The following is a 72,089-nucleotide window of genomic DNA, read 5'->3' as shown; positions in this document are numbered from 1 at the left end:
GCATCTGACATTACAGTCAAACTGACCCATTTGCTTTTCTATTTACACAACTCTGCTCCCATCTCTATGCCTCTGCAGTTTCTCCCCTTCTCCTGGAATGCACTCCCTTCTCATCTCTGCCTTCAGAATCTCTTAGCTTAATTCATAAAACAACTCAGGTGCTCTCTACATTGAAATTATCTTTATAATTTGTATTTTCTTGTTTCTGTACATATTGTATTCTTCCCACCCCTTTCCTCAACTTGCCCCAAATTTAAGAAAGGACCGTTCTGGGGGCAGCTGGGTAAGCTCAGTGGATTGAGAGCTAGCCCTAGAGACGGGAGGTCCTAGGTTCAAATCTGGCCTCAGACACTTCCCAGCTGTGTGACCCTGGGCAAGTCACTTGACCCCCATTGCCTAGCCCTTACCACTCTTCTGCCTTGGAGCCAATACACAGTATTGACTCTAAGACAGAAGGTAAGGGTTTAAAAAAAAAAAAAAAAAGGACCGTTCATTTGTTCTTTCTATCCCAGCAAGTAGCCCAATACCATAAGAAGGAAGGCTAACATTTATATGGCATTTTATGGCTTGCAAAGAGCTCTACACAAATTATTTCATTTTATCCTCACAACAATCCTGAGAGACAGATACTATTATGATATCCATGTTACACATAAGAAAAAACTGAGGCTTATTGAACTGAAGTTAAATGTATTGTCTAGGATAGATAGCACAGTTAGTAAGTGTCTTGGGCAAGATTGAAACTCAGGTCTTCCTGATTCCAGGCCTAGCTAAAGTTCCACCTTGCTCAGGGAGCATTCCCAATTACTCTTAATTATAGTTGACTCCCCGCTCCTGATTATTTCCTATTTATCCTGAATATTGGCTTGTTTGTACATAGCTGTCTTCATATTGTCTCCCCTATTAGATCATAATCTCTTTGAAAGAAAACTATCTTTTGCCCTTCTTTGCATCCCTAATGTTTATTTAGCACAATGCCTGATACAGAGAAGAGGTTTAATAAATGCTTATTGGTTGGTTAATTGACTACAAGTCCAGCAGTCTTCAATGAGTATTTGTTTAATGAAATTAGATTGAATCTCTTAATGTATAATTATCATTTACAAAACTGTCCAGTGCTTTTTATGACCCCAAGCTTCTCCCCAAGACAAAGGTCCATCTTTTTAAAATCAACATACTTGATAGTGGGACAGTTTATACTGAGTTCTACTTTAAAGGCAATAGGATAAACGGAATGAATTCTAGAGATCCTATATATCACAAGGCTCCTCCAATCTTTAATTGGATAATTCTCCAAATCACCACCAAGCCCATAATTGAAGCATTTTTCTGTTTGGTTAAATTTGCCAAAACTTGTACCTTCTGGTAAAGCCTTTGAGAACTCAATGACACCTCTAACCAACAATGAGGTATCAGAGTAGAACTATACTGCTGAAACCCATTTACCTTTGGTCCTAGAACCAGCCCGGCTAAATTTGCAGAGATGTACTCGACACCAGATTGGACATAGTGTGATGACATTTTTAGCATTACTCTCCAAAACTATATGTTGTCATTTGTAGTGGTCATAGTCCTTGGAGGGAATGTTCCACATCAATGAAATCATAATTCTCTAATGTGTTAAAATAAATATTCCTTTTTATTAGCCCTTTGCCATTTCATTGACATAGATATAATTTTTCTCTTTCCATGTCAAGGGTCATAGATCAAAGACTCACAGATTTAGAGATGGAAAGGAACTTAGAGGACATTCACAGATGAAGAAACTGAGGATAAGGGATTTGCCCAGAGTAATATAAGTATGAAGTGTCTGAAAGATTTTAATTTATGTCCCTTGGGAGTAGAGCAATGGACTGGAGGCAGGAATACTCAAACTCAAAACCAGTCTCTGATGATTACTAGTGGTCTAACCCTGGGGCAGTAACTTAACCTCCCTTAGCCTAAGTTTGCTCAACTGTAAAATGGCGGTGATAATGGCAACTATATTCCCAGCATTGTTGTAAAGATCAAGTAAGATTATATTTATAAATTTCCTGGCACATAGTAGACCCTTAAAAAGTGCTTAATAATTTCCCACCATTCCCAATACTCTCCTAGTATTTTCACAATGAACACAGTTTTAAGCGTGGTGGAATATTGAAAAATACAAGTTGGAGTAAAAGAGATGGAGATTGCACCTTCCACTTAATAAGAAGCAAAGTGAAAAGGATCCTAGATCTGGAGTCAGAAAGACCTGAATTCCATTCCAAACTCAAACAGTTACTTACTGTGGAACCCTGGATAAACCACCTATCGTCTGCCTCAGTTTCTTCATCTGTAAATTAAGGGGACCAAATATTACCTCTTGGACCCCTTCCAGCTCAAAATAAATATACAGCATTCAGAGAGAGTATCTTCTGATAGTTTGTGCCAGGGATGCATAGAGGATCCTACTTCCATTCTATGTCTCATCACAATAGGCAATTACTTCTACTTCTCATTGCTCTGCCAACTTTTATTTTCCTCTTGGTAGGGGAGGGATATGATTCCTTAACTGAAACACTGTAGGAATACCCTGTATCCCTAGATGATATTTGATCATTTGTCCATTTCCATTCATCAAACAAATCTTTATTGAGAATCTACTGTGTGCCAGGACCTGCTCCTGCTTAAATTCATTAGGAGAGATGACAGTACAAAAACAACCAGACATCAAGGCAGGCTGTGCTGGGTACCTCAAAAAGACATTGATTTGGAGCTGTCTGTTACTTTAGGGTATCATTAAGATCATTAAAAGTGGTACATCCAGGACCTAATCCAAGTCCAGTGACTTAAATAGCTGTGTAACATGGCCAAGACAAGTCAAACCTCTGGACCTCAGTTTCCTCCTCTCAAATGAATAGATTAGATTATAGTATCTCTAAAGTCTATCTACAAATTTCAAGGACATTTACTGTCAATTATATATAGCCCATGGCAGAAAACCTTCCAAGGCACAAATTCCTGATCTGACCTTGTGGCTAATACCCGCCCCCAAAAAATCATTTTCTCCCTTTGGTTCTTTTTGCCCCAACTCAGAATTTACTACAGGACAATCTCCAAACTGTTTTGCTTAGAAATTGCTTGGGTCGTGGTGGCCAAAAACTGGAAAATGAGGGGATGCCCATCAATTGGGGAATGGCTGAACAAATTGTGGTATATGTTGGTGATGGAATACTATTGTGCTAAAAGGAATAATAAAGTGGAGGAATTCCATAGAGACTGGAACGACCTCCAGGAAGTGATGCAGAGCGAGAGGAGCAGAACCAGGAGAACATTGTACACAGAGACTGATACACTGTGGTATAATCGAACGTAATGAACTTCTCCATTAGTGGCGGTATAATGTCCCTGAACAATCTCTGCAGGGATCCAGTAGAAAAAAACACTATCCATAAGCAGAGGACAAACTGAGGGAGTAGAAACACCGAGGAAAAGCAACTGCCTGACTACAATGGCTGAGGGGACATGACAGAGGAGAGACTCTAAACGAACACTCTAATACAAATACTAACAACATGGCAATGGGTTCGAATCAAGAACACATGTGATACCCAGTGGAATCACGCATGGTCGGCTGGGGGGGGGGGAGGAAAAGAAAATAATCTTTGTCTTTAATGAATAATGCATGGAAGTGATCAAATAAAATACTATTTTTAAAAAAAGAAATTGCTTGGGTCAAGTTTTCCCTAAGGGCATCTAGGTGGCTTAGTTGATAGAGCACTAGGCCTGAAATCAGGAAGACCTGAGTTCAAAACTAACCTCAGAAACTAGCTGTGTGACTCTGGGCAAGTCACTTAACTGTGTTTGCCTCAATTTCTTCCTCTGCAAAATGAACTGGAGAAATTAATGGCAAACCACTCCAGTATCTTTCCCAAGAAAGCCCCCATTAGGTGTATACTTGAAAATCTGTTACCCTAAAAAAAAGAACTACATTTCCCAGGAGCCCATTGACTTCTGGTCATTATGTACTTCCTACAGACAAGGGATAAATTCAGTGGGTGGTCATGCCCGGCCTTTTTGGCTTCCTGGCAAGGATGGTGGTGGTAAGCAGGTGGGGGTGGGGAGGTGAACAGGCTGATTAGCTATGGGCACATGGTTTTTATTTTGTATCCCTTTTATTCCTTTGTTTCTAATGATCATTAATAAATCCCTTAAATATAATATTTTATTATTGAGATTAATTTTAATTCTTACAAGAGTCACCAAAAGTTAGACAATATGGAAAAAGTTTTTTCCTAAATACTGTCCACTCCCCAGCTCCCATATATGTACTCAAGGTAACTATAGTATTAGAACCAGGGAGGCTTTATTGCACTCCACTGAAAATTCAAGAGAAAGAAAATCTTCATAGCAGCCTATCTCCAGATGCAGAAAACACAGAAGGCATTCAAAGGACTCACAGAAGCACATAAACCCATATCACAAAAAGCACACAGAACAAGTAAAGAGCCCATAAACTCCCCACCAATAGGCAATCAGAGTTTAGGGTTATTCTGTAAGAAACAGCCTTTCTTATCAGACCTGCACTGTCCAAACCACTCGTTTCCCTTGTTGAGGCAGTTGAGAGAGAGGTCGAGCTAGCAAGAAATAAGTCCTTTACTTCCTCTAGTCATGAACATGCTTCAATGCTTCACCAGCCCAGGGCTATAATGACAATTGCTTTTTTTTCTCCAAGAAGCATGTTATTTGGGAAATCCCACTTGTTGACTTTTTATGGATTAGAAAGTCAGGTGTCTGATGTTTCAAACTTAAGAGTTACCCATGAGACAACTCTCAATGTTGACATGATCCAGGAAAACTCCTTTCTCCAGATGGAAGGCTATATTCTGGTTAATGTTTCCTAGAAGCTCTGTGAAATGTAAAATGGATAATTTTGATTACATTAAATTTAAAAGGTTTTATACAAATAAAACCAACGTAGACAGGATTAGATGTAAAGCAGAAAATTGGCAGGAAATTTTTATAGACAGTTTCTCAGATAAAGAACTTAAGTATATAGAGAACTTTGTGAAATTTATAAGAATATGAATCATTCCCCAACTGATAAATGGTCAAAGGATATAAGCAGGCAGTTTTTAGATTAATGAATCAAAGCTATATATATAGACACATGAAAAAAATGCTTTCAATCATTATTGATTAGAGCAATGCACATTAAAACAATTTTGAGATACCCATGCCTATCAGACTGGCTAAAATGTAAAAAGGGGGAAATGACAAATATTGGAGGGGATATGGAAAAAGTGGGACACTAATAAACTCTTGGTGGAAATGCGAACTGCTCCAACCATTTTGGAGAACAATCTGGAATTATGTCCATAGAGTTATAAAATTGTGTATATGCTTTCGTCCAGCCACTATTGGGTCTATTTCTCAAGGTGATCAAGGAAAAAGGAAAAGAACCGATATGTTCTAAAAAATTTATAGTAGCTCTCTTTGTATTGGCAAATGCCTATCCATTGAGGAATGGCTAACAAGTCATGATATGTGCTGTAATAAATGATAAACAGATTTGTTTTAGAAAAACTTTGAAAGATTTACATGAAATGATGAATGAAATTAGCAAAACCAAGAAAACATAAGGGATGATTCATATTCTTATAAATTTCACAAAGTTCTCTATATACTTGAGATCTTTATCTGAGAAACTGCCTATATATAACTAGAATAATTGTGAGTGACTAAACTATTTTGAGTAATATGAATATTCAAATCGGCTACAAAGGATCTATAAAGGAAGATGCTATCCATCACCTTAAGAGAACAAACTGATAAATAGAAGTATGAATTATATGATTTTGTGTGTATGTGTGTGAAATGGTGGCTTTCCCTGGGGTAGAGTGAAGAGGGAGAAAGGGAGACTGCTCAGAACTTAAAATGTAATAAAAATTTAAAAATTTAAAATTTAAAAACCTAAGACTACTAAAAAAATGTTTGGGGAACTATAGGGAAACCTAATGCTACTCTCAATGATACCCTTCCCTTCAATGAGGTAATATCCTACAAAGAAAGATCCCAGAACAAATTTTACTGCTGGGAAGTCAGACCCAGCTAGCTTGAGAGTCTGTTATTAAATATTCAGTGTGAACATTCCCACTTCTGAAATCAGCAAACTCCAGATCAGGCTTTGATTTATTATTTCATGATTGAAACAGTGATCAGATGATAGAGAAAATGTTCATGGTGCAGATTAAACTTAAAAGTGTCAGAGAGCCCATTATTAAACATTTACCAACACATTCTTGACTCCAGAAAAGAAATCCCCTTCCCCACATTGAAATGGTTTCCTATAGAAGTGAGTGCACAGGCCAGCTAGCACTTTAGAAAGAAGCCCCAGAAAGGGGAAAAGAAAGCCAAAAAGCCCTAGAAAGTGGCAAAATTGGGGATAGGGACAGATTGGGCAGGGACTCTACAAAGGATCTGAAAAGTGCCCCTACCATGCTGCTGTAGGGTACAGCTCCCCTCATCCCATGCTAATTCTGGCTCTGAGTCAAAGGTAGGGCCATGGCTAGAATCGAGGGCTTCTGAGCCTCAGTCCAGCGCATTTTCCACAGAACATACTTCCTCTCTCTAAAGATAACCCATATGTCCTGGTATAAGGGTGGAATCCCCACTTAAAGTAAAAGGCTTGCCACAAAGAAATTTTCCTTTACTGCCATATTGACTAATCTGATAAGTTTGAGATGGTACCTCAGAGTTGTTTTAATCTCTATTTCTCTAATCAAGAGGGATTTAGAACATTTTTCATGTAATTATTAATATTTTGATTTCTTTATCTGAAAACTGCTTGTTCATATCCTTTGACCATTTGTTAATTGGGGAATGGCTTGTGTTCTTATAAATTTTACTCAGTTCTGTAGGTATTTGAGAAATGAAGCCTTTATCAGAGAAATTTGTTGTAAAACTTTTTCTCCCCACTTTGTTGTTTCCTTTCTAATTTTAGTTTCATATTTTGTTTTTATATCACCCAGATTTCCCTCTTTATCCCTCCCTTTATCCTCTTTGAGAGCTATAATGAAATTTAAAAAAATAAAAGGAAGAGAAAATTATTTAGCTAAATCAACACTTTGGGGGAAAAAACTGACATTACATAGAGTTTTCAACATCTGTGGACTCACCTTCTACAAAGTAGCAGTGTGATCGCTTCTCAGCCTTTTGGTTAAGATCAAGCATAGTCCAAAGTAGCAGCAGTGTGAAAATAAAAAGGGGCCCAGGACAATGTTGGGGAACATCTATGATTAAAGGATTTGATTTAGATAAAAGTCCAGCAAAGGAGAATGAGAAGGATTGATGATATAGCTAGAAAGAGCAAAAGGATAAAGTGTTGCAAAAATCCAGAGTCCTGATGACATTTGTTCACATCATCTCTGCCCACCAGCCCAATGAGATTGCTTCCTCCCTCCCCTGTCTGCTGTGTGAGGGGGTTGGGGTCGGATGGGGGAAGGGGAGGCAACACTACATCTCTAAAAGGTTCACCATCATTGGTCTAGGGTGTCCCTAAAAGGAAAGCTGATTTCTAACCTTATCATTCAACTGACACTGCCCATTCTGAAATTACCAATTATCTTTTTTTTTTTTAAACCCTTACCTTCTGTCTTAGAATCTAAGGCAGAAGAGGAGAAAGGGCAAGGCAGTGGGGATTAAGTGACTTGCCTAGGGTCACCCAGCTAAGTATCTGAGGTTGCATTTGAACCCAGAACCTCCTCTCTCTAGATCTGGCTCTCAATCCATGGAGCTACCTGGCTGCCCCATCTAATTATCTTTTTTTTTTAAACCCTTACCTTCCATCTTGGAATCAATATTATATATTAGTTCCAAGGCAGAAGAGTGGTAAGGGCTAGGCAATGAGAGTTAAGTGACTTGCCCAGGTTCATCCAGCTAAGAAGTATCTGAGATTGCATTTGAATCCAGAACCTCCTGTCTCTAGGCCAGGCTCTCAATTCACTGAGCTACCCAGCTGCCCCCTAATTATCCTTTAATGGTCAAATCAAATGGCTTTTTCCCAATCCAAATCCTACTTGAACTCTACTGCCTTTGACACTTGTCAATCACTTTCTCCTGGATTCTCTCCTCTCTGGGTTTTTGCAACACTTTTTTATCCTTTTGCTCTTTCTAGCTATATCATCAATCCTTCTCAGTCTCCTTTGCTGAACTTTTATCTAAATCAAATCCTTTAATCACAGATGTTCCCCAACATTGTCCTGGGCCCCTTTTTATTTTCATACTGCTGCTACTTTGGACTACGCTTGATCTTAACCAAAATGCCTTAACCAAAAGGCTGAGAAACGATCACACTGCTACTTTGTAGAAGGTGAGTCCACAGATGTTGAAAACTCTATGTAATGTCAGTTTTTTCCCCCAAAGTGTTGATTTAGCTAAATAATTTTCTCTTCCTTTTATTTTTTTAAATTTCATTATAGCTCTCAAAGAGGATAAAGGGAGGGATAAAGAGGGAAATCTGGGTGATATAAAAACAAAATATGAAACTAAAATTAGAAAGGAAACAACAAAGTGGGGAGAAAAAGTTTTACAACAAATTTCTCTGATAAAGGCTTCATTTCTCAAATACCTACAGAACTGAGTAAAATTTATAAGAACACAAGCCATTCCCCAATTAACAAATGGTCAAAGGATATGAACAAGCAGTTTTCAGATAAAGAAATCAAAATATTAATAATTATATGAAAAAATGTTTTAAATCCCTCTTGATTAGAGAAATAGAGATTAAAACAACTCTGAGGTACCATCTCAAACTTATCAAATTAGTCAATATGGCAGTAAAGGAAAATGATAAATATTGGAGGGGATGTGGCAAAATCGGGACACTAATGCATTGTTGGTGGAGTTGTGAACTGATCTAACCATTCTGGAAGTCAATTTGGAACTATGCTCAAAGGGATATAAAACTGTGCATCAAAGGGATATAAAACTGTGCATACCCTTTGATCTAGTAATACTACTACTAGAGCTGTATCCCATTTGAACCCCAGACCACCCCTATCTCTAGGCCTGGCTCTTAATCCACTAGACCTTAGCTGCCCTTCCTCCTCCCATTCAATCTTTTTTTTTTTTAATGAATTTTTTTAAACCCTTACCTTTCATCTTAGAATCAATACTGGGTATTGGTTCCAAGGCAGAAGAGTGGTAAGGGTTAGGCAATGGGGGTCAAGTGAATTGCCCAGAGTCATACAGCTAGGAAATGTCTGAGGATAGATTTGAACCTGGGACCTCTCATCTCTGAACCTGGCTCTCCATCCACTGAGCCACCCAGCTGTGTCCCCCCCCCCCCATTCAATCTTAATGTAATGAACAGGATATTCTGGCCCTGAGTTAATCAATACATCAATCAAAAATGTAAAGCAGTTGTGAACAATGCCTAGCTCTATGTATCACATCATTTAATTAATACAAAATACAAACTAAGTACAGTTTGAACCAAAGAAATGACACTACTTGATAAATGTTTCATAAAGGGTTAAAGAGAATCAGGGCTACTGCCTACTATTTTATTGGCATATCAAGACAACAAAGGAATGTTGGAGAGCATGTAATTCAATTCCTTTATTTTATAGCTGGGAAAACTGAAACCCAAAGAGTTAGTAGGAAATCTAGGAGAGACCAAGTTTGCTGGCTTCTGGTCTTTTCTCTCTCTGAACTCCCTTTTCCAATACCAGCAATCCCAGGCTTCTTCACCAGAACCAGCAGGCTCTCTTAGCATAAGCCTCAGACATCAAGGGGCCCTACTACCTGGGACCAAGGTCCTTTGAGGCACTACAGCCAAACCCAAGAACCTCCCAGACCTCAGAGTCTGTCCTGTACTCAGTCAGTTTTTTAGGCTACCCCTATGGCTAGTTCAATTCAAGAAATATTTGTCCAGGAGTTACTTTGTACAAGGCACTGTGTCAACTGATCCTGTGACCTTGGGCAAGTGACTCTCCCTTTGTAGGCAACTGGAAAATGGAAATAGTAAGCTCACCCTGAGTCTCAAACTATTAGAAAGAACAAAGAACAATCGTTCAATTAAATTCAACAAATATTTATTAAGAACTTTGTGCAAAGCGCTTTCCAGAAGGGGGTGGGGTGTGCCAGTATTTTTGTCTGCATTTTACAGATAGGTCCCACCCTAGCCTATCACTCTCCCCAACAAATGCCAAAGCCAACTAAATGGAGAAAAGTGGTTTCAGAAGACAAGAGTGCTTGGAAATGGGGCAGAACTGACTCTGTAAGGCTTCTTAAAGAAGAAAGGAGGCCTGATGGGAAGAAAGGAAGGGGAAAAAGGAGGGAGAAAGTGAAAGAAAGTAGAGAATAGCAAAGAAGGGAATGGAAGTCAGAAAGAAGGAAGGACTCTGATTTCCAAAGGACTGCATAGGAAAATGTGGAACTGGTTGCACCAGGAATTTTGTATTCTTAGTTAACTGCCCCAGGGAAGAGTTGGGAGAAAAAAAAGAGTCAGAATTTCTTGAACATCCTCCCCTCTGAAAAGCTCTGCTTTACTTAAACTTCACTCCTGATGGGCCTTAGCCCTGTGACAGCCACATCTCTCCCAGAAAACCCTCTCAAGGGTATCATGCCCAAGAAATAGAGGCAGGAGAGAGGACTAAGAGAGACAAGCTCGGAAACAGATGTGATTACCTAAAGAAAATATTTTATTTACTCATTAAGGGGCTGGAAGCATGATTTGGAAAAAAATTTATTAGGTACACATTGTAAGCAAGGAATGTTGTTCAGTCATTTCTGACTCTTCATGACCCCATTTGGGGTTTTCTTCGCAAAAAAATGGTTAATTTTTGGTTAGCCATTTTCTGCACCAGCTCATTTTATAGATGAAGAAACTGATACCAAAAGGGTTAAAAGACTTGCTCAGGATCAGAAAACTAGGAAGTGCCTAAGGTCAGATTTAACTCAGGAAGATGAGTCTTTTTGATTCCAAATGTACTACCCTATTCATTTAACTTCTTACTAAGTGAAAGGTACTGGAGATACAAAGAGAAAAATCATTCTCTGACTTCAGATAACTTATATTCTGTTGTTGTTGTTGAAGGCAGCAAGGTGGCTCAGTGAATAGAGTGCTAGACTTGCAGCCAGGAAGATGAGTTCATATCCTGATTCAGATACTTATTAGCTATGTGACCCTGGACGAGCCACTTAACCTCTTGTTTGCCTTAATCCACTCAAGAAGGAAATGGCAAACCACTCTAGTATCTTTGCCAAGAAACTCCATGGACAGTATAGTCTACAGGGTCATGAAGATTCCTACAAGATCCAACAAAGAACCAACTTCCTTCAGGGAGCTTACATTCTAGGGAAAGTAGAAGTAGCATATGCCCATTATACAATACAATATACAATAAAGGGTATGGTGTAGCAAGCTTTCCCACTAAATTAGAAATCTAGCTCTCCTCTCTAAGCCTCAGTTTCCTCCACTATTCAATAAGGTTAGAACAAATGATTTGCCAAATTTATAGAAGGCCTTTTAGTTCCTGAATTGAATTCAACTGAATTAATTTGAAAAACCACATGGTGGAAGTAGAAAGGACACACTAGATCTGGAGTCAGAGCAATGGGCTTTACATCCTTCCTCTGCTACTTACTTCCTGTGTGACCCCAAGCAGTGACATCCATTTGGGGGCTTCAGTTTCCTCATTTGTAAATTGAAAATGTTGGAGTAGAAGGTCTCTAAGGTACTTTCCAAGTTGAAATCTATGAACTTATTGTCTCTAAAGTTTTTCTTAGTTCTAATATTCTATGTTATGTGACTAATTTTTTTAGTTAGTTTTTAGCTCTTCCTATTGTGAGAATTTATTTTTTATAGTCTATATCAAATCCTGTATATTAGGGAGAATTACTGTGTATTCCTGTGTTGGAGGTCTGGATCAAAGATACTTATCATCCAGTGGGCTGCTTTTTGCATTTTCTTTGTCCTTAGGAATTCCAAGGAACATCTTCCTTTTTAAAAGAATTTGGTTCACAAATGAGGGGGAGAAGGGTTCTTTTCCTGCTTAGGTGGCCAGTCCGCCTATAGGGATGAGGAGGGGTAGAGAGGTTGATGCACCACTTCTTAAATAGCCATCACCAGTTAAAGATGACTTGGGATATTGAAGAGAGGAGCTGAATAATGAACTCCTAAAAATCTATTTATTAAGCTTGCCTGACCTTGCTCAGATCATCCCTAGTCACAAGACAGCCATGGAGACCATTACTGGTTATGATGCTGGCCTAACCAATAAAACTGATAAAATCAATAAACTATATTCTTACCCAAAATCAGTCTCTTGAGATTATTTTAGTCTTAACAATATGCTTAGTGGATATTTTATCTCCAGCTGTGGGTGGGAGAAAGATTAGAAGGAAGGAGAAAATTTAGAACTGAAAATAACATTTTAAAAAATATGCTTTGTATTCCTTCAGGTGGGGGAGAGGCTAGAGGGAAGTTTAAAACTTTTTAGAACTGAAAATAACATTTTAAAAAATATTTGTTCTGTATTACCCAGACTACAAACTAATAAATATGAGATAATTTTCCTAAGAATAACATTTTTTACTCTGAAGTACCACCTCACAACTATCAGATTGGCTAATATGACAGAAAAAGAAAATGATGAATGTTGGAGGGTATGTGGGAAAATTGGGACACTAATACACTCAGAGGAGCTGTAATCTCATACAACCATTCTGAAGAGCAATTTGGGAACTATGTTCAAAGGACTCGAAAACTGTGCATAACCTTTGATCCATCACTACTATTACTGTCTGTATACCAAAGAGATCCAAAAAATGGAAAAAGGACCTACTTATACAAAAGTATTTATTGTAGCTCTTTTTTTGTGATAGTAAAGAATTGGAAATCAAATTGTTGTCCATAGATAGAGGAATGGCTAAACAAATTGTGGCATATTATAGGTATGGAATACTAATGTTCTATAACAAATGACAAGCAGGATGATTTCAGAAAAATCTGGAAAGACCTACATGAACTTACGCAAAATGAAGTGACCAGAACTAGAACACTATGTACAGTGACAACAATATTTCTTAATGAACAATCACGAATGACCTACTTATTCTCAACAAGGTAGTGATACAAGACAATTTCAGAGGCTCATGATGAAAAATACCATCTGCCCTCCTGGAAAAAACTGATAGAGTCAGTCTGAAACATACTATATTTCATTCTCTTCTTTTTTATTTGAGGTCTCTTCCATAAGATGACTAATATGGGGAAATGTTTTACATGATTACACATGTAAAATTTCTATCAGATTGCTTACTGTCTCAGGAAGTGGGAAGGGCAGAGAGGGAAGGAGAGAGGATCAGAAGGGAGAGAATTTGGAACTCAAAACTTTAAAAAAAGAATATTTTAAAAATTGTTTTTATGTGTAATGGGGAAAAAATTAAATGTTATAAAAAATAAAAAAGAATGGCATTGTTTACTAATAGGGGCATGTGATATATTAAAAGAAAGGTCTTTTCATGTCTGCCTCTTACTGGAAAAAGATACTCAATAATCCCTGACACATTCTTTTATGGGGAAGTGTGTTTTCTTTCTGAATGGTCTGACACTTCATCCTTTGGACCTCCCCTACCAGCCCCAATTGGTGGATATTTCAAAAGAGAAGATGAAGTGATTGTTTTTCTTTCCTCCAACCCTTATCTTCTATCTTAGAGTAATACTAAACATCAGTTTCAAGGGAGAAGAGTCATAAAGGCTAGGCAGTTAGGGTTAAGTGACTTGCCCAAGGTCCAGGCCTTTGCAAAAGCTCCTGTCTCTTTCTATCCTATAGTCCTCCAGCTAAGACATATCTGAAGCCATATTTGAACCCAAGACCGCCTATCTCTAGACCTGGTTGAGCCATAACCACTGAGCCCGTCTAACTGTCCCTATAACCCACTCTTCAAGGTGGTAAAAGTTCACTTATTTACAGAGAACTTGCAAGATATCCACCCCACCTCTAACAAAATACAAAAGTTCGAACCCAATAAGATGCAGTAAGACCAGGGAATAGATTACTTTGGCATAGAAGCAGGGTAACCTTCAAAATCTGAATTTCAAGAAAGATTTCTTATGGAAATATTACTAATAGGAGCCGCTAGATGCCTCAGTGGATAGATAACCAGATCTGGAGACAGGAGGTCCTAAGTTCAAAATTGACTTCAGACACTTCCTAACATTTCAGACATTGGGCAAGACACTTAACCCTAATTGCCTAGCCCTTAACACTCTTCTGCCTAGAATTGTTACTTAGTAATTGATTCTAAGACAGAAGGTAAGAATTTTTTTAAAAAAGAAATACTACTAATAAATAATGCAACTCAACATTAATTTTCCTCAGTTCTAGGAGTCCTAGCTCTAACATTCTTTGTTCTAAGATTCTTCTCAATTCTGGCTTCCTATATTCTAGGGGCCCGCCCTCCCCATCCCAGCATTTAGCAGAGTGCCCAGCACATAGCAGATGCTTAATGATTACTGACTGACATTCTGTGTTCTGAGAGCCCTTCTAGTTAAGTTCTAAGGGCATGACCAACTCTGATATTCTATGTTCAAAGACTGAGATGTCAAAGAAGCAACTCCCAATTCAGGCTACAACTCTCTTGGGTGCTGTCCAAAGCAGATTAAAATGTAAAACTGGGAATTTTTTGGCAAATAAAAATATGACAAAACATAGATATTACATTTTAAAACTAAATCAATATGTGGTCCACAAGGATATTCATGTACAGATTATTGGTCCCCATTTCTATTTGAGTTTGACACCACTCTTCTAAAAGCCCTTCCAGCTCTGACATTCCAAGATCAACAAACATCATTTGAATGTACCTGTTGATCCTTATCACCATTCTCTCATCTGCCCAACCTGGGGTAGAAATTTTAACTCTGAGAGGAAGTACCTTTCCCCTAGACCACACAGCCTTAGTGGCCAAGCCAAGTCAAAACTTCCTGCTCCTTGGTTTAGGGCTCTCTCACTCTCTTTTACTGCCATTAACTGATTGACTGAGTTAAATAAACAACATTCAGGTCAGAATTAGATTATTAAGCCAGTGGCAATGCCCTGTCTGGTTTCTAGGGACAACAACTCTGGTCAAGGCAGACATGCCCTCTCCAATATCTGGCCTCTGGCCTTCATACATAAATGGGACAGTCTAAAGTACCAGTCACTTATCTTTGTCCTGACAACATATGCAGGGATGGGACAGAAGGAGAGAATAAAGACAGGATGGGAATCATTCCCCTCACAAAAACACTGACCTTCTCCCACTATCCTACCCACTAACTCTAGAGATTATTAGGATTTCAAGCTGGAAGGACTTTAGGGATCATCTCATTCAATCCTTTGATTTTAATCACAGTAACAACTTGAGGACCACAGAAGAGAGATGACTTGGCCATGGTCAATAGGCTATTAAATTCAAATTTTTCAGACTGGGAATCCCCTCCTCGTTCTATTACATTATGTTGGCAAATCCCTAGAAACGCAGATTTGGGATTTGCCTGGTTCCGGAAGTAACAGAGTTGAGCTTCAAGCCCACATCTTCTTACTTTAATTCGGACCTTCTTTTCACTATTGATAGCCCAACCTCCTCTTCAGAATTGACCCTAGGGCCAAAAGACCCAAACTCCTCATTCATCCAGGAGAATAAAACCGGTCTGGCTCCAATCTCTATCTAATCTTCTCCCCCAGCTCCCAGAACAGACCTCGACTCTCTCCTGGAGGTCACGTGGATTCTTGCCTCTAGCGAATTCTCTGGGTCCAGGCCCCACCTCTCAGTTTACCCAAGTCCCATCTCTTCTCCGGAGCTCCAGGCCTTGAGCACTCCTCCCTCCTCTGCAATCTGTTATTCAGTCTGTAATTCAGCACCTACCTCTGAACCCTGCCAAACTCGGATTTACTGCAAGTCAGGTGGCATAACTGGAAGAGATCTCAGAGTCCATCCTCTGCCCAGACTGAGGAACGTAGTTATTAGGATCCTTTTATCTCTACCTGTGGGCTCTTTTGTTTTTTTTTTTCCAATAAGGGCCTAGAGTCAGGGAGTCTCCTTCCCAGTGCTGAAGCTAGCTTACAGTAACTGCTGGCAGCGATGGCCCAGCCGCACACACCAGTGGCCGGCTCTTTTCCAATCAACATGATATTTGACATCTGCTACCATGTATACGGTCTAGTACGGTCTAGTACGTTGTCAGAAGGACTCGAAGTCCGCAGAGACCTGGAGTGCGAGCGAGCGGAAGCCAAGTTTCAGCATCGGGCCCCTGCCCGAAATGGGGGTGGGGGTGGGAGCTGGGATTGATACCCAGACAGACAGCGTTTCTGAGACTGTTTTGTAAACACCGGAGGCAGGCGGCAGCGGTGGCTGGCATCAGACACTCACTCCAAAGTTCACGGAACGATAAGAAAGGAAAAGATAGGAGATCGGGCCTGGGCCAAACAGGCTGCCAATATGAGGCTGTGCGCGTGTGTGCAGCCAACTATGGGCAGAAGTGGGGAGCTTCTGGGTGAGAGCCGTAAACGTCTGTCTGGAAAGGCTCCGCACAGGTGGGAGGGCGATGTGGCAATAGCACTTTGTCTGTGGACTAGGGCACAGAGCTCGCCACTGGTGTCTCCTGTCTCTAAGAAGAGCCTAAGTCCAGGAGAAGGTGGCAACGTGCCCCCATGTTTCTGTCGATGTATGTGGGGATGGAGGAGAGGGGATCCAGTGCTGGGGGAGGGGGGCGGGGTGAAGCACAAGCAGCTTCGGGGGAGCCAGGTTAGTGGAGGAGGGGTGAAGCAGACTCCAGTCTCCCGGAAGCTGCAGGAGGAGCCCTGGAAGCCAGAGAGGGCGGGCTAGGAATGGGGGGCCTCGGAGTAGGGCTCTCAGCCAGCGTCCCGCCCAGTGCTGTGAGTGGAGGCGGCCCTGGGGCCGGGCCGGACGGGGAGGGACGGGGCGGGGCCGAGGCCAGTCAGCGGAGAAGCTCCAGCCCAGAGATCCCGGAGGCTTGGGCGCCACCTTTTACAGACCCCCGTCCGGCTTCCCCTCCCCCACCCTCCCTCCTTCAGCACCTGCTCCGGGCGCTTCTTGCTCGCGTGCCTCCCCCGCTCCCAGCCACCGCCCGAGCCCAGTCTGGGCTCTCTAAGGGCCATCCCCTATAACCCTAACCCCCCACCCCCAATTCCCGAGTCCTTCGTACCCTGAATCTCATCTAGGTTTTTCCTTACTTTCCTTCATCTGCACCTCAAGACCCTCCTCTCCCAGTCCACTCCCTAGCATCCCACCCAGTCCGTAAGCCTCCGCTCGCTTCCTGCGCCCCCGCCTTCCGAGATTGTACCCCTCAACTCCTCCAAGCCTCTTCCTCTGTCATCCAGGGCCCTGCGGCCCAGACCCCTCTGGGTCTTCCTCATCTCTCCCTGGGTCCAGGACTGAGTTGCCTGAATTCTCTACCCCACCGCGGATCCCCAGCCCTAGCCCCTGCCCTCCAATATCTCCCATTCTCTTCCCCTCCTCGCTCCTTCCTCCGAGCACCCCCCCACCTAGGCCCCGCCCTATCTCCTCCCTCCCTCCCCTTCTTGGAACAGAGTCCGGGCTGCCGGGGTGGGAGGGGAGGGGAGGCGCGTGTCCGATGACCCGTCCCGTCGCTGCCTCTACTAGGGAGCATCCAGGGCAGCCACGTCTGCCTCGGCGGCAGGGACTCCGAAACCACCACTGAAGCTCGGTTGCTAGCGAGGAGCGTCCGTCCTAACATCTGTCCGTTTGTCTGTGCCGCAGCTGCAGGTAAGCACTGCCTCCCCACCCCCTCTAACCTCTGCCCGTCGGGATAACCAACCCCCATCCTTAAAGGGCTGCTCTAATTCAGGTCCACCGAGTCGGCGCGTGCCCTCTCCAGCCCCAGCGCTCAGTGCCTACGCTGCCCCTGCTGCCCAGCCAGAGGGTCTCAGGGGCCCGTAGAGGCCTACCTTCACAATATCACACTCACTCCTTTTTTCTCGGTTCTCTTCTTGTGGCTTCCATTTGACCCTCATTCCCATCATTTCCCCCCTCATCTGTGCCTCATGCACACCCTTTTGGCTCCCCCAACACCCACACACAAGCTCTCTTATCAGGACCCATATCATATTCATCCCTTTACAAATTGTACACCCACTCTTTGTGTATACATATGTCAGGTATCCCACAGAGCTCTAGTCCCCTCAGGTTACTTACACTGCAGGCACACTCACTCCCTCTTTCACTCACCACTCAGTGCTTCTGAATTACATACACTCCCAGGAGACAATGACTGGCCCACGGTTGCTCCCAGTTTACAAACTTAACCTGAACCTGGCAAAATTCCTGGAGAATTTCCCACTTGTAGACCAAATAAGGTAGGGCCATGGGACTCAGCTCCCCACCCCGACTGGGCTCTGAAGCAGGAGAATGTTCATTTGGGGGCAAAATTGAGCACATGGGTGCCTATGTTTGCCAGGCAGGTCTGAGCTGTTGCTGCTTTGGGGATGGGGAGCCTGGAGGAGGCCTGGGAGAAGAGTCCAGCATGGGCCAGACTCTTGCAAGCTCTGTGAACATTAAAGGGGAGCCCTGTGCTTGGGGTTCCTAAAGCCCTGTTGACGCTGGGCTCTCCCTGTACCAGGCCTGGGCTTCAGTTCCTGGCAGGAGAAATCTATGACAGCCCTGGCCAGTGACTCATCTTACATCTCACTCAGGCCCATAGCAGAGAGTCCAGGCAGTTGATGCCTGCTGGTCTATGCAGGCTTCCTCCTCCCACCTCAACCTCTCTACCCCCAGTGATTCAGAGCAGAACTTCCCCGGTTCCTCTTATCCTTTTACATATAATTATTACCAAACTGATTTCTGTAAAGATTACAGAGCACTTTCCTTCCAACAACCCTGAGATATAGGTTGTACAAGTACTCTCCATTTTATGGAGTAGGTTATCAAAATTCAGAAAAGTAAAGTGACTTTTTCTGGGTCATAACAGCTATTAAATTCATCAGAGCTAGAATTTGAACACAGGTTTCCTACTATAGTTTCAGTGGATTGCCTTACTACCATACTAACTGTTGTTCAGTCAGGTCCAACTCTTCATGATCCTAGTTGGGGTTTTCTTGGCAAAGATACTGCCATGGTTTGCCATTTCCTTCTCTAGCTCATTTTACACACAAGGAAACGGAGGCAAACTGAGATAAATGACTTACCAAGGGACATAAAGCTAGTAAGTCTCTGAGGTCAGATTTGAACTCAGGAAGATGAGTCTTCTTCCCTCTCCAGGCACAGTACCCTATTCACTGCTACCTAGTGACACCATAGTACAGCAAAGATGAAACCAAGTACAGTTGCAGGAATCTCTCATCTTGAATAGCTTGAATAGCTTCCTTATCTGTGAACTAATAAGCCCCCTCCCTCCTCAAATGTTCTTAAAAACACTTTGTTAGCACCTCTTCTTTGTTCCCATCTTTATGGAATCATAGATTCTACTGGAAGGAGCTTTAAGTGTCATCTTCATTTTATGGTAAGGAAACCAAGGCCCAGATATAATGTTTAACTTACCCAGAATCAGACTGGTAGTAAAGCTGTAGGATCAGGATTTGAACCCAGGGCCTCTCTGACTGTAAAGTCAATACTTTTCCCACTGTACTAGTCACAGGTTTCCAAACAATGTGTCTGAGAATGTTGTGTGTGGACTCTGATGACTATCAAAGTCCAGCCAACCTAGAAAAGGACCCCGAAGATTATTCAAAAGCTCTGAAGAAAAGCTATCACTTTGAAAAGAGCCAAAAATAGTAGTATTCTTTTCAAATAGCAAGAACAGTTATCCTGCAAAAAGAGTCTGGGAGCCCATGGCCCACCAAGATGCAAAACCCAAAATGGTCCAACCTTTCTAAAGAGAGTTCAGTTGTCAGGAATCCTGTCTTCAGACAGCCCATAATCAGTCCAGTTTTTCTGGGGGGGGGGGGGAAGATTCACCCATCAGCAGAGTCCTCAACTTGAAAGAAAGTCATTTTACCATTGTAAGAACAAATTGCTGCCTTGGGGAAAGGGGGTTGGGGAATGGCCCATGTGTTTAGTATCTAGGATTAGAAAAACTGGCTAGACCAGTGACCTGGAAGCTGTCAGTTTCAATCCTTGCTCCAAATACAGCCCAAACCAGTGGAGGTTCATGATTAAATCAGTGACAATTCAGTCAATTTAGCCAATTTGGAAGGGCTCCATGGTCAGACAAAAACCACAGTGAAATGATACAGTTCCTACTTTCAAGGAGTTTATATTCGCCTGGAATGAATTTGAAAGCGACCTCATTTGGTTTCTGAGTGACTTGTTGCTCCTGGGCTATTTCTTTGGGCTACCTTCTTAGATTAGCTGGAAGAATTTGGGGGGGTCAACCCTCTGATTTCACAGTTGATTTTAACTAAGCCTCACGAAGGTGAAGTGACTAGTCAATGCCAGAGCCAGGATTGGGCAATGAGGTCTTTTGGACTCAAATTCAGAGCTTTTTCCATTGCAGAATCTGTGAGTTGGAAGGGAACCCAAGTGCCATCTTGGCAAATGACTACTCAAATAATAGGAATAAAAACAAAAGTTAATTGGTCTTTGCTTGAAGAGCATTGATGTGACTAGGTAAATATAGAATTGGACTTGGAGTCAGGGAGATCTGAGTACCAGTCCTGCCTTAGGCATGTAACTAACTAGCCTTGTGGCCCAGGCCAAGTCACTGATCAAATCATCAGCCTCATTTTCTTCCTTTGTGAAATGAGGATAATCATAGAAACTTATTTCACAGGGTCGTTGGAAAGATCATTTGAGATAAAGTGCTTTGCAAACTTAATGCCTTATCATATAAATGTGAACTATTATTATTAAGTGACCCTCCCTCTCTCCCAGCCCATTCCACTTTTGGATAGCTCTTCTGTTAAGCTAGGGCCAGGCAGAACAAAATTGATCCATATTCCATATGACAGCCTTTCAAACACTGGTCATTGGTGGCTATCCTGCTCTTTCTGGATTAGTGCCCAATGTCAAAAGACTTTGATTCTATTCCAAATTCCATCATCATCCTCTCCTTTCTACACAATTCCCTGAATTCTTTTAATTCTATTCATCTCTGTATGAGTCATGGCCTCGGCATTTATTCTTCCTACCCCCAACCCCCTATGGAATGTAAGCTCTTTGAAAGTAGGAACTATGTGGGGTTTTTTTTTTTAGCTTTTTATTCCTAGTTATCATTTAATCAATAATTTAGTTATTAATGTTGAATGAATGAAGTCTGGGTAAAACAGCTAGGGAATAATAATGATAACTCCCATTTCTATTTTGTTTTTACATTTCAAAAAGCTGTCCTCTGAGGTAGGGAACAAAAGTGTGATTATGCCCAGTTTACAGCTTGAGGGAACTGAGACCCAGAGAAGGTAAGCAAGAATGGTCATCCAGTTTAGCAGACCCAGAGCCAGAGTTGGAACCCAGGACTTTTTGCACTATATGGTTTGTTCTCTTGGGGAAGGAATTGATTCCTAGGAGTCATATCCAGGCCTCTAGATCAGAACCCTACCTCTCTGGCCATCTCTCTCACCCCTTGAGCCAAGAAAGATCCCCAAGGTTCACTGGTAAGGAGTTATGTTGGGTCAGCTCTCTTGACTCCTTATGGCTTCCCCAGGGAGGATAGAGTGAAAGATAAATCACTCTCCCTGGAAAAAGATAGAGTATAAAAGCAGGAAACTTCTGAGTTCTTGGGGGTACAAAAAGAAGTAGATGGTGTGGTTGCCAAGCCACAGCCAACTAGTATTTGAAAGAGAAGAATGGGAACAATGCCATCCACCAAGCTGGAAAAAGGCAAATGACCCAATTTGAGAGGGGGAGGGGGAGGGGAAGAGAGGGAGGGAGGGGATGGGGGAAAGGAGAGAAATAAGAGGAGTTTTCAAATTATATGTCACTGAACTGGACTTCCATTCCTGGGAAAATTCTAAAAGGATCATTTAAGAGCTGGTTAGTAAATCTAGGAAAGGAAGCTGTGATTACAAAAGGCTAGTGCACCTTCATGAAGAACAAGTCATACATGAGAGACAATGACTTCATTTAGAGCCTGAAAGACCTGCTTTCAAACTCCACCTTTAATATGTACTAGTTGTATCATCTTGGGAAAGTCATTTTCTTTCTCAGGGCCTGAGTAAATGATGGCATTGGATTTAAGGATCTCTAAAGTTCCTTCCAGCTTTAGAGAGGTAATCGTATGAGCTTGTGTCATTTAACCTCTTGGTGCCCAAATAACTTTCTAAGATTATAAATTACACACTGTGTCAGATCTGAATTAGCAAGAGAGGATGGGAGATGGAGATGGGTCTACACCAGGACTTCTGCAGAGAGATCTGTACTGTTGACCATTTTTATTAATAACTTAGATAAAAACAAAGATGGTATGCTCATCAGATCTTTCATGGCACAAAATTGAGAAAGAGTAGCTAACACCTTGTTTTATAATTCAAAAAGATTGTAAGAAGTGAGATTATTGAGCTGAATCTAATAAGATGACATTCAGGATGGATAACTGCAAAATCTTAGCTGTGATATCAAAAAAGGAACTTCACAAGTACAAGATGAGGAAGGCATGGCTGGTTAGACAGCAGTTTTTGTGGGAAATATCTGGGAGAGTTAGGGAACCACAAGCTCAACATGTGGGAACTGTGTGATTGGCAACTAAAAATGCTAATGTGGCAAATAACTAGTCCTAGAGTCAGGAAGACCAGAGATTAAATCTGGCCTCAGATAATTACTAGTAGTGTCACCATGGATAAGTCATTTAACCTGTCTGCCTCAATTTCTTTCTTTTTAATTTAATATTTTATTTTTTCCCAACTACATGTAAAAATGTCTAATATTTCTTTTTAAGATTTTGAGTTCTAAATTCTCCCCCTCCCTCTTTCACTTCCCTCCTCTTTGAGAAGCCAGGCAATCTAATATAGCTTATAAATGTGCAGTCATGTAAAATATATTTTCACATTAGGCATGTTGTGAAAGAATGTACAAACCAAAAATCAAGAAAAATTTAAAACGTTTTTTAAAACGTATGCACTGATCTGCATTCAGATTCTACTAGGTCTCTCTTTGGAGGCAGATAGCATTTTTTTCATCATAAGTCCTTCCAGAATGCCTTGGATCATTAATATGGCTGAGAACAGTTAAGTCATTCACAGTTGCATTGATCAGAGTAGCTAAGTCTTTCACAGTTGAACATTGTATAACATTGCTGTTACTGTGTACAATGTTCTCTTCATTCTGCTCATTTCACTTTGCATCAGTACACATAAGTCTTTCCAGGTTTTTCTGAGAACATTCTTGTCATTTCATGAAGTACAATAGTATTCCATTACAATCATATATTGCAACTTAGCCATTCTCCAATTGATGGGCATCCCTTCAGTTTCTAATTCTTTGCCACCACAAAGAAGAGCTGCTATAAATATTTTTGTACATATGGATACTTTTTTTTTTTTAATCTCTGGGATACAGTCCTAGTAATGGTATTGTTGCATCAAAAGGTATATACTCTTAGGGCATGGTTCCAAGTTGCTCTCCAGAGTGATTGAACAGTTCACAACTCTATCAACAATGCATTAATATCTCAATTTTCCCACATCCTCTCCAACATTTGTCATTTTCCTTTTTTTGTCATATTAGCCAATCTAATAGGTGTCTTGTTTTAGAGTTGTTTTAATTTGCAAAAGTGATTTAGAGCATTTTTCAGGCAATTATAGCTTTGATTACTTCCTCTGAAAAATACCTATTCATATCCTTTGACCATTTCTCAATTGGGGAATGACTTGTAGTCTTATAGATTTGACTAGGTTCACTATATATTTGAGAAATGAGATCTTTTTCAAAGAAACTGGTTGTTAACTATTTTTCAGTTTTGATTAATGTGTATTTTCCCTTCATCCTATTTTTCACCCTGTTTATCCCACTCTTTCCTTTTACCTTGTCCATCCTTAAAAGCATTTTGCTTCTGACTACTGCCTACCCCGATCCCCCCTCTCTTACCTCAGTTTCTTCAACTATAAAATGGAGATATAATAGTAGCACTTTCCTCCCAGGCCTGTGAGGATCAAATGAGATAATATTTGTAAAAGCACTTAGCACAGTACCTGGAAGAGTAAACACTTTATAAATGTTAGCTATTAGCTCTTATCATTATATGAGGCATAATTTCCAAGAATCAGGAGGTTCTGATCTTTCTTCTACTCAGAACAAAGCTCATCTGGACTACTGTATTTGGTTTTGGAGGCCACAGTTTAGGAAGGTTTTTGATGGGCTAGAAAATGTTCAAAGCAGGGCAACCAGAATTGGTAAAAAGGCCTTGAGTCCATGACATATGATAAGCAACTGGGGATATTTAGCCCAAAGAAGAGAAGGCCCAAGGAGAGACATTATAGGTGTAAAAATATTTAAAAGACCATCTTGTAGAAGAGGGATTCACTTTGTTTTCTTTGGTCCCGGGGGGGCAGAACAAGAATAACAATGGAAGTAGCAAAGAGATATATTTAGGTTTGATATCAGGAAAACTTGACTAACCACCAGAGTGTCTATAAATGGAATGGGCTCAGGCAGTGGTTGGTTTATCCTACATTGGCACATTCTGAATGGTCGCTTGTCATAGTGACCATTGGACTACCTGACCACTTAGGTCCCTTCCAGCTCTAAAATTCTATGATTACATTGAGGCTAGTTGTAGGCCTCCTGCTATAGCAGAAAAGTTGGAACCTCAAAGAAAGTAGAGAAACAGCCCAGGGCAGGTAACTAGAATTGGATTCTACACAGGACCCTAAACCAACTGTGAATGCTGCTCTCTTGAATTGGTGCCACTGTCCCCACACTGCCTGAATAGGAAATGACTTGATAATAAGGAGCCTAGTATAAACTGGGGCCATAAGTAATGGTAATTATAACTGATTTTTATATGGGGCTTTTCTATAATGTTTGCAAATTCTCTCTCCACGTGGTCTCCTCTGATGGGACATAATTACTACAGTTATTCTTCCCTATTTGATAGTTGAAGAAATTTTGGGTGATGGAGGTTAACAGTCAATAAGTATTTGTAAAACATCTATTTATTGAGGGGGGGATGGAGGGGGGCAGTTAGAGGGCACCGTAGTGTACAGAGTGCCAGACCTGGAGTCAGGAAGACTCATCTTCTTGAGTTCATATGTGGCCTCCGACATTTACCAGCTATGTGACCCAAATCACTTAACTCTGATTGCCTCCATTTTCTCATCTGTAAAATGAGCTGGAGAAATGGCAAACCACTCTAGCATCTTTGCCAAGAAAATTCCCAATAAGATCACAAAGAGTCAGATACAACTAGAATGACTGAACAAATTTATACAGCATTATACTTGTCTGGGGGTTACAAAGGCATAAATGAAACAATTCCTACTCTCAGGGAGCTTATGTTCTATTGAAGGAGAGAATGTTCACATATAGAGCTTTTTTTCTTCTTCCTTCTGTTTTAGAATCAGTAAGATTTATGGTGATGTATTTCTTCCAGTCCTCAGTGGAAGGGTACGGTAGACTATAGTTGTATGGATAGGTTCCAAGGCAGAAGAGAGGTAAGGGCTGGGCAATGTGGATTAAGTAACTTGCCCAGAGTCATACAACTAGGCTATGTCTGAGGTCAAATTTGAACCCAGAACCTCCCTTCTCTAGGCCTGGCTCTCAATCCACTGACCCACCTAACTGTTCCCCATATATATATATATATGTCTTTATACAAAATAGATAAATTTTCCCAAAGGGAGAATCGGGAAAGGCTTCATGAAGGAGACATTTGAGCCTTTAAGGCAGCTGGCAAGAAAAGTACATTACAGGGATGGGAAAAAGCCATTCCACAGTGATTATGAGAAACGGTGCCTTTGGCAAAATATGAGCCCAATTCTTCCTGACACAAAGTCCAATGTTATATTCAAGCATAGATACAGGCATCAGAGATGACTTCTGGGAGGAAGAAGTAGAATAATGCATTTGTCAAGAAGGGAATAGGTCACAGGTCTTGGGATGTAAAGGTAAGAAGAATTCTGAGGTACCTTTAATCCAACCCTCCTCATTTTTACAGAGAAGGAAACTGAATCCCAGAGAGGAGTCCAATTTATATCACTAAGAAGTAACAGAACCTGGACTCCTTGCCCTTCTAAACCCAAATCTGTTTCTCTTTCCACACTAGCAAGGAGAAAACTGAAGGGAGTGTAGGAAGTTGGAGGACTCACAGTTTAAATGAAAGCTGAAATTAGGCACTGAGAAGAATGTGTTTTCTACTTGCTTCTGAGAAACAGTATGGTATGGGAAAAAGGGATCTGGAAGTGAAGCCTGGAGACTGGAGTCTAATTCCATTCAGACCATTAGCTAACTTTTTAGGGGTAAAATTGCACTTAGGAGAAGTTAAAGCAGTTGACTTTTTTTTTTTTAAACCCTTACCTTCCGTCTTGGAGTCAATACTGTGTATTGGCTCCAAGGCAGAAGAGTGGTAAGGGTAGGCAATGGGGGTCAAGTGACTTGCCCAGGGTCACACAGCTGGGAAGTGTCTGAGGCCAGATTTGAACCTAGGACCTCCCGTCTCTAGGGCTAGCTCTCAATTCACTGAGCTACCCAGCTGCCCCCAAAGCAGTTGACTTTTTGAGGCAGCTAAGTGGTAGAGCAGATAGAGTGTCAGTTCTGGAATCAGGAAGACTTGAGTTCAAATGAGACCTCAGACACTTCCTACCTATGTGATCTTGGGCAAATCACTTAACTTGTCTGCCTCAGTTTCCTCAACTGAAAAATGGGAATATTAAATAACACCTTCCTCCCAGGTTGTGAGGTTCAAGGGAGATATTTGTAAACCTTAAAGTGCTAGTTATATAAAGTCATGTCCTTCCCCTAAACCTTATTTTCTCCACCTGAAAAAATGAAGAAATCAAGGCAGCCAGGATTTAGGAGAAGAAACACTAAATTTTGAAGCCTGTGATGCTAGATCCTCAACTTCTCCCACTTATAAATGGAGAGGGGTTGAACCAGATGAACCCTAAAGTGCTTTCCAAATTTTAATTCCATAATACTGTTTTAATTCTTGCACTAGTTCCTATGTCAAAAATCACCTCAATGTCAATGTGGGCTGTTGTTTTTGTTGTTGTACAATGTGTCTAATGAGAAAGGCCCAGAGGCCGTTTGAAATATACCCTGAGGTTTGTGTAGGAGGGAATAAAGGGTGGCCCTGAAGAATGACAGGCTAAGCAGCCAGCCTTCCCTCCTTTTCTTAAGTGGGCAGTTAGTTCCATGGGCCTGATTCCAGGCTGGCCTCATCTCCTGAGCACCAGATAAGGATACTCTAGTTTCTAAACCCCAAAGCCAGGCCCAGGCCCAGGCCTAAGCTGGAGTAGGGAAGAGGCAAGGCCTGCTGAGACTGATGGTTTCCTGAATCCCAAATTTTCCTTAGTTCCCTGGGAGAATCTGTTCCTCTCACATGCACCCACCCACACATGCAGGCACACCATTCCACCTCCCTTTCATTGTTCTCTTCCCTCAGCAAACACCTGCTGGGTGCTAGCTTCTGGGGGGGCAGGGGGAGATGGAAGTTCACAATCTGCTTGGGGAGATGTGACATGAGACATCCACTCAGTCCATTTCAGCAACTAAAAGAGAGGCTAGGAAACAAAAAACAAAATTGGAAAGACCTCTCTGGTTCTGCTAACATGTTATTGGGGAATACAGTACACAAGCAGATAAATAATCCTAAAATAATTTGAGGAAGGCAGAACCACAAATAATCAGGGGCCTCTATATTCCCATAGCTGAGGGTACCTGACTTAAGCTTGGAAGATGGTCTTGGAGGCCAAACTGTAAGAAACAGGATCTTGGTATGGTAGATAATGAGGAGACCTGGCTGAAGGACCCCAGAACAAGGTGGTGCTTGAGTTAAAGAATGAGGAGAATTTTGGACAGGGAAAGAAGGGAAGGGAAAGCTCAAGGCATTGGGACTCCATTGAGACTTCCAAAAAAGACCAAAGGAGCACAGGAAGCAGCCTTGAATTCCTCTGTCCTAGAATAATCCATCAGTAGCTTCTCAGACTGCTATTCTTTATGCTAAACACCCCAGGTTCTTTGAGCTGATTTTTGGCTCAGTCTCCAGTCCCCCTCATCAAAAGAGTTAACTTTTGGAGCAGCTATGTGGCTCAGTGGATTGAAAGCCGGATCTAGACACAGGAGGTTCTGGATTCAAATCTGGTTTCAGACATAGCCTAGTTGTATGACTCTGGGCAAGTTACTAATCCACATTGTCCAGCCCTTACCTCTCTTCTGCCTTGAAACCTATGCATACAGTTATAGTCCACCTGCCTTCCACTGAGGACTGGAAGAAATATATCAACATAAATCTTAAGTCATAAGTCACAAGGGTCAGGGCAACTACGTGGCTCAGTGTATAGAATGCCAGGCCTGGAGACAGGAGTACCTGGGTTCAAATCTGGTCTCAGATACTTAGCTAGCCTTCATCACTCTTCTGCCTTAGAACAGTTAGCAAGGGTTTCAAAAAAGATTTACAAGGGTCACCTCGATGATTTGAATCTTGAAACTTTCAATGTTTTCCTTTACATTATTGTCATTATCCCCAAAATGATGCTATTTTTTTCTGGTTGCTTTAGTCTGTATCATTTCATTCAAAACTTCCCACTAGTAGAGAAATGGATAGAGAAGATGGATGGATAGATAGATAGATAGATAGATAGATAGATAGATAGATAGATAGATAGATGATGGATGGATAGATAGATAGATGATGGATGGATAGATGGATAGATAGATAGATAGATGATGGATAGATAGATAGATGATGGATAGATAGATAGATAGATGATGGATGGATAGATAGATAGATAGATAGATAGATAGATAGATAGATAGATGATGGTTAGATAGATAGATGATGGATAGATAGATAGATGATGGTTAGATAGATAGATGATGGATAGATAGATAGATAGATGATGGATGGATAGATAGATAGATGATGGATGGATAGATAGATAGATGGATAGATAGATGATGGTTAGATAGATAGATGATGGATGGATGGATAGATAGATAGATAGATAGATAGATAGATAGATGATGGATGGATAGATAGATAGACAGATAGATAGATAGATGATGGATGGATGGATAGATAGATAATGAATGCTGTTATCAAAATTATTGATAAGGATATTGACTCACTCAGAGATAAGGATAGATCTTTCTGGAGCACTCATTCAAGCAATTCCAAATCCACCCAATAGTATGATTATCTAGCCTACCTTTCTCTATATTGCCTACAAGGTATGAGATTTGTCAAATCCCTTTAAGAAATCCAGGTAGCTTTGATTTATGATTTAAACTTTTCAAAACTCATTGTCAACAACAATATTGTAGGGCAAATAGTGTGGGTGTTATTATGAAGCTGATTCCATGAGAGATCCATAATATTGTACTGATCTCTACCAGAGTAGTAGTAAACTTGTTTTTAAAAAATGGAAACTGATAGGAGTTGAACATTTCCACTTACACAGAATTCTAGAATTTGGACTTGAAAGACCATCTAGGCCAACTCATACATGAATAACAATCCTCTCCATGACTTACCTCTCAAAAATTCATAGAGCCTTTGCTTGAATTGAGGGAACCCTCTCCTTCCTGGGACAACCTGTTCTCCCTTTCCGTAGCTCTTATTAAAGAATATTTCCTGACAGTGAGCCCAATGTACTTCTTGGTCTTTTTTTTTAAACCCTTAAGAGTGGTAAGGGCTAGGCAATGGGGGTCAAGTGACTGAGGCCAGATTTGAACCTAGGACCTCCCGTCTCTAGACCTGGTTCACAATCCACTGAACCACCCAACTGCCCCCTACTTCTTGGTCTTTTCCCCCCATTACTCCTAGATCTTCCCTTAGGAGACAAGCAGTACACATCTAATCTCCTTTGATATACCCAAAGGAAAACCTTTAGTATCCCCACTCTCCCACCTCCAGACTAAGCATCTCTTATTTTTTTCAGGCCCACGTCATATGATTTGGCCTCCAGGCCCTTTACCATCCTGGTTACCCTCCTTTTGTCACTTTCCAGTTTTATAAATGTTTCCTAAAATATGGTGCCCAGAACTAAACACAATACTCCACTTGTTTCTCCCCAAGTCAGAAAATTGCATTTCTATTTTCATTCTAGCCTCCTGAACAATGGGCTAGGCCTGTCTTTGCTCTTCTGCCTCCTAACACAGCTTTAAAAAGAGATTTTTTTGTCCTCCTAAGCATTTATTACAAGCCTAAACTCATTCCTAACACAATTCAATCAAGTAGGCAAACTTTTATTAAGTTACTACTGTGGGCCCGACACTGTGTTAAGCCCTGGGGATATAAAGACAGAGAAGGGAGTAAATGATCCCAGGCCTCCATTATAATGGGAGAAATGCCATACTGTTTTATATATGTGCTGCTTGCGCGTGACCACAACCTCCTACACTCCCTAGGCTTTCTCTTCCCCTGGCTGGGGCTGGTTTACTCACTCCACCTGCAAGCATTAATGTATTTTTTTTTAAGCCCTTACCTTCCGTCTTGGAGTCAATTCTGTGTATTGGCTCCAAGGCAGAAGAGTGGTAAGGGCTAGGCAATGGGGGTCAAGGGACTTGCCCAGGGTCACACAACTGAGAAGTACCTGAGGCCAGATTTGAACCCAGGACCTTCTGTCTCTAGGCCTGGCTCTCAATCCACTGAGCCACCCAGCTGCCCCCCATTAATGTATTTTAAAATGTAAAAGTCATTCTTAGTGTGCTGGGCAATAAAAAGAGCCTGCTGGCCCTAGTTTGCCAACCCCTGCCTAAGAAGAGGGTCAGCATTCCCCTGTTTAGCTTTAATCACGAATCCCAGCAAGACATGGCCACCTCCTTCTAATGTCCTATCACTTCTACTTTACTCAGCAGCCCCCCTTGTTGGAGGAGCTACTTCAGTGTCCTTCCCATGGGTGCAGCTGCTAGAAATGGTGGCTCCCTGGTGGAGCTACCTCCTCAGAGCCCTTAGGCGTATGAGGATTGCTTGCCAGCTGGTTCCCAAGACCTTTTCCCTAAAAAGGTTACTTCTGTCTTTTCCCCTAAGCTCTCTCGAGATCCACAAATGCAGTGCCACCAAAGATGCATTATTGATTATCCTTAATCCCACAACCCCTACCCAGGCTAGGTTAGAGTCATCTCCTTTCCCTCCCTTGGATTCTTTCTAGTCTCCAGTTTGGCTTCTATACCTCCTCTCCCGCCTCCTGGCTATTATGCACAATCTGCCACATTCATCTTTCTAAAGTCCAATTTTTAATCTTTAGTGGTTCCCACTGTCCTTTCAGCAAGGCCAAATTTAACCTGGTATTCAAGGCTGACTACCTGCCCATTGCTCTTATTTCATCTCCTGCAAGCCTCCTGCACGTACCTCACCAGATTCTCAAGAGTTGGAAAAGGCCAGGAAGCCCAGGCCATCCATGTGTGGGCATCCCCTCTGCAAAATCTGCAAGGAGAGATCTTCTAACTTCTGTTTTTGTTTGTGAAAAAAAAAAATCCCTTCTGTCTTAGTATCATTTCTAAGACAAAATTGTAGCAAGGGCTAGGCAGTCAGGGTTAAGTGACTTTGCCTAGGGTCACATAGTAGGAAGTATCTGAGGCTGGATTCAAACCCAGATACTCTAGTAAGCTCAAGGCCTGGCACTTTATCCACTGTACTCCCTAGCTGCCTTCTCACCTTCCTTTTTTTTTTTTAAACCCTTATCTTGTCTTGGAGTCAATACTGTGTATTGGCTCCAAGGCAGAAAAGTGGTCAGGGCTAGGCAATGGGGGTCAAGGGACTTGCCCAGGGTCACACAGCTGGGAAGTGTCTGAGGCTAGATTTGAACTTAGGACCTGAGCTACCATCCACTGAGCTACCCAGCCTCCCCCTCCCCCCTTCCTTTTTGAAGACCTCCAAGGAAGGGGAAGCCCATTCTACTTCAGGAAGCCTTTCCTTAATTTGAGCCTTAATCTATCTCTCTGCAACCTATTGACTTTTAGGGCCAAGCCTGGAATGCTTCACCAAAGCTGGCAAAGCACTTTATCTATCCTGTCTCACTTGAGCCACACAACCCTAGAGGAAGGTCCTATATGGCTGAATACCCTCATTCTACAGTTGAGGGGACAAAGGCCCAGAGAAATTGTGACTTGCCTATGAACACATAGACAGTGTCAGAATCAGGATTCAAACTCAGGTCTCCTGGATTCATGATCTAACATACTTTCACTCATTATGTTCCCTTAAGGCATTTGGCAAGCTCATTCCAGCCTCTCTACCTTTTCTCCCATTTTTCCTCTGCCTATCCAAATTCTCCCTGGCCTTCAGAGAATATCTCTGGGCTCACCTTCTCCGTGAAGTTTTCCATGATTGCCTAGTTATTAAATCGTATCAATTGTATTCAAATTTTGTTGACCTCATCTGGGGTGTTCTTGGCAGAGACTTAATTAAGTTGCTTACCATTTCTTTCTCCAGCTCATTTTACAGATAAGAAAACTAAGGCAAACAGGATTCAACAACTTGCCCTGGGTCATAGCTATTAAGTCCCAGGCCAGATCTGAACTCAGGTCTATCCATTTTGCCACCTAGCTGCCAAAAATACTCTAAGGATTTCTAGTTTCTATCCTATCAGAGCCTGGAATGCTTCCATTTAGGGCAGACATTTAACCTCAGATTTGATCTCTCTATTCATAAAATGGGAGTGGTAATCTCAATCTTTCCAACTAATTTAATCTAATCCAAATTTGGTATCCACCTACTATGTACCAACGAATAAAAAGACAGCTGCTGCCCTGAAGGAGCTTACACTGCAGTGAGGAGAGACAAACACACAAAAGGAGGCAGGAGATCAAGAAGGAAGGTGACTCCAAGGAGTACCCAGCATTGGGGAGCGTCCTGCTCCATCGGAGTGAAACCTGGCCAAGGAACAAGTGAGAGTGTGAAATCTAGTTCCTGCCCTCTATAAAAGAAGGCTTGGGAAGAAGTTTGGTACTCCACCCTCCAATCTTATAGGCAGAAGAGAAGAGGCTGAAGTAGGTGGCATCAAACAAGGTTTGACTTGGCAGCATGGTGATGGAGGCAGCTAGGGGCACTGTTTGACAGTGTGTCAGATCTACAGTCAGGAAGTCTCATCTTCCTAGTCTTCTCATCTAGTCTCACTATGTGGCTTTGGGCAAGTCACATAACCCTATTTTTCCCTGTTTCTTCAATGGGACCACAAAGAGTAAAACAATGACTAATCAAATTACCAACAACAATAATGATGAGCTCAACTTGGGGCTGTGGGTGGGGTATCTGGTTCCTTAGAGTTGAAAACCAGGCTGAGCAGCAGATACAGGGTGGGGTGAGCCAACCTTTCAAATCCACTGGGAGGATTATGTCCTGTCAGAGATAGAGAAATTCCTTGTAGAGTGAGATCATACTAATGGAAGAGCTGAACTTGAAGACACCTAGTCCGACCTGTGAGTTGCGTTGTTCATCTGTTCAGTTATACTTGATTCATGACTCTGTGGACCATGCTGTCTGTGGTGTGTAGGGGGTTTTCTTGGCAAAGACACTTGAGTGGTTTGCTATTTCTTTCTCCAGTGGAATAAGGGTAAGTGACTTGGCCAAGGTCACACAGTAAGGGTCACAAAGCAGAATTTGAACTCACGTTTCAGTCCTGTATTCACTATGCTATGGAGATGCCTCCAAGGAGGAATTTCTCTTGACAACATATTTGACAAGTGATCATCTAGTCTCCATTTGAAGAATTCTGGTGTCAGGGAGTCCCCTGTCTACCGAGGAAGTCCATTCCAGTGTGGGACAGTTTCATTTGTTGCAGTGTGTTCTCTTATTTTGAGCTCAAGTGAGTTCTCCCTATGTCATCTCAGGTGTCAGGGGAAATGTGGCTGTTTGGGAATAGACATACCTAACCAGAATGCCCAATGGGGAGAAAAGTTCTAGATTCAAATCCTTACTTTGATAGCACAGGGAAAATCACTCTTCCTGACCAAACCTCAGTTTCCTTATTGGTAAGGTTAGGATTTGGAATAGACCCAATTCATCGTTACAAGGATGTATTTAGTACTTACTGTGAATGAAAAAGGTCCTACACTAGGTACCGAGGACACCAAGACAAACTGAAAAACAATTCTTCCTTCAGGGAGTTAACCCTGTTCTAGATGGGGCAGGAGGGGGATTAACAATAGGTCTATAAAAGTAAAATCAAGATAATTTGAGGAAGGAGAGATCATTAACAACTGGAGAAATCGGGGAAGGCTTTACCAGAGTATAGAACACCTGAGCCTTACAGGAAGAAAAGGATCCAGAGAGGGAGAGATAATGAAGGAGTACATTCTGGGTGTGAAGGGTCAAATGTACGGAGGTGGGCGATGGAATGCTGACTCCAGGGAAATAGTAATAGTTCATAGTCCAGTTTGACTGGAATTTAGAGTACAGGAAGAAGTATGTTGTGATATTCGGGTGGAAATGCAAGCTGGAATCAGATTATAAATAGACTTCAACATCAAGTTGATTATGTTTTTTGTAGGAACATAGAAAGTCATGGAGTGTTTCAGAGCAAGAACATGAAATAATGAAACTAGTTTCTAAGAACGAGATCTAAAGCTCCATCTGGTAAAGGTCCTTCAGTAGTTTGCCATTTCCTTCCTCCAGCTCATTTTATAGATGAAGAAACTGAGGCAGGGTCACACAGATAGTAAGAATCTGAGGCCACATTTGAACTCAAGAGTCTTCCTGACTCAAGCCAGGCACTCTATCCACTGGGCCACCTAGCTGCCCTCCTGAGATAGTTAGCTGAGTCAAGCTGCCCTTGGATTGGAGTACGGTGAAGGATCTGCAGGTAGGATGAGTTCTGAGTTTTCGCATTCAGTTAAAGAAACAGTTATTAATATTCATCCTGTGTTAGGAGGCCCAGAGATAAATAAGACTTGGTCCCTTATCCGACAAAGTTTGTAGGGGAAGATGCAGCAGTTAGAGTAATACAAGTTAGACTATGATAGGCAGTAGGTTAAAGTAGAAAAAATACTGTACTTGAAGTTAGGGGAGACCTGGGTTTTAATCCCAGCACTCACAATAAAAATAGCTTTATGGCTTAGAACAGATTTACTTCACTCTGAGCCTCGATTTCTCCACCTGTAAAATGGGGAAAGTCCTCCAAGGTTGATGTAAATAAACTTGAAGGTACTATAGATACATGAATTAGAGTATCATTGATGTTATTTTAGATTATTCCATGATAAGGCAAAGCTAATCAGATGACTGAGCCCCCCCCCCCCCTTTTTTTTTAAACCCTTACCTTTCATCTTGGAATCAATACTGTGTATTGGCTCCAAGGCAAAATAGTGGTAAGGCAAGGCAATGGGGATTAAGTGACTTGCCCAGGGTCACACAGCTAGGAAGTGTCTGAGGCCAGATTTGAACCTAGGACCTCCTGTCTCTTGGCCTGGTTCTCAATCCACTGAGCCACCCATCTGGCCCCTGAGCCCCATTTTTAAAACATATGGCTTCTCTCATTCCTAGAGACCAGCCTAGGAGAGGATCCTATCAGTTATCAGGGATTAACTGAGAGCATCTATGAAGGGAAGAGGAATCATAGCAAAGTAAAAAAGATCAAGAGACCTGGTTTCAAATCCCAGGTTTAACACTAATTGGATATTTAGCCCTGAGCCTCAGTTTTACTATCTATTAAATGATAATAATCATCCTAACACAACCTCATACAGTGGTAGGGAAATTGCCTTATCAACCTTGGAAACACCAGAGCAACATGAGCTGCAATTATTCCTAGGAGAAGCATAATCCACATGTCAGGGGAATGGGGAAGTCTAACTGTGAATCTTGGAAAGGTTCCTGGGACACGTGGCTTGTGAGCTGCACCTTGGAGAAGTGTAGATGGGAAGGCCAAACAGTCAGGCTAAGGGAAAAGAATGAGGGAAGGCAAGGAGCCAGAGATAGGTGAAAAGTGTTTTGAAAGAATGCTGAGTTCTGAGTCTAGAAAGTGGTTTAAATCGTAGCTCTGACATTCCTACCTCTACGACAATGGCAAGTGAATTAGTTGCTTCATCTGAGAAAGAAGGACTGGACTAGAACATGGGCCAGTAGTCGATTTCCATGAAGATCAGATGAGATGATGTATGTAAAATACTTATAAACCTTAAAGTGCTATGTAAACACGAGCTATTATTATCATCATCACAATTATATTGCTATTCTTGGGATAGATGATTGGACCCTTGTCCCAAGGTGTTAAAATTTGGAGGGTGCTAGTGACACTTGTACCATAAAGTCACAAATTTAGAACTGGAAGGATCCTCAGAGTCTAACCCTCTCATTTTGCAGAAGGGAAACAGAGGCCCTCCGAGGTCATCTGACTTGCTCAAGGACACTCAGGTAGTAAATGGTAGATATAACTAAGTTTAGCTCTTAACAAAAATAATTAGTTGAAACAGGAAACTGTCAACTTCCTCCCAAACCCTCAGTAGCCCCACCACAAATGTACCTCTCCCTCTGGCACCTCCGTCCCCAGCATTAGGCCCATGGCATAGTATTACAGAGTCTCTGCCCCCATGAAGGATGCTGCCTCAACATCTCTCCCATCTGCAATTGAATTTATCTTTAGAAACTGATTTAAAGGTAGTTTTCATGTTGCTCCCCTCCAGGTACGACAAATCTAGTTGTGGTCCTGGACTAGATAACCTGTAAGGTTCCTCCTTTCCATGGTAGCTTTCAGAGAAAGGTGGAGAGAATGGTTATAGTCAGAGAGAATGTGAGCTCCTTTAGAGTAGGGATTGCTTTGTTCTTTGTCTTTGTTTCTCCAGACCTAGAACACTGCTTGACACATGGTAGCTACTTTTAAAAATGCATTTTGATTATTCATATAATCAAGGAAGGGAGGATGAGAAAAAAGAACTATTGATTTCAAGTATACAAACTGTGGTTTGCAAGAAGCTTTGCAACTGTGACCTTCAGAAAGTCCCTTCTCTTCCCCGGGCCTGAGTTTTCCTCAACTATAAAATGAAGAGTTTGGACTAGGTCTCTTCCAAGTTCTAAATACTACCAAGGAGCCCATCATCTAGTAGAAGGGATAAGGTATATGGGCATATATAACTATAGTCACAGCGTGGTTCCATGGAGGGTTACTGACAAAAGTGGGCACAGACAGGAAAATTATCTCCATCTTTGGGATTATGAAAGGCTTCCTGAGAGAGGTTGAATTGGAAGTGAGACTCAGGATAGAATCACAGGATCTCAGAGCCACCTAATCAAAGGGAATTCCTTCTATAACAGAGTTGTTAAATGCTCTGCTCGACCAGCCTTTGCTTAGAGACCTCCTAGGAGGCAGATCCATTCACATCTCTGGGTCACCCTTTCCACTGCTGGACAGCTCTCCTTATTAGATGTTTTCTCACACTGAGGCAAATCTGGCTCTAGGCAATTTATTCATTTCTCCATTGCTTCCCACTCGTGTTCTAAAGCCAAGCAGAACAAGTCTCATCCTCCTTTACCATAACAATCCTACATTTAACAGAAGAGCACTGTCATGGACTCACACCAAGTCTCCTCCTAGCTAGATGTTTGCAGTTCCTGCAACTTGTTTCCTGTGGCATGAGTATGAGGTCTTTCATCATCCTGGCTATACTGTGACTTATCAGTATCATTCTCGAAATCCTCTAAACTCAAGGTTCTGGGTGTGTTCTAACCATCCTAGGCTACCATGAGATTGTCACTTCCCTCTTCCTGAAATAGTTCATAAAGAAACTGAATGGGACTTGCCCAAGATGACACAATAAGCAAGGGGAGTTGGGCAGGATTTCTTAGCCAATGCCCCATACAGCATTCTTGCTACTTCTCAACCTTGAAATCCTTATCTAGATCACTGGAGTTGAAGGTGAGAAAGTCAGAGAATGTATGTTTCCCTGCAAACCCCCTCCTGTGGGTCATGCCATAGATATAGATGCTCCATGCAGGGCCCAGCAAGGCAAGCAAGAAAGCAGGGCTCAGCTCCCTCACATCCATGAGGTAGTCTATGCTGTGTCATACAGCATAGAAAAAACCAGGGTACTTAGTACTGCCTGAAAGGAGGTTAGCAAAATAGGAGAATGACTGTCTTTGGCATGGCGGATGATGGTGATAACATGGTGGATGACTCATTCCTCTGGGATTTCATTGGGCAGAGATAATAGAGAGGACTTTCCAAGTAAAAAGGAGAGTTTAGGGCAAAGGGACAGAGGTGGGAAAGTATGATTCCTCCCAGGCTCAGTCCATGTAGAGAGTAAACATAAGTGATAAAGCTAGGAAGATAAGTTGTTGCCAGATTTGGAGGCAGAGAGAGTTGCCCTAGAATACCTGGTTGAGGAGCTGTCCCTGGTAGCTCTTAGAAAAATAAGGACTGAGGATCTCATTTCCCCTAAGTATAAAATGCAGGACAAATTTTGCAGCAATCAACAATGGCTTTATGCTATTTATATTTCTGCCACAACCAAATAACTGCTATCTGTGTTCAAAGTATAGCCTAAGCTTTCTCCTAGAAAAAGGAGCCAGTGTAGTTTAACAGAAGGGGCATGCGATTAGACAACTTCAGTGAAAATCTTGTTTCTGGTTTGGACTTACTATAGACTCTCCGGACAGTCCTCTTCTGCCATTGATGAGCTCCTCCCAGAGGCTTCATTCCTCTCTAAACTCTCTGGATTTTATTACCTCTCCTCTCTTCCCCTACACCCTTTTTTTCAGTTCCCTTTTATATGTGGACTTCCCCTTTCAGAATGTAAGCCTCTTGAGGGCATGGACTGTCTTTCCTTGTATTTGTATCCCCAACATTGTAATTACTTAAGAAAGTAAGCTGACAATCTCCCTGGGTCTCTGTATCTTCATCTGTCAAAGAAGGGAGTGGAACTAGACGATCTGAGGTCTCTTACAGTTCTGAATACAAAGTCCTATAAGGTAGAGGAGCTAGAGGAATGCCTTTCCATTTTCTATGGGCAACTGGTGGCTCAGTGGATAGAGCATCAGGTCTGGAGTCAGGAGGATCTGGGTTCAAATCTAACTTCAGATTCTTCCTAGATTGTGTGACCCTAGGCAAGTCACTTAACCTCCATTGGCTAGCTTTGCCCTTCTTTTTTTAGAATTGTTACAAAGTCAGGAAGTAAAGGTTTAAAAAAGGTGTTTTGTTTTGTTTTGTTTTAATGGAAGGGGGATTTCAATGTAAAAACACAGAAAACCAATCTGAGAAGGCATCTGAGAATCCTGACCTAGGGTAGAAGACTGGAATGTAGAAGAATGTCACCCAGAAGAGGGAGGAAAGATGTACAACCCAACAGTTGGAGCTAAGAAGCAAAACTGAAGTTCTGCCTAAGGAAGACATAACTACTTAGATGCCTATAAAGGCAAAGATTTGTAGGGAGGGAGACCATCTTGCCATCTTGCCAACTGCCCCATACGTAAGGGGGCAGATCTGTTCTGCTTTGATTATGCTCATTGTAAGATGGCAGACCATCTGAAAGAATATTGAGATGCTGAAGAAAGAAGGGCCCATGCCAGCTTGGATATTAATAGGTTTTATTAGGATTAATTGAGGGATTTTATTCACAAAAGACAAGTTGTCCCAAGTGGCAGCAGGACAAAATGACAACAACCCCAGGTTGAGCCAGGTATGCCATAATGCAGGGAAATGGCCTATGGTCATGTACAAGTCCTTCGGTGAGATAGTTGGAGCTTCTTTTGCTCTTTACATTTACTCAAGGTACATTTACATTCTCTGTGGAATCATAGGTCATGTTCTCAAGCTCTGGCTCCCACCATAGAGTGAGAGATCATCCATTATAAGGATTAGAGAGAAAGGAGATAAATAGAGATATCCGCCAACTCCCTGGATTTTTGTTGTTGTTTTTTAAATTCTTACCTTCTGTCTTGGAACCAATGCTTAATACTCATTCTAAGGTAGAAGAGTGGTAAGGGCTAGACAATGGGGGTTAAGTAGCTTGCCTAGGATCACACAACTTGGAAGTATTGGAATCCAGATTTGAACTCAGGACCTCTTGTCTCTATGTCAGGCTCTCAAATCCCACTGAGTCCCCTAGCTGACCTTTGCTAACTCTACGTTGAGAGGTACAGAGGCAGCTATTTGTTCACTGACTTCCCAGGGGAATTTTTCTATGACATGACAGAAGACAGGTCAAAGGAATGTATCTAAAACAAGACAGAAGCACCTGTTTAGACTGATTGAGCAGAATGACTATTACCTACTTTTGCATGGGCACAAATGATCTAGCCTGAAGATACTTTAAAAACCATCCAAGATGAAGTTTTAAGCAATAAGTTGCAGACTTCAGGAGCTTAGGTAATATTTTCATCACTGCTGCCCACTGAAAGCAAAGGATTTGGAAATGAACTGCATATTTGAGAAATAAATAGCTGGTGAAAAAAAGTCTGAGAATGACATTTGTCTCAGTTTCCTCAGTTGTAAAATGAAGGGATTGGACTTAGTTACTTCCTAGGATCCTTTAAACTCTAAATTTCTCATTCTCTGACCATAGCTTAAAAATACAAAATTAACAGCTCCTGACTAGGTAAGAAATGTATCTAATAAGGACTATTTGCTTGGAGCTTTGCAAATAAAAAAATATTTTAAACCAAAAAAGGGAAAAGGGAAACTATTAAGTACCTATACCTGCCAAGCTAGGTATCACAGAGAGTGGCTGTCACCAAGGAAGACTAGCAGTTGTTCACAGGAAACAGAATCTAAGAAAAGTTACTGAAATTCCCATATGCAAAGTAAGAGTAGCAAACTGAACTGGAAAGTCTAATACAAATATGATCTCACAAATACCTCATAGTAGGTTTATTGGGATCAGAAAGACCCATGACTGAAACAGCTCCAAAAGGTTATATTTTATTCAGAAGAAACTTTTCTTTACCTAGGACTGGTGTCCTTCCCCATGTAAGCTTTGACACTCCTTTCTCAGTGTTCTATGAGGGAGAGAATCATTGGGAAATTATAACAATATTTTTAAGAGCATCAATCAAAATAAAATTAAAGGAATTTTGACTAGCTATGTGACTTGTTTTAACTTTCAGGAGCCTCAGTTTCCCCAGCCATTCCAAGAGTCTGATGCTGTGGAATAACTGGGAAATGGATCTTCTGTCCCCTAGTAACACTGTACTGGAGCTTTGCAAATCTAATAAAAAGGATTTCAATATGAAAAGGGGAAAGAAGGAACTTAAGTGCATATATATATATATATACACACACACACACACACACACACACACACACACACACACACACACACACACACACACACACACACACACACATATATATGTCAGCCTAGATATCATAGCGAGTGGCTACTATAAAGAAAGACTAGCAAATCTGGACAAGCCTGGGTAACTAATCTTGGTTCAAATGCCAACTCTGCTGCTAGCCAGGCTGGTAGATTTCCAAAAAAGGCAAGTTTTTCAGGAACTCCAGAGAATCAGGGTAGAATTGAGACTAAAACAACATGGCCTATATCCTGGACAAACCAGGAGAGGAGTAGGACTAGCCCTGGCAAGTTGGATAGGGGTGTTGATCCCAGAAGCCACCTGTCCTTTCTTCCCAGAGATCCTGGGAATAAGGGCAAGTCAAGACAGATCATTCTGTTAGACATTGAAGAGGAACTTAGGAAGCAAGAATTCTTGAAGGAATCTATTAATTTCTAGACTAAACTTTCAAGCTTCCTAGATTTTCTTGATCATTTAACTGCAAATGGCCTGTAAATAGGAGAGGGATAGAGATGTAGGGAAGAGATTAAGAGAATAAGGAGAAAAAGGAGATCAAGTTCTTCCTAAACATGGATGGCCTGTCTTTAAAGGGACAATGATAGCTCAATGGGGACTGGGACTGCCTGATAAACCCACAGTTACCTACTTTTAGCCAGACTGGACCTTAGGAGGCAAGGTGGGGGCCACGGATGTTCTGAGAGATGAGGAGAGTCTGTGACAACCTAACCTTTCATTCTGACCCTAAAATAACTCCAGATGAATAAAGGAACTTTTGGTTAATTAATTTCAACCTGCCTGAGAAAACACAAATAGTCAAGAGCAAAGTCAGGATTTTAGTGCAGGTCTTAGGGTAATAGATTTAGAACTGGGAAGGATCTTAGATACCATTAAGTCCACACACTTCATTTTTTGTTTGAGAAAACTGAGGCACTCATAGGTTTGATAAATTGCCCAGTGTTGTTGCATTTATTTGTGTAAAACCTTTTTTCATTTTATCTAATAAAAATTATCTATTCTATTTTTCCCAGTTGTGCCTACAGTGTGTCTGGCATTGGGCTAAGTGTCTCAGGACATAAAGGGAAAAAAAGACCTTACCCTCAGGGAGCTTACAGTCTAATGAAGGAGACCCATGCAAACCAATATATATAAGCAAGCTATAGAAAAGATAAATGAGAAATAATGGCAGGAAGACACTAGAGCTGTGGGAGATTTGGGAAAGGCTGCTCTAGAAAGTAGGATTTTATCTGGAACTTGAAGGAAGCCAGGAAAGCCAATACCCAGGAGGTAAGAGATGGAGTGACTTGTGTGAAGACAGTCAGTGTCACAGTTTTGAAGAGTATTAGTAAGAAAGTATTTGAAGAAAATTGGTAAGGTAGGAAGGGTTAGGTCATGAAGGGCTTTGATCAATAAATAATTCTGCAGTAGAGAGCCACTAGAGTTAATATTGAGCATGGGGATGACATAGGCTAGTACCTTAAAAAAATCACTGGCAAGCTAAGTGGGGAAGTTAGGACTGGAATAAGGAGAAACTTGAGGCAGGCAGACCCACTATTGTGTCATTCCAGGCACAAAGTGATGAGAGCCTATATCAGAGTGGTAGCAGTATCAGAGCAGAAGAAGGGGGCCTGGAGAGTACTATCTGGGCTCCAAGGAACAGAGACAGACTTTGATAACTAATGACTGTTGACTGGATATGTTAGAATCACAGTATAAGCTGGCTGTCTTACTACAAATCCATCCCACTTTCAAACTAACTCAGAGAATTTCAAAATTGGGACAGTCAAACTCATCAGGTTCAGCTCCCTTGTTTTATAGAAGAGTAAACAAACCCAGGGTCAGTGGGGAAGGTAAAAAGTCAGTTGTCAGTTGAGAGAGGATCTTGGGTGTACTAACTCCCTGACCCTACCACACCATTCTCTCAAGTTCTTCAGCCTCTCTGATGACTCCTTGTCTATCTTCTATCTGTCATCTCTTCTTTCTTGTTCCTTATCTCCTACCTATTTATACCATGATTTAGATATTCCCTAGGGCTCTTCTGTTCTTAACCTCTGTCTGCTCTTTTTTTTTTTTCATTCTACTTTCCTTTATTCAGGAATACTGACTGGCTCTGAAATTAGAGGACCTGGGTTTGAATCCCACTGCTGGTGCTTATTCCCTGTGTTGCCTTACTATTCTTGGCCTCAGCTTCCTCATTTATGAAATGAGGGGATTGAACCAGAGAACCTCTGAGAGCCTTTCTAGCTCTAATCTAGTCAATGGTCTCATTATCCTTGCTGATTTCATCCCCCCACCCCAGTTTCATTTCTTCTCTCTATTATGCTGCCTCTTAAATCTGAAGGCTCAACCTATCTACATCCAGACTCATCTTCTACTGAAACCTCTCCTCCCCCTCAACGAAACTTTGTGTTTCTATTGTTGGCTGCCATCATTCATCATCCCCACTAGGCTTTAAAACTTCTAGTCATTCTTTGCCTCTTCAGTCTTTATCATTCCCCTCCTACAATCAGTCACCTCTGCTAGCTCCCTCCAGCCTACCTTTTTCTCTCACTCATACAGACCCCTAGATTTCTCCACTGGGCTGTTGCGCCAACCTTAAAATTAGCCTCCATTCTCTCCCTCTCCAATCCCTCCTTTATTCCCCAGCCTAGATCTGAGCCACATGCCCTTTTTTGGCCCATTCCCCAATTATGTACTTCCCTGTTTATTTCTCCTGGATAAGCTATGAGCTCTGACAGGGCAAGGCTCCCATTTTTCTCTCTGTCCCATCCATCCCACTATGACAGGAAGGGAAGGAAATAAGCCTGTATATAGTACCTACTATGTGCCATGCACTGCTAAGGGCATTCTATAAATATCTCATTTTATAGTCATAACAACCTTTGGAGCTACATGCTATTATAATCCCCATTTTACAGTAGAGGAAACTGAAGCAGACTAATAGATTAAGTGACTTGCCTAAGGCTACACAGTTAATAAGTGTCTAATCCATTTGAACTCATGTCTTCCTGTCATCAGGCTTAATGTTCTTTTAATAATTCATTGTTATTTTTTTTATCCTTAGCTTCTGTCTTAGAATCAATACGTTGTATTGGTTACAAAGCAAGGGAGCAGTAAGGGCTTGGCAATGGGGGTTAAGTGACTTTCCCAGGATCACACAGCCAGGAAGTGTCTATGGTCAGATTGGAATCCAGGACCTCCTGTCCTTAGGTCTGGCTCTCAATCTACTGAGCCATTGAGCCGCCCCCCCCAACCTAACACTCTTTTTCCACTGAACTCCTTCACTACCTCTGAGGAAGATGGCAGGAGGTATTTGCTACCTGATTGAAGAAATAAATGGATTGCCTTCCCACTGCACTCATATCCCAGGGTGCCTGGAGTCCCCCCATTTTCCAAAACAATCTGAAACTGTGACATCAAATGACTAGTGTTGATGACTAGTATCCTGAGGGAAGGGCTGTGTGACTTCTTGAGCAAGTCTCTCTTCCTTCAGTAAAAAGAAAAGGTGAAGATACATTAGGTTGGCATTCCCATCTTTGACATTCGCCTCTGATTCTCCATATGCTAATATCTCTACCAGCTTTGGCATTCTACACCCTAAAATTCCTCCCAGCTCTCACATGTTCCAAGGGCCCCCCTCCCCCAGCTTTCCCATCCTGTTTTCTAAGTGCTCTCCTGCCTCTACTGTTCATGTTTTAAGGGTTCTCCAAGCTCTGGCATGCCTTATCCTATAATTAATATTATCCAAAGCCTTCGCCATCCATAGAGGATTCTAGTGAAAAGAGTTGGAATGGCACATCAGGTGTGATCTGAGATTCAAATCCTGCCTCTGGCACTTACTAGTTGTACGGTAATGGGGACAAACCATTTAACCCCTCAATACTGGTTTTCTCATTTGTAAAAGGAAGGTAATCATCACTGAAGCACTTGCCTCCATACTATGTGGTCATGTTGAGAATCCATTGGCATGGGGCAGCTAGGGTTGGTCCTGTGTTCAAATCTAGCCTCAGACACTTCCTCTCTGTGTGCCCTGGAGCAAGTCACTTAACCTTGATTGCCTAGCCCTTAGTACTCTTCTGCTTTGGAACCAGTTCTTAGTATTGATTCTAAGGCCAAAGATATGGGTTGAGTGAGTGTGAGAGAGAGGGGGAGAGGAAAGGAGAGAAAGCATACATTGACATGATGTTGGCTGATAAATGTCAGTTATATGAAGGGAGGGGGAAAGAGGCAGAACCAGCCTGGTGACTATTGGCATAGGTAGGAAACTCTCTTTAGCCTCAAAGTCTTGCCTCAGCCACATACTGGTTGTGATTTGATTCGTCAGTTCTCTGACTCTGGTCTGGTTTTATTCTAAAGAAGGTCAGGTACTTTATGCTCTTTAATGGTGGCATTTGGGGACTTTCCTGGGATGAGGGTAGAGTGCTCCTCTGGCCCATGAGATTATTCCACTAGGAAACCACCCAATCCCCTTGCTTTATGAGCTTGCCCTTAGCAAAAGGAGCTGGGCCTTCTCTTCCTCCTCAGCTTCAGAGAAAACAGGTGTCATCCTGGAAGAGGTAGCATCCAAAGCTATTACACACTCCCCTTTCTTTGATAGGGAAAAAAATATGGGGCCTCTGAGCCCTAGAGACTGGCTTTTGTCTTTCTTTTAGTATCCAGAGGCTCCTAAGAATAGCCATGATCCCTATGGATTTGACTGAGAGGGGGAAATGATCTCCTCCCATCCTCCTGTGGGCCCTCACACCTTCTTCCTGCCTTCCCTATGGCTTTTCTGCCTTAGTGCACTTCCTCATTCTCTATGTTCTACATCCCCCTGAACTGCCAGCATCACATCCTGAAGCCAACCAGTCTTAGCTGACATTATTCCGCATAGGGGAAAAGGCTATGACCCACACTGAGGGCCATCAGTAGGAGGCTTTGATAATGCACCCTGTTTTTGGTGCTATTGCCCAGCTTGGCCTCTACTCAGCTCCAGGCTCAATCCGATAGTGGGGACAGAAGGCTCCCTCACACACTTGCCAAACTCTCTATAAAGGCTGTTCTAACTGGGCATGTGGAGCAGAGACCCCAAGGTTCTCTGGGGCTAGGACATCAGTAGGGTAAGGTTATGCATTCAACAGACTACCAGTGATGGACAGGACAACTCCTAGGGCATCAAAGAGCACAAGGCCTTCTGGGATGGAGAAGTGCAAAGAGCTTTGGAGTCAGAAACTTTAGGTTCAATTCTTGCCTTTTTTACTGACTACCTTTGTGACTTTGAGCAAAGCATGTAACTTCTGTGAGCCTCAGTTTCCTCATCCATAAAATGAGGTAGAAGCCCTAGATGGTTTCTGAGACCTCTTTCATAACCAATAATCTTCCCAACTTGTTTCAGGTAGAAAGAGCATTGGATTTAATTAGAGAACCTGGATTTGAATCCTAGGAACTGTGATGCTTTGGCTGAGTCAAATATTCTCTAGACCTCAGTTTTCTCATGTGTCAGATGAAAAGACTTCAAAGGTCTCTTCAGTTCAAATTCCCATGCAGTGGACCTAAAGCTGCCAAGGATCTTTACTCAGGGAATTCATCTGGGATCCTCCTGTTGAAAGAGTTTCTCTCCTTTCCTCCTACTCTTCCCTCCATCTCCCATGAATCACAGAGTGTCACAAGTGTAAAAGTCACTCAGAAACTATTCTGGTACAACCTGGAGCTAACCAAGAGTCCCTTTCTCAATATACCCCTATAAGTCATCATCAAAGACCTCCAGGGATTATTTGTCATCTCCAGAAGAGAGGAGGGAGAGAGCATGAATCATGCAACCATGGAAAAGTATTTTTGGAAATAAAATTCTATCAAAGACCTCCTGGGAAATCCTTTCCCACTTTAGGCTTTGACTGGCTCTCATTATTAGGAAGTTTGTCCTTAGTCAGACCTAAATCTGTCACTTTGTGATGTCCACTACTTGTTCCTTTCTAGTTCTTCCCCCTTCTACATAACTCCCAGGATTTAAAGAAGCCTGTCCTCCTCCCCTTTAGCCTTTCCTTCTCCAGGTTCTGTCTTTGAATCATTACTGAATGTGAATTCCAAGGCCAAAGAGTGGTAAGGGCACTTGGGGATAAGTGACTTCCTTAGGGTCACACAGCTAGGAAGTATCTGAGGGCACGTTTGAACCTGAGACTCCATTTCCAGGCCTGGCTCTCTATCCACTGAGCCACCTAGCAGCCTCTTATGCCCATTTCTTTCAATGGAGTCTCAAATAATATTGACTCCAGTCAACTCTCCAGGAATATTGTCCCCCCCTCCCCCCCAGGAAGGAATATAATACTTTAGATGTAGTTTGACTATATCCAAAGTATATGGAGACTACTATCATCTTCCTGAGCATGAAACCTCTCTTAATGTACCCTAAGATCCCATTAGGATCACATGTCTAAAACTGGAAAGAGACCTCAGAGCATCACTTGATATTTGAAGAAACAGAGGCCCAAGTAGGTGAAATGACTTAGCCAAGGATTTTTGTGGTCACAGTCTCTACCGTCTTATACTTGCTTTTTTAAAAATTTGGGATAGGAAGTGGACTGTAATTTCTTTGTTATAGGGAGCTCTCGGATGAACTTACTCCATCTGAGGTACCAATTCACCTCTTTCAACTAAACTAAAAACAAGTTTTAGAGAGTTGCCTTGAGGCTAGAAAGAGTAAGTGACTTGCCTAGGGTCACACAGCTAGTACATGTCAGAGGCAGAATTAAAACTTATGTCTTCTCAGCTCCAAGGGCAGTTCTCTATCTACCACTCAACACTGTTTGTCACTTACTTTATACTTGACATTTACCATTGAAACATTCCTGTCTCTAGGCTGTGGACGGGGGTTCTCCCAACCTCCCTCACCAGCACCATTTCTGTTTATCAGTGACTGTCAAAGACAAAGGACGTGAGTGTAAGGGGAAGGCTGTACCATTTCTGTACTTCCTCTTAGTGGTTGGCAACAGACAGAACCAAGGATAGAGGAAGTAAAGCTGCCATGGAGATGTGGGGAGGGACTATGTGTTGTACACAGTCAGCTTCACTCTAGTTTATCAACTCACAGACCATGAAAGTCGGAAGGGTCCTTCGAAACTATCAAGTCCAATCTTTCATTTTACAGATGGGGCAACTGAGGCCCATATTGGTAAAGAGATATACCCAAGATCACATAGCCCTAAACAAGAACCATGTTCTCCCTCCCCACCAAAATAGCTTTTACCTCTAGCCTCCATGCTTACAGCAAGAGGAGCAACTACATGATTCAGTGGATTAGAGAATCTGGCCTGGAGACAGGAGATCCTGGGTTCAAATCTGGTCTCAGATACTTCCTAGCTGTGTGATCCTGGACAAGTCACTTAACTTTGACTGCCTATCCCTTATTGCTTTTCAGACTCAAAAATCCCACTTAGTATTGATCCTAAAACAGAAGGGGAAGATTAAAACAACCAAAGGATTCTGAGAAGCAAAGGTGAGTTAGGAGTGCAATTTAGGCAGAGAAACAACCAGGGCAAAGACTTAGAGATGGAAAATGAGATGTTTGTATGAGAACGATGGTCTAGTTTGTAGAGAAACATACAATAAGGTACTGAAAAGGTAGGTGAGTTAGAGTCAGGTTGCAAAGGGCTTTCAGTGCTGAGTTTCTATTTAATCCTAAAGACAACAGCCACTAGGATTTCTTGAGTGGAGGAGGGGGGGGGGAGAGATGGTATCATTTTAACAGTCTCTGGAGGCTGGAATGGAGAGGAGAGATTTAAGGCAGGAATGTCAGTTAGGAAGGAAGTTATTGCAATAGTCATTCAGCTTTTATTACATATACAATATCCTAGACAGGTACAGAGGATAGGGAAGGCAATATGATGGAGAGAAGGAAGGAAACCCTTATTAAGGACCTACTATGTACAAGGCACTATGCTAAGGGCTTTGCAAATACTATTTCATTTGATTTTTTTTAACCCTTATCTTCTTAGTATGAATTCTAAGACAGAAGAATGGCAAAAGCTAGGCAATCAGAGTTAAGTGACTTGCCCACGGTCACATAGCTAGGAAGTGTCTGAGGTCAGATTTGAATCCGGGTCCTCCTGACTCTGGGACTGACCCTCTATCCACTGTGCTACCTAACTTCCCCTATCTCATTTGATTTTCAGATGGGAGATGAGTAGGTGCTATATTATTATCCCCATTTTACAATTGAGGAAACTGGGGCAGAGAGAGGTTAAAGTGATTTGCCCAGAGTCACACAGTTAGTAAGTTTCTGAGGCTGTATTTGAAACCAGGTTCTCCTGCTTCAAAATCCAGTGCTCTATCCACTGTATCACTTTTAGGACCAGCAAATATTTAAGCATCTTCCAAAAAAAAAAATTAAGCACCTTCCCTATGCCAGATACTATGATGATAACCTACTATGTGCCAAATACTATGCTAATATTCTCCAGCACTATGCCAGGAATACAGAAACAGAAACCAGACAGTAACTGTCCTTGCCCTTCAGAATGCTCCTATTCTAGCATTCAAGATAAATACGCAGTGAAAGTGGAAGAGGGAAGACACTAAAAGTAGTGGGAAAGGCCTCCCTCAGAAGATGAGATGAGCTGAGGTTTGGAGGCAGCATTTGAGGTCATCATGATAGCCAGGACAGAGAAAGGGAGTCAGCAGAGGAAGTAAGTGCCTTGAACAGCCAAGTAAACCACCATGCCTGGATTGGGATCCTGAAGAGAAGGGACCTGTCAAGAGTAAGGAACCTAGAAAGGGACAAGGGCAGGAAAGGCTTTAAAAGCCAATCAGGATTTTTATTTGATTCTAGTAGTAACAGGGAGTCCCAGGAGCTTATTGAGTAGGGCATGATATGGTCCAAACTTCTCTTTAATTTTTTTTTGTTCAATTAATATTTATTGAGCAACCTCTATGGGCAAGTCTATTACAAAGTCTACTGCTAGGAGCTCCAGAACTTCACTTTTTTAAAAAATCACTTTGGCAGTTGAGTTCAGAATGGAGAGGAGTGGAATGAGATTTGAGGCAAAGAGCCAATTAGAAGGCTGTTGGTATAGGCAAGAGGTGATGAGGACTGTGTGAATGAAAAGAAGAGGACATACAAGGGAGATGCGGAGAAGGTAGAATCAATGAGACGTGGTAACAGATTAGATATGTGGGGAGAATATGAATTAAAAATTGAGGTTGACGCTAAGGTTTCACGCTTGGGGGATTGGGAGGCTAGTGATAGCCCCAGACAATAAGAGGAGTGGGTTTAGGGGAAAGATAACAAGTTCGGTTTGAGATATGTTGAGTTTGAGATGCTTATGGGACATACAATTCAAAATGTCCAAAAGTCAGTTGGTGATACTGGGATCATAGCTCAGAGGAAGGACTGAAGCTATATAAATAGAACTGGGAGTCATCTGCACAGAGGTGATAATTGATCACATGGGAAGTGATAAAAAAATTTCTAAATGAAATCAGGTAGAGAGATAAGAGGACAGAGCCCAGGACAGGGGGCCCTGTTGGACATCCAGGCTTAGTGGGTATGATCTGGAAGAAGAGCCAGCAAAGGAGGTTGAGGAACACACAGACAGTCAGGGGAGAGAACTAAGGGAGAGCAGGGTCTTAGAAACTGGAGAGAGAGGAGAAAAGGGGACAATTGACAGTGTCAGAGGCTGCAGAGATGCCAAGAAGGATGAGGATTAAGAAATAGCCATTAGATTGAACATTTAAGAAGTTATTAGTAACTTTGGAGAGAACAGTTTCAATGGAATGATGGATGACGTCTGAAGCCAGCCTGCAGAAAGCCAGAGAGGCATTTAGGGTTGAAGGCTTTGTCCAGGAGATCAGATTCCCTCCCTCTCTCATGCTCTTGCCCCCACCTCCACCTCCCAATCTCCAGCTCTCCAGCCTGGGGGGGAGCCTAAGAAAATTGGAGGATGTGAACAGTCCACAAGTCCCTCCTAGTTTAATGTCTATGAATGGATCAGAGTCCCACCCTGCCACCTTCCGCGTGAGAAAACAGAACTGCCCCTGCTCCTAGAGCAGCCTGGTGGCCTAGAGACCTTGAGCTGGAACCTTCTGAACTCTGGCTGCAGCAGCCTATAGACAAGATCCAGGGCAGGGCCAGGGGTTGGCAGAGCTGAGTTGAGCTAAGGGATGGGAGGGGGTGGGGAGAGGGGGTGGGGCCAGGGCGGGCTGAGAGGGAAGGGAGCTTGTGGCTCTTCTAGAGCTTAGCCCTCCCTCCTGAGCCTCATTAGAGGGAAGGATCGCCATCCCGAGTGACTAGCCAACTACGTCTCCCCTGGAACCAGGTGATCTTTTCATTCATTCTCCTAGGCAGACCCTAATTATGGGCCTTTGAGATCTGAGGAAGGGCAGCATTAGTTAAAGCGTCCATGCTATTCCATGAAAAGGGCATTGGAGAGGAGATGGAGGAGGTCTCCATGGCCTGGGAGAATTGGTAGCACCTGAGCTGGGCCTGGATGGGAGGGGAGGGGGTAACTGAGGAAGAAACTCCCAGTGAGGAGCCTCTATAATGGAGAGAGATCTGGTTTGGCTGAGGCCTAGGTAGCATGAAGGAGGACTAAGGAAATTAGGACCAGGGGAAGGTCTTAACTCGGTGTGTCTGTCTGTCTGTCTGTCTGTCTCTGCCTGGATTTTCTCCTTGGAAAGAACTATAGAGAATGGCTTGGCTTAGTTAAGCAAGAGGCTAGGAAAACCATAGTGAGTAGCTTAACCAAGCAGGGGCTTGCCCAAACTGGGTTCCAATAAAATGACTGATGGTTTGTGGAAGAAGAGTTGAAAGCAGAGAAGTTAGCTAGGGCTATAATAAGAGGTGAGGTTAGGGTCGGGGTACATTGGATGGGAAGAAGTATGACAGACAAGACCAAGTTCCTGTCTGAATGTGGGGAGAAGGGAGACTGAGGACAGAGCCCTGGACCTGGGCCCCTAGCTTACTTGTGTGTCACTCCTTTCTTTGGCCTCTGTTTATTTAGAATTAAGGATCATAGGTTTCCAGGTGGAAAGGAACTCAGAGGTCACATAATCCAACCCCTTCATTTTACAGATGAGGAAACTGAGGTACAAAGTGATTAAATGATTTGTCCAAAGTCACCTAAGTGGCAAGAGTTGGAATTCAAACTCAAAGTCTTCCAACATCAAAGGCTGGGCCCAGCTGAGCTTGATAAGACCTTCCTTCCAGGTCTAACAGACAAAGTCCAGGAAGACCCAATGTGGTTAGATCAAGAAGGCTCTCTTCACTGTGGTTGGGAGTAGTAAAGGAAAGGGGGAAGTAGAGTGGACATTAGACGTCATCTTCATCTACAGTAGACTTTTTCATCATAACCCCATCTTCAGTATTTATTTCCTCTGGCTCCCTCCAGGAAAGGCTAGGAAATCCCACTGGGCAGAGCCTGGTGTGTCTCTGAGGCTATAAACTATTGCTATCCTGCTCCTGCTCACCATCATAACACCTCACCCTCCTTGATCCGGGGGCCTTTGTTCACGTTTGTCCTGGTTGAGGGGAATATCACTCAAGCCCTAAGCCTCTTCTCCTAGACAGATGAGCTAATTTTAGTCTCTAGGCCACCAAGAGGATTATCCCCCATCTGGAAAGCTGTGGAGGGATCAGCCTGTTTCTAGGCCCACCTTTTGTCTTTTGAAAGGACCCTCTGCCTGCCAGAAATTGGACCTTCTACCTAAGCTTATAAGGGAGAAAAATCTGTAATGACATTAGCCCCTTGGCCCAACCAATTCCCAGGAGCCAACCCATAGCTATTGCTTTAATGCCACTGTACTCTGCTACCAATATAAGATCTTGAGCACCCTTGTGCCAGTATTCCATCTATCTTCTAAATTACTTCCAGCTCTGACATTCTAGGTCATAAAGTCTCTTCTCTGAGTCTGACATTCTCCTGAAGGCTTTCTCATATCTACTGTTCTGGAGTCTCTTCCCAGGAGCTGCCTACCCCACCCCCTATAACCTCCCCAATCAGGGCTCAAATTATATCTGGGTTGACTAGGGCCTGGCAGGTGCTGGGCAAAGTCTGGGACACTGAGGTCTCTTGTGCCCAGATGAGGCAGCAGCCATTGTATTAGATGAGGCTCACCTAGATAGTGCCTTTCTGGTGGCTCTGAGGTAGCAAGTGACTCTTGATAGCAAGTTAGACTTGAGTACGAGATTCATTATGTGTGACTGTACAAGTTCCTTCATCTCCTAGCCTGGCCTCAATTTTGCCATTTGTAAAATGAAGGGGTTGGACTTCCCTCAAGGTCCCTGTTTCAAAAATCAATGGACCATGTACATTGACTCTCAGTTAATCAGAGTTTTTGATTAACCAACACATGGTCTCCCTTGCCAATGCTGTGTCCCCTCCTTCCCTCCCGTGATGTTTCCAGTAAAACTCTTGGCTTTTTGCCCCCAGGATGCTGGCCAGCCTGTATGAGTGGTTTTGGAAGGATGAGTACTGGTTCCCTCCTGGATACTCATGGGCTGACACAGAGGATTCAGATGGAATCACCTACCCTCACCCCAAGGACCTGCTGGCATCAATTCCCATAGCGTTGGTCTTGGTGGTCATCAGATTTAGCTTTGAAAGGTGAGTGAACTGTGGGTTTCCTTCTCTACTGGTCCTGGGACATGGGCATCTGGGCAAAAAAAAACCCCAAAAAGTTCATATCTGTCAATAACCATCATGGCATGACAACGACTAGAGCCAGCCTATTCCTAAATCATGTCTTCTTGGGCATAGTCACTTCACCTTTGGAGCCTTAGTTCCTCGTCTGCCAAATAGACATATTCTTACATGCTCTGCTAACCTTACCGAACTGTTATAGAGAAAGCAGTACTGAAGGGAGGTTTGTTGTTCTTTTTATCCTGATGGTTCCTGTTCTCATCAGGGCTTCTGAATGGTTCAAAAAACCAAGATGATTATCTTTAAGCACCAAAAGAGAGGCAATTTGTTGGTTTTCCAGCTTCAATAAGCTCTCCAAAGCTAATAGCCCCGCCACCTTCCCCAGCCAGCCTGGTAAGCCATGCTACCCACAGCAGAGGAAACTTTCATAAAATGAATCCTATTTTCCCAATGAATTCTATTGTAAAAATGGAAATGTTTGCCATGCAAAAAAAAAGGAAGTCCATGAATTTGCAACTAATATAAGGAAAAGATTAAAACCTTCTAAGAAAACATTAATAATTGTCCACAAGGGCTCTGTGTTGTATTCAAGTCCTTTTCTGGTGAATCCTTGTAGCTTGGTGGCGAACTTTAGTCCCATATAAGACAAGTTCTGACTTACTCCTCTGAGCTAGAAAGATCTTTGGGTACAGGCTGAGACACTGTCCAAAGACCAGACCATGGGAATGTCCAAGAGGTTCATCATCAAAGTATTGGCTCTCAGGGGATGATTTTTCTTCTGGTCTTGGCAAACCTGAACCTTTCCCAAGGTCCTGCTGGCTGTCATTCACTAGGATACACCTTGGTCCAGCCAAGTATTCTCCCTCTCCACCTTTCTCATCCTGGGTGATTCCTTGTCTATGTCTGAGTCATAGAAGGATTCTAAAGGAATCATAGATAGTTGCTTGGTGCCTCAGTGGTAAGAGCAAGTAACTTAAAATCTCTGCCTTAGTGTCCCCATCCATAAAATGGGAGTGATAATTGCACCTACTTCGCATGGGTTGTTGTGAGAATCAATTGAGTTAACACATAAATTACATATATTTTAAAGATAGATAAATGCTAGCTAGATAAAGATGGAGAAGTGCTAGCTATCAGTATTATTGTTACTGTTGTTCTTATGATTGATATTTATTTGAGGGGATGGGATAGACCAAATGACCTCTGAGATGTTTTCCATCCCAGAAAATTTGAGTACTCATACTGAAGCAATCCTATATTGAGGCAAATTAAGCTAATTAGCACATATTTCTATGGCTCTGCCTTCTTGAATTAGTACTGACAGGAATCTTCAAAGCCATCTAGCCCAACCTTCTCCTTTTGCAGATCATAGAATCATACATAGGATCATAGCTCTAGGCCTGGAAGAGACCTCAGGAGGCCAACTAGTTCACCCCCCCTTAATTTGCAGATGAAGAAACTAAGGCCCAGTAGATGAAGAGACTTGGCCAAGATAACACCCACAGGTAGTAAGTAGCTGAAATGAGATTTGACTCTTGGACCTCTCTGACTCCAAACTCAGCCCACTTTTCCAGTAGACTTGAGGTTCTGGACCTTTTATGTGTTGAGAGCCCCCTTATCGAGTAAATGAAGCTCGTTATGATATCCTCAGAAGTATCTTTTTGAATGCATAAAATAAAAATGCTTCTGATTGCCAAGAAACTTAGTTATGTTGAAATAAAGATGGATTTTTTTTTTTTTGCCAAGTTCTGACTTGAACTTGATCTATCCACAGCCTCCTTGAGGCTCTTTGGACTCCAGGTTAAGGACCTTTGCACTGGAGCACGCTTGTCCAACCGCAATAATTTTACAGATGAGGAAACTAAGTCCCAGAAAGATGAATTGGCCACCTAAAGTCACACAGTCAATGATTAGCCGTGCTGATATCCAAACCTAATACCTTCCAGCTCCCAAACTTTTGCCCCTATTCCATATCTTTTGAAGAAAGGGCTTTCTTCCTGGTAATTCTGTGAGATGGCAGTATATAAACATCTTAGAATATTATTGAACCACAAAAAAAGTGGAGAGGGTCTTAAATCTTACTACATTATTCTATGCACTATGAACATTATTCTAGTTACACACTCCTACCTCTATCCACAACTTTATTCTTGAAATATCCTCCTCCCTCTTTATTTGCCTATCAAATTCATCTCCACCACTTACAAACCAACTCTAAGGCCACCTCCTCCAGGAAGCCTTCCCTGCCTTAACTCCCATTTTTGGAAAGTGCCCTTTCTTTTCACTGCTTTGATGTATTTACCGTATGATAATGCATATTATAAATAGCTGTGTTCATATTTGTGCCCTCTCTTAGCTAGAGTCTAGAACCTAGAGATTTGGGCTCTTAATATGGCTCTCTACCCCTAGCACTGAGCACAGGACTTTACACACAGTAGGCACTTAATAAAATTGAAATTGAGAATAGGAGAATGTTTGCTCTTTGGCTTGGTTGTTCAACATTTCAGGAGGCTTTTCATGAACCCATTTGCAAGGGTGTTGATTTATTACCATATATTTGTCTCTGCTGAGAATACCCTGCTCTTACCCTTTTTTTTGCTCTCTCATAGAACCTTCTTATGTCCCCCTACACACCATCTCCTTCAGGCTGTAAGAGTTAGCTGAGGCAGGCCAGTTGGTGGGCAGGATTTGGCAAAGAGAACTTCCAAAGGGCCAGAGATGGGGGATTGAGGTTTTTGGGTACTCATATTCTCCTATCTCTTCTCATAGGGCCATCGCAATGCCCTTGAGCAGGGCCTTGGGTGTACGTGACCGACTCAGGGTCAAGGCTGCCCCCAACCCCATCCTGGAGGCCTTTTTCCGGGCTCATAATGGGAATCCCAAAGAGGTGAGCAAGCCCCAGGACTGGATGCTGCTAAGAAATCCTGGATACCTAAACTTCCTCCTTCAGGAATTGATATTGCCCTGTGGGAAATCTCTGCTATTCATTGGTTTATTAAAGAGATTAAGCCCAGTGTAGACTCAATCTCAAATTAATCTAAGTATCAAGATCTATCATCCTCCAACATCAGAGAGAAGTAGAAGGAGTCCTAGAGATTTGAGTTCTAATCCCAGTTCTTCCACTGATTGCCTGGATGACTTTGAACAAGTCAGTTCTATACTATGGGGGTGGAAAGGGGTTGACCTGAAGATCTTTTAGGATCCTCCCAGCTCTGAAAGTCTTTGTTCTAAAGTTCTTGGGGGGAGAGGGGGCTGAAGGGGGGTTCCTTTCAGGAAAACTTGCCCTCCCTAGCAAAGGAGGAGACAGCTTCACTAACTCTTTTCTCAAAGAATAGTCCCCTGACTCTCAAGCCTTCTGGAGTAGTTCTCAGCAGATTCTAGGAGGTTCCTGGGGGCAAAGTTGCCACTTGATGAGGAGGGGAAATGCCTGAGTGAGCTTGAGGGGAGGAGGGGACGTCTTCCCCACTGGTCCTGGGAGCTCAGGTCTTCCCTTTTCTCCCCTCTCCCCTTGCCCTGTCCTTTGGTCCCCAGGCTCAGCTAAGTCACCTTGCCAGCCAGTGCGGCCTCTCTGTGAGGCAAGCCCAACGCTGGTTTCGGCGCCGGAGAAACCAGGATCGACCATTACTGAGCAAGAAATTCTGTGAAGCCTGGTGAGCTCAGGGGGGCCTAAGGGAGAACTGATCATAAAAGGGACCCAAGCCCAGATCTGGGGTGGGGGGCATGCCTAATTAGGAAACCAAGGGCTATCTGACCTCCCCCAGCAATAGCCCTTTCTCTCCATCCCCACCTTCATCTATCCCACCTCTTGACTGGGGCTCCCCAAACTTAGTCCATATTCTGTTCTGTATTTTCAGCTGGAGATTTTTGTTTTACTTTTCTTCTTTCTTTGGAGGTTTCCTCGTGCTCTACAATGTGAGTATGTACTCTACCATCCAAATCCATTCAGATTCCTCTGTCCCTCTCTTTCCCCTCATCTTTTCTTCTCCCTTTGTTTTCTTCCTTTCACTCTCTGGACCTCTTCTGTGCCATCATCCTCTTCATCCCTGTGCTTCTTATTCCTCCCCCACCTCCTACTCCTGTGTCTTCTTCTATCCCCCTCGCTTTGAATTCTCATCTTCTCCATTCATCCCTTGCTTCTTTGTTTCCCTTCTGTTTTCATGTTCTTCATCCTTTTCCTTCCTGGTCATCATCATTCTTTCTGTTCCACCATCCACATATTCTTCAATTTCCTTTTATTTTTCTTTCTATTCTCTCCTCTTTTATCCCTCCATTCCCATCCTGTCTCTCCCCAACCTCTCGGTCCCCTTATGATCCCATACTTTTCATCCCTTTCCTTCTCTTGTACTTTCTTTTCACCTCCATCCTCATTTTCTTCATCTTTTTCCCTGATCTTCCATTCCATTCTACCTTCTCTACCCTTTTAATCCATCTTTCTCTGTCCCCATCACTTGATTGTGTCCTCTTCCACCTTGGCTATTACATTATTATCTTTCCCCACTTCATCTCCTACCTTGCCAGTTACTATGCTAAGCACTGGGAATACAAATACAAGCAAAAAGACAGTTGTTGCCCTCAAGGAGCTTACATTCTAATGAGAGGAGATCACAAAAAAAAGACCTAAAAATTGGGGTAAGAAATGAAGATTGGGAATGAGAAGGGATGTAACTATAGAGGTTTAGGGAGTCAGAAACAGCCAAAAAGAGAATAAAGATTGTCCAGCCATCATCTGTTGCCAGAGCCAACAAGATGACCCAGAATCAGTCAGTGAGCATTGGTGAAGTACTATAGTAATAAGAGCAAGAGATAGAAAGGCAAAAAAACAGTCCTGCCCTAAACAAGCTCCCATTCTAATGAAGGAGATAACATGCAAACAATCTTAGATAGATGGTACTGAGATTTTAGCTGATATTTGAAGGAAACCAAGAGGCAGAAATGAAGAGGGACTATTCTGGACATGGGGAAGAGCCAATGAAAATGCACTGATTGGAAAAGGGGAATGTCTTGTTCAAGGTACAGCAAGCAAAGAAGCCAGTGTTACTGGATCATAGAGTATTTGAAGGGACGTAAAGGTAGAGAAAAGTAAGAACTGGAAAGGTGGAAGTGGGAGAAGGTTTTGAAAGGCTTTTAGAGCCAAACTGAGAATTTTATACTTGATCCTAAAGATAATGGAGAGCTACTGGAGCTTATCAAGTTGGCTAAATGATATGATCAGACTTCTCTTTAGGAGGGGGGGAGAATGGCAGCAGGAGTTGGGCATCAAGCCTCTTCTCAGATCAGATGTTATGCCCAATGGGCATAACTCTGACCTTGTTACAAACTGAGAGAAGGAATAATGTAGGGCAAAATAATTGCAGAATACACTATTAAGTGGGGATAAAATAATTTCTTTTGCATGCTTAGAGTTCCCTGGGGGCAACCTCAAACTATAGGTCAAAGTTATTAACTGTGGGGGCTGAAATCCATCCTTTCTTTATCCTCCAGGAGACATGGTTGTGGGAACCCAAGACATGCTGGGACAGATATCCCTTCCAGGTGAGCAACCCAAGAACAAAGATGGATGGCAGAAATGCTCAGCAAAACAGCTTGAAACTAAAGCAGATATACACTTATACAGATATAATCTCAGAGTTGGAAGGGATCTCAGAGTCCATTTAGTCCAATCTATATCTTAACCAGAATCTCTTCTGTACAGGGGAATTTCATTATTTCTTGTGGCCTCCCCTTCTTTAGGACATCCCTGATTATTAGAGTCTTTTCTCAGCAGCAAGCCTGAATCCTACAGTTTCCACCCATTGTTTTTTCAACTTTTTATCTGGAAATCAAGGGGACCATGTCACATGCCTTTTAGACTTTAAATTATTTCCATTAAATTTGGCCAGACATTCTAACCTATAATGGATTTTAACTATCACAGAGTATATTAGCCTTTATCACTTGTTTTTTGTCACCTGCATATTTAGAAGCAGGCCATCTATGGCTTAATCAAAATTAGTAGTTTGTTTGTTTTTAATTAAAATCTCATTGGCATCGAGCAAAGTACAGCTCTTTTGATCTCCATTGGAGACCTCTGCACGAGTTGATATTGAACTAGTAATGATTATGTGTATCTTCTTATCTTCTAGCCTACATTTTGTCTTTTTCTACAAGAATTAAATGTGGTATTTGTTGGTAAATGTTTGGCTATAATCTGAGTATATCCTATCTGTAGCATTTCCCCAATTTTTCAGGCTTATCAAAGGAAATTAGATTAGTGTATCATGATTTGACAAGAACAAGTCCCTGATGTCCTCTCTCCCTTCTGCAGAGAAGATATAAAGTAGCATGCTTAGCCCCATGAAACAGTTCTTTCTTTTCTAGCTCTTTATCTAGCCCAAACCATCTAACCACATTATTTTTTGAACCTCAGCCTCTGCAGCCTGGCATGTACTGGTGGTATCTCCTTGAACTTGGTTTCTACATCTCTTTGCTGATGACTATACCCTTTGATGTGAAGAGGAAGGTGAGTTTAGGGAGAAGTCCAGACAGAAGGGAACAGCCCTGTTTTTCTTTGCCTGATTCTTTCTACACCTGCATTCCTTGGGAAAATATCAAGTTTGACTTTGGCTCTGAAGGCCATTCCCTGGCTATGCACAGGATGTTGTCCCATGAAGCAGCTAAGGCAGGACCTTTCAGGCAAAGTTCAGTGTGTTCTGCTGGAGATTGGCAAGGGACTCTTGGAGCTTGGGTGCCAATTTTAATACCTTTCTTCTGGAACTCAGGGAAACCTAGCCTCCCAACCTCTCACCAGATCTACACCTAACCCTGTCTCCAAGTCTTTCCCAGTTCCTACCATGTCTCCTCTCCTCTCCTCTTGATTTCCCCTTTTCAAGGCCTCTTCCCACCTGTACTCTTTGGGTCTTACTCAGAGTATATTTGATGACCCTTGGCAGACCTTGGCCTCCTCACTGTTGGGTGCTCCTTAGTTCCTGGGTGGAGGGTCTGACTCTAGGCTTGGGGAGTCCTAGTGATCCTGATGTGACAGCTGCCCTCCTCTTCCTAGGACTTAAAGGAGCAGGTCATCCACCACTTTGTCACTATCATCTTGATTGGATTCTCTTATTCTGCCAATCTCCTGCGCATTGGTACATTGGTGTTACTGCTACATGACATATCTGACATTCTCATGGAGGTGAGTATAAGTCATCAATCTCTTAATCTAATTTTCCAGGCTTTATGCAAGCATCTTTATTGATAGGTGGAGATAGGTGGTATGATTTGTGGAAAGAGCTATAGGCAGGGGTGTGTTAGAGCCAATTCAAACTTACTCCAGAGAGCTAATTATTCCATTTTCATGGTAAGCATTTACATCTCAGAACCTGGCAAACACTGTAAATTGGGCTTGATTTTTTTTGTTTGTTTTTGTTTTGTGGATTATCTAGACATAAGGAGGTGATGGAAAAGCACTAATAGTGAGGATTAAATGAGGTTTAAAATGTATGTCGTGTACTTCCCAACAAACCCCTAGCTACAGGGAAATATGGTCCCTGGAATCCCTGGAACCAGATAGGATCAAAGCCCACAATCTAAGAAGTGACAGAAATATTCAGAAACTATTGACCTCAGAGATCCTGCCACTACCATTTTACCAACTGTGTGACTTTGGGCAACTCTCTCAACTCCTCTCATTCTCCATTTCTTCACTGGGGACTATAATATCAGGGAGATGTTGGTCCCACTATACTCTGTCTTGGTCAGAACACATCTGGAGTTTATGTTCAGTTCTTCATGTCCCATTGTAGAAAGAACTTAATAGTAAACCAGAAATCATAAATTTCTGCCAGGATAATAAATATTCTTTAGATGATGCCATTAATTGAAGGAACTGGGAATCTTTCATCTGGAGAAGAGTAGACTTAGAGTGACTTGATAGTTACTTCAACTTAAATGCCAACATGTGGAAGAAAGATTACACTCGTTGTGCTTGCCCCCGATAGGAGAACTAGGAGCATTGATAAGGAAGTTGTAAAGAGAAAGGTTTAGATTTGAGATGAGGAAAAACTTCCTAGCAGTAGGAGGTGTCCAACAGTGAAAGGGATGGGATGTCTTGGTGAATGAAGGGTTTTCCCCCTCATCCATCCATTCAAACAAAAACTGGAAAGCCCCTAATTGGAGATGTTGTAAAGATACTTGATCACATATAAGTTAGGCGTGATGGCCACTGAGGTCCCTTCCAATTCTAAAGATTCCATGATTCTACTATTACAATAGTGTAGAAAGAGCACAGGACATGAAGTCGGAGAACCTGAGCTCTGGTCCTGGGGTTGAGAAGGGGAGGTGAAGATCAAATGAGATAATGGATATAAAGCACTTTGCAAACCTTTAAAGTGCTGTATAATTGTAGAGATAAATGGGGAGGTATTAATGGGGGAGTGTGGAGGTCCCAGTGGAGAACTCCCAAAGTCAGCCTGAGCCCAAGGAAGTTTTGTGTTTGGGGAAATAAGGTTGCAGCCCCAGAGAAGGCCACAGAATTGTCCCCAAATCCCAACCTGATAATTCATTAATTAGGCTTCCTGCTCAGCCTTCTAATAGCCATGGTCTACCTTTCTATTTTTTTCTTTTGTATTGGTCAAAATGAAAAAATTTTCTATTGATAATTTTTTTGTGTCCCATTCAGTGGTAAATACATCTTTTCCCTTCCCCTGCCCAGAGGACCATCCCTTGTAACAAAGAATTATTTAAAAAGCAGTTAAAGGGGGCAGCTGGGTAGCTAAGTGGATTAAGAGCCAGATCTGGGTTCAAATCTAGCCTCAGACATTTCCCAGGTATGTGACCCTAGGCAAGTCACTTAACCCCCATTGCCTAGCCTTTACCACTCTTTTGCCTTGGAATCAATACACAGATTCCAAGACGGAAGGTAAGGGTTTAAAAAAAATAAAGATAAAAAGCAGATAAACGAAATTTACTAACATATCAACTGTACCAGACAGTGTTCTATACTCATAGTTCCTCACCACTGCCAGGAAGGAAGGGAGGTCCATTTTCTCATTTCTTCTCTTAGCTATTTATTACAGTGTTGTTTTGGCTTTTTGTTCCCTCCATTAAGATTGTTGGAATCAAAGTGTATGGGTTTTTTTTTTCCTGATTCTACTTATCAGTTCATGTAAGTCTCTTCCTATATTTATCTGTATTTTTCATATTCATTATTTCTTACCACACAGTAATAGGCCTTCACAGTCATGTACTGCAATTTGTTTAGCCATTCCCCGATTGATGAGAATATGTTTTGTTTCTACTTCTTTGCTCTCATAAATATTTGGGGGTGGGGTGAGTCTTTTTCCCTATCTTTGCTCTCTATGAGATATTTACTTAGTATGGGGTCACATATTTCAAAAGCTGAAAAGAACCTTAGAGGTCACCTCAAATCTCCTTATTTTACAAATGAGGAAAAAGTGCACAGAGATCATCTGCCCAGTTGTCACATAGGTGGTGGAGAGAAAGAGCAAGATGTCAGAGTAAAGATTTGAACTCAGATCATCTAACTCAAAAGCCATTGCTTTTTTTCTATTATTTCTTCCAAACTGGATCTCTGGGTCAATGGATAGATATTTTACTCAATTTTCTAGAATGACCCCAAATTGCTTTCTTTAAATTGCTTTTCAAAATAGTTGGACCAGTTCACAGATCCACTAAAAATGTGCCTCTTACTGTAGGCCTTCCAACATCTCGTCTTTTGTCATCCATGACAGTTTGATATAAGATAAAATCCTTTAGGTTTTTTTAATTTGAATTCTTCGTGATTTGGGTAATCTTTTATATAGTTGTAGTTCTTTAGGGAACACTGTGTTCATAGTCGTTTACCACTTACTCATTAAGGAATGACTTCATCTTAAATATTTATGTTAATTCTCCATACATCTTCGATATTAGAGATACTCGATGCAACTTGATACTTAGATATTTTTTCCAGTGACTTCCTTTCTTATTCCATTTGCATTGATTTTTGTTGGTGTAAAAGCTTTGCACAAACCTATTTTATCTCTTATAATTACTTCTGTCCCTTGTTTGATTAAGAATCTCCTAACCATATCTGTGAAGGATACTTAATCTGGTTTTCTCCTAATTTTTCGTAGTGGGATCTGTAATATTCAGGTTGGATATCCATATTGAGCATATTGTGGAAATGGTGCATGATGTTGGCTCAAAATCTAATCACTGCCATACTGCTTTTCAGTTTTCTGAGCAGTTATTGTCAAATTGGAGTTCTTCCATAAGTAATTTTTATCTTCTTGGGTTTTTTCCAACCCTTAAGTGATTGTGTTTTTGGTTGTTCCTGATTCTTAGCTAGTCTGTTTTAATGATCTTTCTCTTCTATTTTTTAACCAGTGCCAAATCGTTTTCCTGATTACTGCTTTATAACATAATTTGAGGTCTCAAAGTATTTTGCTCCCTTTGTTCCTACTTTTCCCCATTATTTTCCTTGATGTTTTAGATCTTTTGTTTTTCCAAAATAAGTTTGATGTTATTATATCTAGTTCCATAAAGTAGCAGATTAATATGGCTCTAAATCTGAAACACTAAGTAAGCACAGTACCTAGCACGTAGTAAACCCTTAAGAAATGCTTATTCTCTTGTTCCCCATTGTCACTTTTATTATAATGGTCCAGCTGATTTCAATGTTTTTTAAATCCCTTTTAGTTCTGATAGTCTGATTCTTCAGTACATAGTGATGCTTTGTCAGGTAGTATCTGCCTTTGGACCAGCAGGTATTCCCCTGTGCTGCTACTCCCCCTCCATACTCAAGGATCCACAACCCTCACCTCCCCCCGCAACATCCAGCCAGTTGACAAGTCTTAGCAGTCTCTCACATGTTTCTAAGGCATTTAGGTGATGCAGTGATGGATAGAACACTGAACCTGGAGTGAAAAGGACCCGAGTATCAGCTGTGTGACTCTGAGCAAGTCATTTCACATCTGTCTGCCTCAGTTTCCTCAACTGTAAAATAGAGATAACTAGCAGCACCTGCCTCCAAGGGTGGTTATAAGGATCAAATGAGAGAATATTTATAAAGTGCTTAGGATTATGCCTGGCCCATAGTAGATGCTTAGCAAATTCTCTTTCTTTCCATCCTTGCTTGCTTCCTTCTACTCACACAGCTACTACTCTAATTCATGCCTTCAGCCTGGACTATGGACTATCACAATAGGCCTCTTCCAATCCATTCGCTACAGTGCATATTTCTAAAACTAAAAGCTTCCTATTTCCCCTCAGGAAAGGCACTTCATCTCTGTTCAGCCTTTAAAGCCTTTTCTTCCCAGCCTGGCTCAGGCCTCGCTCTCCAGGTAGATCACACATATCCTCCTCCTCAATTTCAAATATTCTCCAATCCAGCCAAACTGGCCTTTTCTCTCTTCCTCACACCTGATGGTCTGCCTGATATCCACATGCTTTCACACTGGCTATCTCCCATACTTAGAATGCTTTCCCTCTTATTTCCACTTCTTAGAATTTCAAGTTTCCTTAACCATTAAGCTCAAAGGCCACTTCCTACAAGAGGCTTTTTCTTCTTTCCTCCCAGCTGCCATTCTAAATATAATCTACATATACTTAACCGTGTCCCCTATAGCCTGTAAGTTCTTTGAGGAGACTAGACTTATTTCTTTTCTTTTCTTTTACTATCCCACAAGTGCTTGACATATGGTAGATACTCAATACGTACTGAGTAATTGAACAAAAGGTAAGGCTGGAATCCAAAGGGAGAACAGGGCAGAGTGGGTGTTAACTCTGGAAGCCTGCAGAGACTCCATAAAAGTATGAAAGATGGCTTAGCCAATCTGCAGGAGATAATTGCTGAGTGCAGTTCCACTGTCTAAATAATAAAAAATAGCACGAATGATGAGCCAGTCACTCTATCAACTTTACAAGTATTCGATGGGGAAGGTGTGGCCAGGCCCCAAAAGGACCTCTAGGGGGTTTTGGTGGATGGCAAACTCCGAATGAATCATCGGTGTGCCCAGAGAGAGCAATGTGATGTTAGGCTACATCTGGAAAATCCCAGTGCCCAGAAAGCGGCCGATAACAACTCCTCTGCTCAGACCACGTGGTGTACAATGACGAGCAAATGGATTGTGGCAAATGTGGAGCAAATGAAGGAATTAGAAGACTTGATAAAAGTGGTCACATGGGAGAGGCTGTAGACTTGTTCTGGTTGGCCCAACAAACCAAACTTTAGAACAGTGGGGAAAAGTTTCAGAGAGGCAAATTTAGGCTGAGTATAAAGAAAAATTTCTTAAGAATCAGAGCTAGCTAGAAGAAGAATGGGCTATCCCTGGAGAAGTAGTGAGTTTTCCATCATCTGAGGTCGTCAAGTGGAGCCTGGATGACCACTTGCCAGTATGACTAGATATCTTCTAACACCCCCCCACCCACCCCCACCAAATCTTGAGATTAGGTTCTAAAATTCTCTCTTCTCTCTCTCTCTTTCTTTCTCTCTTCCCTCCCCTCCCAGGCCTGTAAAATGTTTAATTATGCACAACGGAGGCTTATCTGTGACACACTCTTCGTCATCTTTGCCCTGGTGTTCATCGTTAGTCGGCTCATTCTCTTCCCAACCAAGTGAGCCTGGTCTCAGAAGGTGGGGTGGGGGTGGGCACAGGGGGACTTAATGTGATCCTTGGGAGAAACCCAGGTTCCCAAACTCCCTTCATTTAGGGCCTTCTGCTGCCTAGAGCTGCCCCCCAAAAAGAGAAGGGTGGCTTCTACCTGATGAAAACTTCTCATTTGGGAGAATGGTAGAGAGCAGAAGGGTCTAAAGGTCTTTTATAATGCTATTCCCCTGTATCTTGGGATTTCTGTTCCATCCCCTCCCATTTTGTCGGGGAATGAAGACTCTCTAGTGACCAAGACTTGTCCAGAGACCCTGAAATGGACAGGTCTCTAGGAGCCCAACCCCACAGTGACCCAAGTTCCTCTCTCTCCTGCAGAATCCTCTACACTACCTACTATGATTCCATGATCAAATTCCAGCCCTTCTTTGGATATTATTTCTTCAATGCCCTCCTCATGGTCCTTCAGGTTCTCCATGTCTTCTGGTCCGGCCTCATCCTCCGTATGGTCTACAAGTTTGTTTTAGCTGGCAGGGTACGTACAGATCTGGAGCTGGGCGTTGTTCCTGGCCTTGGCCCCTGTTGCTCACCCAGTGGGCCTCCTGGCCTAGGCCCACTTCAGACAGAACAGGGGCAATTGAACAGGAGGCCTGGTCCCTGGGAACTGTGAATTCAGGGGAGTCTGGGTGGTGGAAAAAGTAGAGGCTCAGGCCTGGCATCCTAGTGCTGGTAGGCACCCAGGTGGTCCAGGCAAAAGTCTTGACACCCTTTTCCTATTCTCCCTCTATCTCTCTTCTCTTTTCCCCCATTTCTCTGCTTGTCTCTCCTGGTTCTTTGCTCCATCTCTATCTTTCCTCTCTGCCTGGGTCCCTTTGTCTTCTCTCACCCTTTTCTTTCTTGATCTCTTCTCTCTCCCTCTCTGTCCCTCCTTGTCCCTTTCTTCTCTCTCCCCGTCTGTGCCTCTTTTCTCTTGGTGCCTCCTTTTTGGCCTCTGATTTTCAGATGCAGAGTGACATAAGGAGTGACTTGGAAGAACTGAACTCAAGTGATGAGAAGTCTGAGACGCCCCAACAGAAGAATGGGAGGCTGCAGCCCAGTGACAAAACAGACACTTGTAACCTCCCACGGGCTAGGGGTGTTCGGGGAACTGGACCCAGCCAGCTGGCCAATGGGCATGTCCCAGCCACATAGCCTGGTCCAGCTCGGGGCCATCAGATGGTCTGGCTCAGGGATGAAACCTGGATGACTGGTCTGCAGACTGTCTGAGGACTCGTTTGTGATGGAAAATCGCCTAGAATCTGATGGAGCATGGACTCCATAGGCCTGGACCAGGACCATTTACTTGTCTCTCCATCTCATCTCTGTCCCCACCTCTGCTGGACCTGAGGGAGGAGGAAGAAATATAATATCTCTGCAGAGGATTTGAGGGTGGGCTTAATGATCTTTCTCCCAAACAGCCTTTACCCTGAGCCAGTGCCCCTGGACTGGCTGCCATAGCCTTAAGAAGTCAGGGTGAGGGGGGTACTAGGGCAAGGCTCCGTTTCTGCTGTGCAGGGGCCCCTAAGGAGAGAGCTGAGGGACCCCTCAGAGGACCTTTCCCCAACCCCCAGGGCTGCCTCACATCCCCATGGAGGTTCAGAAGGAGCAGGCTTCTTCCCGAGCCAATGAGAGGGACCTGGGCTTTTGGGCCCGAGTCTGAACTGGTCTGACCAGTCTCAGATTTCTCCCCATCCCAGCCTGAAGCCTCACCTCTGCAATCCCTAGGGAACCAGGGAGTTCCATTCAGAGTAGGGATGGGCTTGTGCATTCTGGGTTTGCCCAGACCCAGGGAGGGAACAATAAAACTTGAATGGAGTAGTTTTCACTGTCTCAAGAGCTCCTGGCCTCATTCATTCCCTACTCACTCCTCCAGACCCTTTATAATGGCATTAGTCATAGAATGCTAAAATGTCAGAACTGGAAAGGACTTCAGAGGGCTTCTATTTGAAGCACTACTTAAGCATCAGCATCCCAATCAGCAGATGATCATCAAACTTTTCCTTGGATTCATGCCAAGATGGGGAGCTCCCTATCTGTAAGGACAACCTAGTCTTTTTGTAAAGTAGCTGTTATTGCTAATAATTTATCAAGTCTAAATCTCCCCTACCCCTTTAAGTCCTCTTATCCCTGCTGCTTAGCCCTCGTGGATAGCAGTAGAGGTCGGGGTAAGGCAGTTTGGTGGACTTCAGTTCAGGAAAACCAGACAAAGATGGCTGATTACTTGCTTGCAGTCTACTTCCTAACACCAAACTCCCAGCCTTTTCTATCCCCTTCTGTCTCACTGAATGGGGCTACTGACTGTCCCCGCTCATTTCCTCTCCTACCTGGTCCCTGCTGAACAGGAAGGAAGGGCTTTCCAGGTGGTCTCAGCTCATTTTTGACAAAGAAGACACAGAAGGGCAAGAGTTTGGTTCCCAATCCCCATGTCTTTCAAGAACCAATAGAGACTCTGATGTGGGTGTTAGTGGTGCATGTTTGTGGAAAGGAATAAAGCCAGATCTAGCAATGCTATGTTTCAGGTCAAGGAGACTGGCCTCAGTTTGTTGTGGGGAGCCAGACCCAGTGTAGGGTGGGAGAGGGTCTTGAATGGAAGAAGCATGGAAACCAAGAAAAATGACATTAAAAGAATGATCTCCCTAATTGTACCTGTAAAGACCTGTCTCTTGCCTCTAAAAGAGACCTGAATTTAAATAATGGCTCTGACAGTGAGGTACCAGCTGTGCCAACAAGAATCCCTAAGCTAGTCTTCCCAGGGTGAGGGAGGCCTGCGGTGCCCTTTTTCCAGGGCCATGTCCCTCAAAAATGGTCAGACCTGAATGGGACTGGAGACGATTCTAACGTCCAGATATGGAATTAAAATGGTCCTTTCCCTAGCTCCATGTTCCTCCCTCCACTTCCCTCTATCTCTTTGGATATTCCCCCTTCCTCCTGTCCTTTCATCCTTTCATAGTAGGTAACACCACCAGGGTACTAAAGCTTCCATTCTCTTCCTCCTCCATATATTTGTAAATCTTTTGGGAATGGCTGCCTGATAAAGGTTCTGGAAATTCAAAAGCATTTTAACCTTCCTTCCTTAAAATGTTGGCTACCTCAGACTAAGCCCTCAACAAGCCTTGGGCAAAATAAACTGGAATGGAGGAAGGGATGGGAGTTCTAGGTACTAAGTGGAGGGCCAAAGGAGAGGCATCCATGGAACAATGTGTTCCCATAAAGATGCTCACATGTGAGGTGCTGAGCTGTTTGCCCTGCTTTCTTCACCATTAGCTCAATTTACCCTACACTCATCTCCACCCCAGTGATTCCTCCCCCGAGTTCTATCAACTCCATCTCATCAATAGCACCCCACAAGAAGATAAGGACTCTCAATTTAAGGGGATTCCAGTTGGCTCCAAGATAAATGCTGCCACCACCCCCACCTCGGAGTTAATCTTGTCTATTCATATTTATATATGTAGTCTCTCCCGTTAGACTGTGAGCTCCTTGAGAGCAGACACTATCTCGACTTTTTTAATCCAGTTTTAACAGAGTTCCATGCATGTAATATTTGCCTAAATTCTTGTTGGTTGAACATCAGGGAGCAGCCCAGAAAGATATGATGGTAGATGTGTTTGTTCCCCTTCTAAAGCAGAAGCCCAAATCTAGAGCCAAGAAAGGATATGTTACTGTTGCAAAAGCTTGCTGGTAGATCTCACTGACTCCAATCTCCCCACCCAGTCTATCTACCCTGTTCAATAAACTGCCGTGGCTCATCATTACTTCAAATATAAAATCCTCTGTTTAGCTTTTAAAGCCTGTTGTAACGTGGACCCTTTCTACTCTTCCATTCTTCTGACTTCTCCAACAGCAATGGCCTTGCTAGGCCTTACACAGAATGCTCTCCCTCCTCACCTTTGCTGAAAACTGAGCCCAAATCCCATTTCCCAGGTCTCCCAGCTGCTGACACTTCCTTTTATGTCTGGCATGAACAAAGCTGTATGTTGTCTCCCCGGTTAGAATGTGACCTCTTAAGAAGGCAGCGATGGGTTTTTGGCTTTCTTTGTATCCTCAGTGCTCAGCCCAGTGCCTCGTATACAATAAGCACTTAATAAATGCTTGGTGATGGTAGTGGTGTGGGAGTTTCCTAGCTTGGCTTCCTTGAGAAACCAGGGAGGATCTCACACCGGATACTAATACCTCCAAGATAGAATCAATCTGTTGTTGCCAGTAAGGTGAATAATAAAATATACTGTGAGGGTTTCATTAATGCACCTAGCTCTGTTTTATGTCTTTGGAGATTTCTTTAGCTGGGGAGATGTTTTCCGTTTATTCTCTTCTACAGTTGGGATGGTGATAATGACCTCTGGGCCAGACCTTTCATGAATTGGGGAAAGTAGGAGATTTGGAGTCAAATGACCCAGATTCTGGTCCTACTACTCACTGAGTGACTTTGGCTTCTCTGATCCCATTGCCTTATCTATATAATGAAGATCTCCATAGACCTCTGCTGCTCTAAATCCCATAACCCTATGGGGTTGCCCTTAATGACCTCTGAGGCTCTTTCCATCTCTGAGATTCTTTGATCTATAAAAGTTGCTTCTCGGAGGTTTTTAGAACCCTTTCTTACCGGAGCAATGTCTTCTAGGGAACCTACCTGGGAATGACTCTCCCTTATTCAAGGGAGTCCTCAGAAAGTGGCTGGTGTCAAACTGAGGACATGAATAACCAGTTGACTCTAGGGACATGAGCCTTCTGTACATTGAAAGGAACTTTAGAACACGGGGCACACAGTGGTAGAGCTGGAAGGGATCACAGTCCAACCACCTCATTCTATACAGAAACAGATCCAGAGACGGGGTTGGGACTTTGCCATGTCACACAACCAGTCTAGTGAAGCTGAGGTCAGAAGATAGAGTAGGATTCCTAACTTCCATTTCAGAGCTCTATCAGACCCACGTGCTGGTGTCTTCCATCCTACAGGCCCTCACCTGATGTCTCCTATGGGAAGGAACCCATAGCCTATTTATCTTTGCTCAGAGATCAGCCCTGGCTCCTCTATCTTTCCTTGTCCCAAACTCAGTTCCAAGAACTTAGGGACCTTTCTCAGGGCTTGCCTGCCTGGTAAGTACCCAGAGTCCCAGCACCAAATCTCCCTAGAACCTGGGTGGGGAGAGAAGGCCCAGGCATGTCTGGTCCCCATCCCCTAGCATCACATCAGGGATCCTGAGCAACCTCTTTAGCCTTGGTTAATGTCCAGGTTCCTGTTTTTCCTTAATGTCCTCCTACTCTGGCCTGGTCTTTGTTCCTGGGTAGAGAAGGGTCAGATCAACCCCAGGAACTCGTTTGATAAAGCTTTGCTCTCAGCACCTGAAAATTTATTCTGTGCTTTCCTTCCAACTGCCCCATGAGGGCAGTGGTGCACCAGTGCTTCTCCCTATCAGGTTCCAGCCTTATTTTGTAGCATTGCCCTTCAGGTATTCTTTGTTCCAGGAGGGCTGAACTACTTAAGTGTCTCCTGAACTTCACATTCCATCCCCTATCTCCATGGTCTGGTACAAACTGTTCCCCTGTCTAGTATGC

The 72,089-nt window shown here is 42.6% G+C and overlaps 1 protein-coding gene across 5 annotated transcripts; it reads left to right on the top strand.

Annotated features, from left to right (window-relative positions):
• The first annotated feature begins 16,591 nt into the window (after window positions 1-16,591).
• On the top strand, window positions 16,592-70,776 carry LOC100025505 (ceramide synthase 4-like). Of its 5 annotated transcripts, XM_016432263.2 has the most exons (12): window positions 16,592-16,678; window positions 17,638-17,760; window positions 53,704-53,877; window positions 56,683-56,800; window positions 57,445-57,563; window positions 57,768-57,825; window positions 59,395-59,445; window positions 60,320-60,412; window positions 60,953-61,081; window positions 66,398-66,504; window positions 66,873-67,029; window positions 67,497-70,776. In XM_016432263.2, the coding sequence occupies exons 3-12, from the start codon at window positions 53,705-53,707 to the stop codon at window positions 67,683-67,685; spliced, it is 1,194 nt and encodes a 397-aa protein (XP_016287749.1). In that variant the 5' UTR covers window positions 16,592-16,678; window positions 17,638-17,760; window position 53,704; the 3' UTR covers window positions 67,686-70,776. The 5 variants fall into 5 exon arrangements, with proteins under 5 accessions (XP_016287749.1, XP_016287748.1, XP_056678025.1 ...); XM_016432262.2 differs by lacking the exon at window positions 16,592-16,678 and having other exon boundaries at window positions 16,954-17,760; XM_056822047.1 differs by lacking the exons at window positions 16,592-16,678; window positions 17,638-17,760 and adding an exon at window positions 49,808-49,962.
• The last annotated feature ends 1,313 nt before the right edge of the window (window positions 70,777-72,089 follow it).

This window comes from Monodelphis domestica, chromosome 3, assembly GCF_027887165.1.
Source record: "Monodelphis domestica isolate mMonDom1 chromosome 3, mMonDom1.pri, whole genome shotgun sequence".
Lineage (NCBI taxonomy): Eukaryota > Metazoa > Chordata > Mammalia > Didelphimorphia > Didelphidae > Monodelphis > Monodelphis domestica.
Note: the sequence above shows the minus strand (reverse complement) of the source record. Positions and strands in the feature narration are given on the sequence as shown.

Coding starts and splice junctions, on each gene's coding strand:
- LOC100025505 (XM_056822047.1), top strand. CDS start 49,925: ATGATAGCCAGGACAGAGAAAGGGAGTCAGCAGAGGAA. Junction 49,963..53,703: donor AAAGGGAGTCAGCAGAGGAA/GTAAGTGCCTTG, acceptor TTTTGCCCCCAG/GATGCTGGCCAGCCTGTATG. Junction 61,082..66,397: donor TATCTGACATTCTCATGGAG/GTGAGTATAAGT, acceptor CTCCCCTCCCAG/GCCTGTAAAATGTTTAATTA.